This window comes from Salarias fasciatus, chromosome 23, assembly GCF_902148845.1.
Source record: "Salarias fasciatus chromosome 23, fSalaFa1.1, whole genome shotgun sequence".
Lineage (NCBI taxonomy): Eukaryota > Metazoa > Chordata > Actinopteri > Blenniiformes > Blenniidae > Salarias > Salarias fasciatus.
This window is the reverse complement of record NC_043766.1, coordinates 8,091,617-8,163,705: the sequence shown is the minus strand read 5'-3', so window position 1 is coordinate 8,163,705 and position 72,089 is coordinate 8,091,617. Positions and strand designations below refer to the sequence as shown.

The following is a 72,089-nucleotide window of genomic DNA, read 5'->3' as shown; positions in this document are numbered from 1 at the left end:
GGCCTGCTGGTCCCTGTCAGCTGCTTCTGGAGTCCAATGAGCCAACAAGACTCAATAGGACTTCTTCTTCAGCTTGGCACTGGAGACCTTATGACTACAGTTCCGGGCAGCTGCTTCGACAATGGAGGTGGAGAACATAGTCCACTCGGACTCCATGTCCCCAACCTCCCTTGGGACATGAGAGAAGCTCTCCCGGAGGTGGGAGTTGAAAACCCTTCTGACAGAGGGTTCCACCAGACGTTCCCAGTAGACCCTCACAATACGTTTGGGTCTGCCAAGTCTGTCCGGTTTCCTCCTCCGCCAGCGAATCCAACTCACCATCAGGTGGTGATCGATCGACAGCTGTGCTCCTCTCTTCACCCGAGTGTCCAAAACATGGCCCGGAGGTCAGATGACACGACAACAAAGTCAAGGACACCCTAGGTCAACCTCTGACCTAGGGTGTCCTGGTGCCACTTATGGACACCCCTGTGCTTGAACATTGTGTTCGTTATGGAGAAACTGTGGTTAGCACAGAAGTTCAGTAACAGAACACCACTCGGGTTCAGATCAGGGAGGCCGTGCTTCCCAATCACCCCCCTCCAGGTCTCACTGTTGCTGCCCACGTGGGCGTTGAAGTCCCCCAGACGAACAATGGAGTCCCCAGATGGAGCACTGTCCAGCACCCCTCCCAGGGACTCCAAGAAGGCGGGGTACTCTGCACTGCTGTTCGGCCCGTAAGCCAAAACAACCGTGAGGCACCTATCCCTGACCCGAAGGCGCAGAGATGCGACCCTGTCGTTCACTGGGGAGAACAAGTGGGTGAGCCGTGGGGCTATAAGCAAACCCACACCAGCCCACCACCTCTCACCACGGGCAATGCCAGAAAAGTGGAGAGTCCAGCCCTTCTCGAGAGATTGTGTTCCAGAGCCCAGGCTGTGTGTGAGTCCCACTATATCGAGCCAGTACCTCTAAACCTCCCCCACAAGCTCAGGCTCCTTCCATCCCAACGAAGTGACATTCCATGTCCCTAGAGCTAGTTTCTGTGTCCAAGGATCGGGTCGCCGGGCTGCCACCCAATCCACATTGCACAAGGTCCCTACAGTTCCCTCAACGGATGGTGGACCCGCTGGAGGGTGGGCCTGCTGGAGAGTGGGCCCACATCAGCCCTTCAGGCTGAGGCCAGCTGGGCCCCGTGGGCAAAGGCCCGCCCACCAGAGACTCGCTTGCAAGCCCCAACCCCAGGCCTGGCTCCAGGGTTTGGTCCCAGCTGCGCCATACCTGGCGACGTCATTGTCTTAGATTTAAACTTCTTCATAGGGGCTGTTGACCTGCGCTTAATCTGGCCCATTACCCAGCACCTGTTTGCCATGGAAGACCCATGGCATAAAGCCATGGGCACTCAGACTCCCCCCGACCACTTTAAGGTGGCAGGTCAGGGGGGAGAGGTCTGCAGTCTTTTTTTAAAAAGTTTTCCAGGGGCATGTTAAAATATTAGGTGGGTAAAATTTCAAAGCAGCTTATGGAATTAGACAGAAAGCAGGTTTGATCCAGATGACCTGAGCGGTCTGGATGGTTCTCAACTTGAAGGATCAGAAATGGCCAGTTTAAGTATTTCAGAGTCCATGGCAGCACAAACATTTTCAGCTTTTTATTTTTAACCTCATCGATTGGAGGTGATCACTGGAAATGTGCAGTAATCTGCTATATTTACTCCATTTTGGGTCAATTGCACATGTGACATTAGTTTTATTACAGTTTTTTTTTTTTTTTTGACTTTCACTTCATTTCAATTTTGAAGAAAAAATGTATTGTTACAGTACTGCTCCTGCACACACTTTCACACTGGGCTGAAGGCTGTTTGTTGGCTTACATTTTTATATATATTAAAATAGTTTGATTATCTGGTGGAGGGACATCTGCCTACAGCTCTGACTCCATGTGACTAATCAAACAAAGCCAATCGGATTGAACACAAACTCTCCAAAGTAGCAAGACGGGAAGTCATTTCAATATAAACAACAATTGAACACCTTGAACTATAAATCTCTGGAATGAAATAATTATACATTTAGATCTAGAAAGACTAAGTTCAACAACAACAAAAAATGTATTTTGAAGTTCTATTTGACAATAATTATTCAGTGTTAAACTACCAAAATACCACAAAGTTCACTTCTAATAATGTAAACAAAACATTTGCAAATACAAAGATATATAAACTTGAATTACTTTCTTCTAAAAAGAAGCACGTTGTGCATTCATTAGGTATTCACTAGTGGGCCCACAATGGAACCTTGTGGAATCCCGCACGGATTTTTTTTTCAACTCAGAATTGAAATTCACCTTCAAGATTTTGTTAAATACAGTTGTAAAATTAGGAAAACCTTGCATTTGAAAATGTCTCTGCTAGTTTTCAGCCACTTGTTATGGAAGACCTTGTTAACTATAAGCTTGTCCCTTTTGTGGTGTGGACAAAACAATTGACTGAACTAAATGCCAAAACATTGTATAAGTGCTGATAAAATGGTCCTTTCAGCAGCTTTACTCAGGAATGGACAATTGATCTGTAATTACTGAGTATAGATGAATCAGGAGTATTTTTTTTAAATGTCTGATTTTATAACAGTGATTTTCACAGCTGGTTTGTAGACATCTGGAACACTTTAGGAGCTCTGCTTCCATATAGTCTCTGTTAAAGTTTTTAACAACCCCTGCTGGCAGAATGTCAAGGCAGCGAAGGGAAGATTTTAGCTGAAGCAGATAAGTTTTGTCATCTTCTCCTGGTGAGCTTGGTGTTTTGAAAGAAAGTGTTTTATGCTGTTTGAACTGTGTGTAGATGGACTGGAGATACACATGTTGTATCTGGTAAAGGGAAAGTGACTGCTTGAATATTTTTATGGATATTTTTTAATGAAAAAGACAGCAAATCCATTCCTGGTCCCGGTGGATAACAGTTTGTTTGTTAGAATGATGTGAGTGGAAGGACATCCATTAATTATAAATGTCTTAAGACTTATGGATTTGTTTTTCCACCACCTACGCTCAACTTTTAGACCAGGTTCCACGACTCTGGTCCCACGTGTTTTAACTCTCATGCTGCATCAGCACACCTGAATCTAAAGCTTTGCAAGAGATCTTTCTGTGTCTTAGTTGTGTCTGTGTCACTTCCTGTTTTAGTTTGAGTCACCTGTCTTGTCTGTGTCTCTGTATACTTGCCCTTCCTGTCTGACCTCCCTGTTTGTGTCTGATTGTGTTAATGTGTGTCACCTGTGTCCTCTGCCGCGCGTGTGTTTATTCCAGTTTCCACTGTGCGTCTGGGCCAGATCGTCATGTACGTCCTTACTGTAACATCCAGCCTGTTCCTCATGTGTGTTTTGGATTACTGATGTTTTTGGAGGTCCACCTGTTTTTTGTTTTTGTTTTTTTTTTCCTTCGATTAAACACCTGGATCTTGTATTGGATACCTTCACCTCTGGCTCTTGAATAAACTCTTGAACTGAACTTTTGGTGTTTGAAAAATTATGTTTTTACCAAGCACGCACTGCCCAGTAATGAGGCTGCCTCTGCAGTCAGGTGTGCCACAGCAGGAAGAGAACTAAAACATGCAAGATGTTAACTTTCCGGGACTAGGGCTGGGGAACAATGTTTTAGACACCCTCTTTTTTCAAGTCTTACTGACAAAGGTAATTCCCCAATGAAATTTTTTGGAGACTATATAGGGAAACAGTCTTCACTTTGGTGTGTGTGATGGTAGCAAAAAAAATGCTTTCTGACCATCTCTGCAAACAGTAAGTTAACTCACAATGAAAACACAAATGTTCAGACACAATAAGATCCTTAACTCATAAATGTTCTTATAAATTGGTTGAAGTGCCTTAAATGGTTGAATTACATATTTTTGCAAATTATATTCAATATTTTTCCCCTTTTGCTATTTTCATTTTTTTTTCCTGCTTCAGCTTTGGATTTCTAAGTGAATAAGTGTCCATCGCATTATCAAGGCTGACCTGAAGTGAGAAATACAACAGCTGTCCTTGAAAGTCCTATCACATTTTGTTTTGTCTCCCTCCAGTGCTGATGTCCTCTGTCCTTCATGATGGGAACAAAAAAGTGATGTAAAAGTTTTGCCCTGCCTTTTTAAAGTCAAAAGGTTGAAGACAAATAAATTATTTAGATGTGCTATTAGTAACAGCCTATAACAATAAAGTAAATTCCATTTGCCAGAGAAACTCCACACTTGTACAAGTATATTTTGCAAAATAACATGAAAGTAGACCTGAGTTTGTTGGTTCATTAGTCTGGAATGTGGGAGAATAAGCAGGCTAAAAGTCAGACTTGAAGTTATGAGTGTATACATAGGAGAAAGATCTGTGATGTACCTTGGTGGGCATCTGGAGAAATCATTTAGTGTAATTTATAAAATCTAAACTTGACACCAAATAGAAGCGTGGACTGATATCCTCTTGTTTCTTGAGTTGATTGAATAGCCTGTCTACTTTATTTCAAAGAAGCGGTAATTTATCAACACTCAGGTGATACATTTTACTTCACATAATCATCCCAAATAAATTCAAATGAAAAAAAAAAAAAAAACTCAGATACTTTTGTAGAACAATTGATGAATGTGCAAGAAGGTACACTGAATTCATTCATTCTCATTGTCATACTCGGCCTTAAGGCTTTCAATACACCGAGCAGCTCATTATAGCCAGCGCTCTCACACACGATGCAGACAGCATTCGAAGGCCTCCGCTCTGTGACATTTATAAATATTTGACAACAGATGAGTGGGCTCCGTGGGATGCCACTGCAAGCACCACTGACAAGTCTACTAATAAAGCAGAGGCCATCAACAGTTCCTGTGTTGGAGATTGCGCTCAATATCCAGTGGCTGAGGGAGCTGTGAAAACATGCACACCCCTGCTGATGCATACACTTGTGGACACCCTTGTCTCAAACTTGTCTGAACCACACACAGCCATACACATACCAAACAAATATGCACACACATCAACAAGTAAGGCCGAGCGACTGAGAGACTGTTTGCTAGCCAGTCATCACAATCAATAACAGAGCAAATGAAAAGGCAATTAGATGCTTTGTGGCCAACTGTGATTTCAATAATATTATTCTGCTTGAGCATTGCTGCTCCTTCAAATGATCTCCTTGTATTTGCTGTGACACTTGAGACAAATTGTAGCAAATAAACTATGTCTGTGATGGCCACTCTGTGAATAGTCGCAGGATCCTCTCTCGCCAGATGAGTAATGCAGTGTCTGTGTGCGTGTGTGAGCATCAATCTTCTTCCCAGGCAGCTGTTTACCTTCTAGGTTTGAATGAGAAACAGGTGGTGAGGCCAAGCGCATGCTTGGCACAGAGAAAAACACCAAAACTGTGTAATAGCTGACATATTGCTAATAAGCACTAAGCATTGCCCGATGAGGTAATTTTCCTTGTTGTGTGCACTAAATGTTGTGTTTACTGCCACATTACATGTGTTTAAAAGTCCAGCTTACCTCCTCTGTGCACTGGTAGCATGCATTTTCTTGGTTTTCTTCTATATCTCCACTTTTGCCAGCAAGTACTTCGATGTTGAATAAATAGTGGTTGATGGCTCGGCAGCACCCGCCTCATATTTTGACACTTCAACAGGAATTGCAGTGACATCCACTGTCAGCTGTAGCTGCTCGTTTTATTGTCTTGCGGAAATATCGCCCAAATATCTCTGGCTGTAATACTTAACACACTGTATATGTATGATTTGGTCTGCATTATTCACATGCTTACTTTTTAGCCTCTTTCATCCTTTCTTCTTATCAGCTTCCCATAGTGCCCCTTTGTTCTTGCTCAATTTTTCTCGTTTTCCAAACCGACAGTTTTTCCATCCCCCTCTCTTTTCTGTCCGTCTGTATGTTTTGCTTTCCCTGTGTTGGCACGTGCGTTGCTGTTCCTTCTGGTTGGTTCTTAGCCAACTCCCCCTCTCCACTCCTCCATTCTCACTCTTGTTCACCCACCCCCATCTTCCTCACGCTCCTCTTCTTCTTCTCTTTTTGCATATGTGCCAGGGTCTGGGGGCTCGACACAGTGTTCAGCCCAGTGGCCTAAAAGTGAATACTTACGTAATTGCCAACTGTCTCCAATCATTAGGGGCAGCCCTTAAAAAAGATATGCTTCGCCGACAGCTGCGTCCCCTCGCCTTTGCCAGCCTTTCAGATCGCATTTGCTTTAAAGGGCTCATTGGTATTATATTTAACCCCAGAGCACTGTGTGCGCCGTGGAGAAGAGAGGCAAAAGCATACACTTTTTATACATATTTCTACAACAGGAAAAAAAAAAAAAAAAAAAAGGTTTTGGAACAGGATCTGGTGTCAGTATTATGTAAGTTAATGCCAAGCTGATGTGCAATATTACTCTGATGGATTTAACAGCTTTTGCCACACGGGTTTATACATGTTTGGTTAATTATTTCCACAGTAACAAGTGTACCAAAGGAATCAACAGATAATTGTAGTATCAATATATTTTCGCTGCTTGTTTTTTTGTTTTTGTTTTTCAATGAGTACAATTCTATTAGTTTGTGCCAAATGAGATGAGTTAACATACCTTAGCTCACGCAGCTTAAGTACTTAAATAAGAAACAATTATCTTCATCATTGTTGCTTTCTATGATGACCTTGCATCTTTCAATACGTTTTCAAATAGTAAACCTTTCTGCGGCACCTGAATAAATACGAATAAAGGTTTCTTGTAAACTTTAATGAATTATTTAATTTAATAACTATAGCTATGATGTCTGAAATTTTAGGTAGAGTTGTTTTGAGAGGAGATTTTGTTTATACTGACTACTGACAGTTCCCTGTCAGTTCCTGCTGAGAGATGAACGTACACTTTTATTTCAATGTTTTCAGATAACCCTTGCACAGTATGGTTAGTGACAGCTGGGTCAAGTCCCCACATATTGAGAACACAGCTGCCCCGCAGACATTTGCGCACGCACACGCACACACACACACACACACACACACACACACACACACACACACACACACACACACACACACACACACACACACACACACACACACACACACACACACACACACACAGCGCAACAGGAATACAGGAGCATTGAAGAAGAAAGGCCTCAAGCAGAAAGTTAATCACATTTCTTTGTCTTATGTAAACTTGAATGTTCATGAACTTCAAAAAAATATGGGTCTTGAAGGACAGTAAATAGCCAGAACACAAATCAAAAATCAAAGCAAGCATTTCGTATCAGTCAGAACAAGACCTCGTGAGATGCTCATCGTGAGTGATTTTTATGTGCTGCTTTTCTTCCGTTTGGATCTGGTCCGAGGATTAGGATGGATTGTAAGGTCAGGTTAGACAATCATGCAAGGAGATCCGAAAAAATAAACAACAGCAAAATATTCTTCACATCCACAATCTTGTTGTTGTATTTGGACCATATTATGTTCTGCAGTTCACAAATATGTTAAATTGTAGCACTAATTCTAACACTTTATGGTACAACTGAAAAATGCAGCTCCAAAATCATGCTATTCTCTCCATTGGGTTAAAATTCAGGAATCAAATTAATATGTTTCAAAGAAATTGATCGAAGATAGTTGTAATGTCCAAATGGAAGACATTAAAACCTTGTATCCCATCCTGGTTATGTGACATAATAACCCCCTGTTGTTAAGGCCTCAAACTCAAAACTGGTGGATTCTAATGCACAACTCAGAAACCCGAGTAGTCTTTATTCTGCTCAAAGAATGCGAAAAATGGGAGGTGCTCACAGGATCAAATACTGTCACCAGTTTGTAAAACATGGAAACCTGGTACTTGGACAGAACAAGGCAAACTGGCAAAAAGAGACAAGGATGCAGGGACTATTGATGCATGAGGGAGAGGAGAACAGGTGAAACCAATCAAGGGCAGAGGAGACAATCACAGTGGGGAGGAAGGGAGGAAGTCAGGTCTAAAATAAGAGGGAAAAGGTAAGCACGAGGAAGTGCATGAAACTGAAGGAGGCAAGACGTGAAACACGAAACATTAACACACTTGACGAGACGTAACAGCTGTCCAAGGCTGACGTTTCAGCTCAACACTTTTTATATTCTGTTTTTCTTTCAATTTAACAGCTTTGTTCACCAAAAACTACAGTTCAATTAAACTGAAAACAGTTATGCTGTAGTTTCATGATGCATGCTGAAATTACGTATTTTACATTTCCTTTTTGAATGACTGTTTTTGACATTGTTTTAACATTTGGATATTTCTTTATTACAAGTTTACAACTGAGGTGTGGTGTTGCTCAGCGTGACGCCTTAAAGTGTCTTCTGTTTTTTGTTGGACTAAATTGAATATACCTTGAAGTGCTGTAGATTAGTTGCACTACATATAACATTATAATAAATGATCACACATCACAAAGGAAAATCTGTCAGCCGAACTGCAATGCATGTGGATTTCCAGCATCTTTTTATTTCTGTCCTGCTTTAGATTAAACAATTTTCAGAAAATTATCTGATAAAATCAAACGTTTCACTGGATGAAAAAGTGGTGCACATTTAAGTGTGTCAGCCTCACGGCTTGTCTAAACTGTTCCCCAACAGAAGCTCAGAGGGCCATGAATCAACCATGAAGGATAATCAAATCAAATGCAAATGTGGCTTGTGTGATTTTTTTTTTTTTTTTTTTCTGTTCCTCATGCTTGATGCCCTAAGGGGCCTTGTCAGTTGTAAGGGGAGTGGCTGTAAATAATGAGGGGTCACGCTTGAGGGGCCTTTTGGAAACATGGTGAGTGGAAACCCTTTTCTTGTGGACAACATTGTGGAATTAGTCCAAGACAAAGGGAGTTGTGAGTAAGGAGCACCCTTAGTGTGTGTGTGTGTGTGTGTGTGTGTGTGTGTGTGTGTGTGTGTGTGTGTGTGTGTGTGTGTGTGTTTGTGTGTGTGTGCGTGCGTGCGTGCGTGCGTGCGTGCGTGCGTGCGTGCGTGCATCACAGGTCAATTGATAACGGGAGTGAATGCAATGAGACACACACACATGTTGGCTAGTTTAGTGCCATTAACCCTGGATGGAGTTTGGAGTAGTGTGCAGGTTCACTGAAAACATGTAAACTACACGCAGACATAGCCTCGTAAACCAGCCCCACCCACTCCACATTTGGGTTGTGGAGCTCGGGTGGGTCTGGGGGCAAGGCAATAATAAGAGAATGCAATGGGGCATTGCAACTGACAAGCCAATCAGTGCTGCCGCTTTTTGTTTTCAAATTTCTTTGGAGAATTTCGGTGGCAAAGCTGGAAGTGACGGCATCACTGTGCGTAGCTTCGCTATCAGCTGTGCGCTGATTGGCTGAAGTGCGATGTCAGTCAAAGGAGTAACCGACACCCCCTGCATGAGGTTTGTATTGCCTAGACCCCAGACCCACCCTAGCTCCACAATCCAAATGTGGAGTGGGCGGGCCGGCATACGAGGCTAACATAGAAAGGCCCAAGGCTTGGATTTACAATCATGAAAAATATCAATTATAGAATTTCTTTTCTCTTTTTTTTTTCCATTTCCTTAAAATCAGATTTCTGGTTTGTTTTTCTATTCACTAATCAGCTTAATGTGTTTGAGGGCGGGGTCAACTCTGGTCAGTTCGCCAGTCTGTCGCAGGGCCATCACGTGACAAACAACCAGTCACATTCACATTCACACCTAGGGCAAAATTTGAGTCACCGATTGACCTCACTTGCATGTTTTTGGACTGTGGGAGGAAGCTGGAGTACCCAGAGAGAACCCCCCACACACACGGGGAGAACATGCAAACTCCACACAGAAAGGCCCCGGGCTCTGGCTGATATTTGAACCCAGGACCTTCTCACTGTGAGACAAGAGCACTGATCACTTCACCTTTATTAATTAATTCATTCATTTATTGAAGATGAAAAAAGTGATGGTGGGGTCATATTGACATAGCATTTGAATTCTTGAGCTGTTCAAGAACGCATATCTAATGTTTGTTCATTTCAATCTGAAAACTGTTGGATAAACCAAGGATAGAGCTGTTTCATGTAACTGTGTGGCAAATTGTAAAAGCATTTGCTGCATGATATTTACTAGAATATCTATCAAACATCTTCTGAAGATTTTGTCCTGGCAGACAGTGCTACACACATTTGCTGCTCAACTGTACTTTACCGTCACACGTATCCTTTAAATATAACATTTTAGGGTTTTTCTTGTATCACAGTCCTTTAGCTGAAGAGAACCAGACAATGAGAAAATAGCAATAAGCCTCCCACCTGTCCCTTAAGCATCACAGAGGGACAGTAATTTAAGTAGACAAAGTCAAAGTCAACAGCAGGTTTCCTCAAACAGCTGCAGTGAGCTGAGCACAGCTGGTAAAGTTGAAACATGAGTTCGAATTACTGTACAGTCACGAAATCATGCATTTGGCATCACACCATGCCACCACCTCAGTAATACAGAACTTTTCATATACCTAGTCCTTCATAGTAGAAAGTCATGTGAGTTTAATTGTACTGTTTCTTGAGTGAGAATAATGCATGTCACCTGTGAATGAAACACGTTACAGAACACATAGCCGGATACCCCCATTTGAATTCAGTAGTAAGAGAACAAGGAGTGCTTTTAAAGGTCTGTCACTCAAGAAGTCATTCTGTCTTGGATAATGAAATAAAAGAGGCTCTAACGTCATAGAAATAATATCACAAGCAAAGTAAAATACTATACAAATGAATTTAAATCAATATCTGGCATGTATTTTATATCTATAACGCTCTTTGAGCATGTATTTTACTGATTCACATGCACAACAGACGGCCCTCTTTCATAGCCATCATGTGGAGGGAGTTTTATGTGCAATTACAGCAGAGGGGTCTCAATAGCGCCATAGCTGGCTGTAACGCCCGGGCCCAGAATGGGGTCATGGGGCTCTAAACATGTTGAGAGGTTTATTGCAATGAGGTCCTCAGTCTGCTACTTTCTAAAACCCACAATGGCGGAGAGAGGGAAGCAGTGGTGGGTTAACATGATTGTACTTATGTGTTTGACAAGGCCCAAATGTTCTCTGTTGTGTTTTCTACTGCACTCCCTTTAAAGAGGAAGTGAGGCGTACCAATGACAAAAGCAATGGGTGCTGGGGAACATAAAGAGGCTGGTTAATCATGGCTCTAAACTACAGGAAGTGTCTGTTCAATGAATTCTCAGACAGCAAAGTAACAGTACACTCTGGGCACTGAGAATGACCAGGATTTAGCAGCTGGAAGATGGTGGTGAAACATAAACCCAGTTATGACAGATTTAGTGCTCATACCATGTTGTAGCACACAACTGTCTGTCTTGACAGGATTCAGAATGAAATCCACTCAGAAGCCAAAGGCAAATATTTAGACCCATTCTACAAGAAATGAATAAAAATTACATTGATTTTATGGTTTTGTTATACAAAGTCTTCATGTTCAGAAAGCAAAATGTCCTTCAGTATCATCATACAGAAGGAAATGCTAAAAATGCTGATAACTAAGTAAGTGATTTAGCTGATAACTAAATGGCGTGTCACACCACAAGTGCATGCTGAACTTTTGTAATACAACCACCCACGCACACACACACACACACACACACACACACACACACACACACATGCACACAGAGAACAGTACAATGTAAAAACTAGTCTTTGAATTGTGTTTCGTCATCATATAGGCCCACTCAGGATCTTGTATGTGTAAAACGTTATATGTGATCCAGATGATAGTGTGTTAAAGTCAGAAGGCACGATCCACAGAAACGCACTGGAACTTCATTGCTTTTTCTGGTTGACTCGTATATGTGCAGAACTATTTACTACAGTCATGTGAGTATTTCAAAATAGTTTATTTTTCCGTGCTTGCAAGGAGATAGAAAGTGGAGTGTTTTGAAAATATTTCACTCTGGAAGGTGGTTTCAGTTTATTTAGATGCCATTGTTTTCTCAACGAATACTTGAAATACAATGAAAGTGTAAAAATATATGTGGAAATATTGTTTTAACTCTTAAAATCTTTTTGAAACGATCATCTATAGATAAAACTTGATTTAGCAAAAAAGTACTCAGATTATGCATTGTGTATTCTTGAAAATGTTTGAAGCACAGTGTAAATAAATCATTGACAGCTTGTTGACATCAGTTTATCTCGAGAGCTTGCGGACAACTGTAATTTTGTTTGGATGGAAATTTAGATTGCCTTACCAAATGACAAATCAAATTATATCATTCACCACCCTGACAAATTACTGGAAAGCATGTCAGAAGCCACCGGTAGCTCGCAAGCTGTTGGAGACCCGTGATCCAGACAACTGGGGCTCCCCTACCACTGCCGTCAGCCGCTCCACCTATTTGATTTTGAGCTTATCTTATTATGTCTTGTGTTGTTTTTTCCATTAAATAATTTACATCTACCGTCACCTCCACGCTTCAAAACACACCCTATTAAATTTATTTTATCTTTGCGCCCTCCAGAACACTTAGTGTTCATACTTAAAAGAAAGGAACACAGAGAGAGACAGCAGAAGAAATGTTTATTATCCAGTCTGGGTGTGCATCCATTCTTAATAGTGGCTAAACAGATTTTTCTGGGTTGAAGCCGTAATAACATATATTTTTGATCCCACTGTCTTGCACCAGAATTCAAAAGGCTGGAAATAATAATCTGTCTGTGTCTCATGTACACAAATACATCTCTAATGAGTAGTGTCCTACTTGCTCAATTCATTACAGAGATTCTCTGACGCTTTCATCTTGTGCACATACCTCTGTGTAAATGTGCAGACCTTGTGTGTCACGTACGTTTCCCGTGCTTCGTATGGGTGTCTATGTGAGAGGGAGCAAGAGAGGGGGAGTGTGTAGTTTGTACACATCCGTATTATCTCTTTCTGCTCATCCGGCTGAGAAGCTGGCCTTAATTACAACTGTCTGCCTGAGTCACTAGCATGCTCCTCTACCCACACAAATAGACAGCAACAACAGGCAGCATCTCTGAGAAAAAACAAGAATGGTTTTTTTTGCTACGTAGCCAAAGGGCAACTTCTTCCGCCAACTTGACACAAAGGTACCACAGACCCGATCCAAATAGACCCCTAGATCTAGTTCCCTTGGGCCTTGTTGATTTGCAATGACTGGGAATATTCTTTGGAGGAGCTAAATCTATTGTTTATTTTTTTAGATTCCCGGCTAACTGGTTTTGTTCTTTCATCTCTTTCCAGCCTTTTAGAATCAGCTGTATCAAATCAACACCGAGGAACTGGCGAGGAATTAGGCTGTAGGGATTAACAGAATGTACTTCAAATTCAGACAGCGATCATCCCAGAGACTTTGTGCTATATCTCGTCTGCCTTGTTTAATAAAGTCTTCACATGCAGACTTTTTTTTTTAATTTCTAGCGTATTCCTATGGAGTAAAATTGTCAACTCAGATGAAAAGCTTCACATATGAACTGTAGGGGCTTCAATTAAACATCTGGAAAAACCAAGGGCAGCCCGACTTGGGAGTAAAGCAGACTGAGACTATAAATAAATTCCATACATTTTCTGTGGCCACAGCCTACCCCAGCCTGCAAAGAATTTCATTTGATGTTTGTTTAAAGATATAACTAGCCCTGGACTGATGCCAAGAAATGTTGTTGTTTCTCACCACTGACAGGACTCAAGCATAATGTTCTAATTGCTGGCACTGGTCCATGTACATCCAACAAGACTACCAAGTGGTGGGTCAGTGTGTATCAAAGAAAACTACTGCAGCTAATTCTAAAAAAAAAAAAAAAAGTGAAACCTTGGGAATTTCCAAGTTTTTTAATTTGCCCATATCATGCGACATGATCATGGATACATCAAAGTCACAAATCAAGAAAAAAATACTAAACACTCAACATTATGCCACACGAACAACTATGATTCATCTTTTTATTTATATTAAAACATACTGTGAGTGGGAAATTGAGCAAACACATGGATTAATGAAAAAGAAAAGGAGTCAGGAATCAACAAACCTATTGAGTGAAAATGATAGAGGCAAGTTGCAGAAGTACTTTGATCAACTGAAAAACACTCAAACCTTTTCATTTTACAGTTCAGAAGAAGCATCGGCTGAGGACACAATAGGCAATTTTCAAAGTTAAATTTATTCCTGATGTATTTTTTTGCACAACAGGGAAATATGATATAGCAAAGTAAGTGTCGCGCCAGCTTTCACAGGCCGATGACTGTTAAATCATTCTTTAGAAATTCTGACTGAAATGGGAACAAGTGCACATTTTCAACCAGTCCGACCACAGAGTCGAAACCCAGAGCAAAAAAAAAAAAATAAAAAATACAACACTGTAGTACTTTGGATAAGAAGTACAATTCAGAACACAAAAAAGCATTAAAAATGCCACTGTTCAGCAAGCTCAGCACCTTGAGCCACGGATGCTGTGTTATTAGTTAGCAGGATGGAGTTCTTTCATTCAGTCACCCGGTGTGAGGTGGCGGCTGTCTTTGCTCGTCCGGCTGCTCTTCTGCTCCTCTCTCACTGCATTAGCAGCAGGGAGTCGACTCCCAAAGCCTGGAAAAGACACACTCCATTAAGTCTTGTAGAGGACCCCAGACACTGCTCAGCTACGAAAAAAAAAGCAGAAGGGGGAAAAAAATCACTTCAGATTCAGCAACTCAGGACTGTCTTTTGGATATAAACCTGTAATTTGGTGCTATATAAAATACAAGCATATGACACAATTTATTCACATGCATTTGCACAAAGATAAAAGGGCATGACACACACAATAAAACACAATAAGGTGTCAAATACACTAAAGTGTATTGCATACACATGCAAAACAAAACTCATGCAAGTGTCACAAGGAAATGCAATTTTGTAAATCTTCGCTTAATACCGAATAGCATCTCCATATGTTAAAAAAATTACCCAAAAATTATGACATTTAAATATGAATGCTGTCAGTAAAAGGTCATATACTTGCAAATAGTAACAACAACATTTATATTAACTACAATCTAATAAACTGCAGCAGATTTCACATCATTGCACATGAATTGTGTGCTTATTTTGAGCATCTCATCACAAAGAGCTGAGATTTACTCTCTAATTCTAACTGAAGGCTTGACATCAGCCATCCCTGTGGCTAAATGTATTTTTGTGGTCTGTACTGCTGGAGTTATCAGGAGTGGACTTAAAATGAATGTTACTTTGTTGTCACTGCACTGCACTGACAAAATATTATAATTGATGTTCTCTAAAAATAGTCCTTTTTTTATCCATTTAATGAAAAAATAATAATCTCAGCCGAGTAAAGTAAATATAATCCTCTCCCCTCTCCTACATTTCACAAATAGTTTCCTCTGTATGTATAAACATTGCACTGTGCTTCTGAAATATACACACAGCAGCTTGCCTGGATATTGATTTGCAGTATTTTGCAGTTGGGGCAAAGGCAGTATCAACCCTTGCTTCATGAGACACAATGGATCAAAATAATTGGCAGTACCCAATTATCCCGTGATTCATGTACAGGAGATCTGATGAGCCGGCTTAGGGTGAATCTGTAATCAGGGTGCCTCAAGTATGAATTAGAGATGTGTTGCTGGAAGGTCAAAAAATCTGAATAAAACAGAGTACTGCATGACTAAAACGCAAGGAAAAACATGGTCATATTGTTGTTTCCCTGAAATAGGTACAACAAACACACATCAGCCTCCTGTTCATGCTCAAGGTTAGCCAAAATGAGGTCAAGTAATATTTAAGCTCTGAAATGGTGAAAGGTGAAATATCAGTGGTAAAACAAATGTCATTCAGTAGTCACCATGGATGATGAGGTGGTGTTGGGTTTGTTTTCAGCACACCCAACTTTTTTGTTAAAAAGACAAATGTATAAAATGTTATTTTGTAATGGGCTGTTTCTTAATTTGCAAGGTTTATTGTCACTTATATGAATTATATCATAGTTGTTGTTCTAATGCAGGGGCTTCTCGTCATGGATATCTTTGCACAGCTAAGAATTGGAATTGGGCAACAATTTTTGTGAGTGGCCCAAATATTTGATTTAAGTGTCTGTGTTTGCAACTGAACAATCCTAATTATATTAAGCATATAATCTAATTGACTCATTTAAGCATACTGCTTTTAGAGGGAGAGAAAACTAACGAGTGAAACACCATGCTATACCTTTCAAAGCTATCAAGCTATCAAACTGGCGACCATAGAAAAACTGCCTGCTTTTGACATCGATGTGCCACAGTATCTGTACTAACCTTTTCAGGGATGGACATGCAGAAAATTGCCTCAAAGGAATAATGTCGAAAGTCAAAATCCACAGATGACACAAAAGATCAAGAAAGATGTTCAAACACTTTATGAGGGAAAGACACAGTAATAGGTCAAGCTTGAGACAAAGCACTCAGAATGAGTGCCTTCCAACCGTGAAATGTCGTTGCTGTCAATCAGAGGGCAGACAGGGTCTGGACTGGCATCAGCTATGGCACCGGGTGACTTCGGTCTATATTTACCATTCACAAATAATAATAATGACAGTTGAGTTATGCATTTAAGTTTATTGAGTCTCTTTGGAAAACTCTTTCTCTCCATTTAGCAGTTCCTATCAAGGACACATATTAGGAGTAATTGATGTCCTCTCTGATTACCTGGAGAGCTGGTCAGGGCAAAGTGAGTCAACAGGGGGATTCGAACGTATAGTCTTTGATCACACGTCCACTTCTCTTGCCTTCAGCCCACTACTCTTTTAATCATTGTCTATTGGCCTCTTTGCTGCTTCAGTGTTGATTGTCCGATCAAAGTATACCAAAAATTAATGAAGTTGAGGCTTGCACTGGTCGGACAAGACACAAGTTTTTAAACGCACACTCAGCATTGGTTTTCACCCCTTGAATGTACGCCATGTTTGATAAGATATGTGGTCCTTTTTGGACACATTGTCCCACAGGCTCTCAACTGTGAGGTTGAGTCAAAGTGTCCATAGAGGGTTTCCATTAGATAGGATGGACAGTGTAGCTGACATGAGTGGCCCACCCACAATTTCCCTGTGCATTTCAATTTGAAAGCATCCCATAGATTTACGCAACAGGGGGCAAACTGGGGTGGACTTGAGGAGCCTTGTTGTGGGATAGGCAATCCAGTCATACTTCTATGGTTAATGCACAAAATTACACCTAACCAACACCACAAATCAATCAAGGTGTAGTGTTAATGTTTCCTAGTATGGTACAGAGGAAACATTATAATGGAGAGTGATGGTCAGGCTCCACAGTGTTGAAAATGCTTGTGGGGTCAGGCACTCTGTCCATAAGGCAACTCCCTCTTCCTCTGGGCGTGTTCAGCGTACTTTGTGGTCTTGTGGTGAGTGACTTGGGTGGCTATTATGAGGGCTAGTGCATCAGTGCCTTTTTCCTACCTAAATGATTGATTTGTGTTGTTTGGTCCATTGGGTGCTACGACAGCAGCCATGGGTTTCTTGCTTGTTGCTATTATGGAGGACTCAGTATTTCTCTTTGAGTGTGTAGCAGGGGGTTTGCCCTATTAATTGCCACATCAGAAGCATGGCACTGAGCCTGACAGTACTTTCCTCAGTGGTATACTGGGTTAGTCCAAGTATGTCTTGTGCTTGGCTAGGGTTTATTCATCAAGACAGTCTCTTCGGTCCCTTGAGGCCTCCTGACAAACTATGGTTGGGGTTTTTGGGGTGTGGAATTTGGGTTGTTGCTGGGGGTGGATAGGAATGTTGGAGGGGGGATGGCCTTATCAGTTCTGTCACCGTGAGACTTGGTTTGGCCCTTGGACCTGCAGTGCTTTGTTGGCTGTATTGATATGTGAAGTGTGAGTAGAGAGACAACAAAGGGGGCCTATTCCTGTGCCGGCCTCAGCTCTGAGTGCTTCTTCAAGTTGTCTTTGCATATCTATTGAATAAATGCTCACATGCAGCCTTCAAAATTAAGCTGTTTATTTTTTGAATATATTATAAAGAACCGGTAGACCACATCAGTCTTTAAGTTAGTTTAAACTGATGATCACAGTTTTTGTAGCTGTGCTTTCTCTTCTCTGCTCAGTTCTGTGTATCACCAATATTTCTGGTGATTGGCGTGCTGCTTTTCAAAAGTACAGCATCTCTACAAAGTAACCTTCTCATTTTGATATGCTCTCTACAACAACAGTGTTTCACTTAATGTATTTACCTTTTTTAGTGCAACACAGTAACGCTTGCCCTTTAGTAACACATGAGACTCACTTTGATTGGGATGCCTAGATTTTATTAAATGGTATTCTTAATCAATCTGATGGTACACGGACAATAAACATGTCACCCACGGTTTGCAAAACCTCTCAGTACGAGTTTCTACATTACAGCTACATTATCATGTTTTTATACAGATAAAACTAATTTTAAAAAAAAACAGAATGTGGCATGAAGATTTATTGTTTATTATTAAGTTTATTATGTAGTAGCATAATTTAATGTGGGTATAAACAAGAGTCAACAAAGTAAATAAAAACTCATGAAATTTATTTTTAACTGAAAAGTCATCAGCAAACTTAATTAATAATTTATTTCCTATGCTGGCTAAATTCTCTTACCCACATGGGCTGTTTCAACTTGTACCTGTGACGCACCTGCCTTCTGCACTATTTAAAGCCAGTATTTATTTTGTTTATTTATTTTTTGTCTCATCATCTCCATGTCCGAAGACTTGGAACATGACTGGGTAACAATAACACAAGTAAAACATACAAATAGCTTTGAGACTGCCACTGTGTGACCCTTTGTCCAAAAAACATTGAATTTTCATCCACCAAATTATAAAAACCCATCTGAGATAAATGACAAACTCAGAGTTCAGAGTTGCCTCACCAGGGTGGCAGAGGCTACATCAGCTTATGCTTGAGCGAGCATGTAGGCCAAACGGCATGGATGCACCACACACCTTGAGGTGAGTGGAGCACAGCAGAGCATGCACGCAAACACACGCACACACACACTCTCACACTCACCTCCCACCTTGTTAAGCATTAAGCAGATACATTTTGAATAAGGAGATATTTTATAAATGTAAATTAAAAACATTATTAAACATATGAATTGTGAAGTCTTGCTATTTTTGAAATGTGATAGCTATCAAAAGGTGTTAGTAAACTGCACAGTTATTTAATTATTTCTTTCTGGTTTAATCATTCATGCAATAAAAGGGACACCCATCTTTTGCTGTTGTTGATTTTTTTTTTTTTTTTCCACCAAAGAGCTGCTGGTGACACTAGCATGGCCTAATGTTGCCCTGGGTGTTTTAGATGTACATCTTCTAACTAAAAAAAAAAAAAGGGGGGGGGGGGGTAACCTGTGGACATGGTTCAAATACTCACAGACAAATTAATTCAAAGGGGCAATTTAAAGTCGCCAGTTAACAAAAGAATACACCTTTAAATTGTAGGACGCTTTGACTGCAGTTGTTTTTGTGTGTATGTTGCGACTGAGGTCTTATCTGTATGTTGTTGTTTTTTTGTTTTTTTTGTGCTCTGTGCATTTGCCTCTTCTGTGCCTATCTAGAGTTCAAATGATGAAGCTGCATCAGCCCGAAAACCTGCCTCAGCGACCTGGGGTTCCATCTCTCCTCCATTGACTCCAGTCTTATTAGGCTGGCGGATGCAGTTGAATGCCTCCTCCAGCAGGGGACATCCACCGCTCCCTGACCGTCTCAGGTAGCAGTTGAGACTCCAGGGAGGACGGCGCTCCTCAGGCAAATCAGCAATCCAAGCGCGCAAAGAGGAAGCGGTAGGATATGTGCGCAATGCGCTGAGAATAGACCGGGTTGGAGGCGGTAAGATGTCAACGCACCTTCCGCACTCGAAATTGTCACTGCACCAAGCTGAATCTGTCAATATTTCCCTCTGGTATTGGGCCACACCCATCTTGGCACAGCGCGGTCATCCGGATTACCAATTTGGCTTTGCACCTTGGTGCACCAGTTGAAATTACTACTGCACGGGCTGTAAAAAACATTTTGTGTGGCTGCCCGAGACCTGTGGAGAATGGCTCTTGATGTTACAGTCTGATACTCCTGGGCTGAGGTGTAAAAAGGAGGAATGAAAAACAGAGAGAACATGCAATCTCCACAAACTCCTGACCAGCTAGGAGATTACAAGGGAGTATTCTACCACCGTGCAGCTTTGAAACAGGGGTCTTTAACCACCAATATTGCACGCCAGGGCTGGCCCTGGGCATAGGCAACCTAGGCGGCCGCTTTGGGTGCTAAATACTGGGAGGGACGCTAAATTGCAGTCGGTGGTAAATTTTTAAGGTGGGATGCTTCATCATTCTTTTAGTGCATGTAGAAACCAGTTCTCGATGAGCGACCTTAAATTTGCCCCAAGCCGCAGCCATTAAATGGGACTGGCTGGTTTAATTTCATGTCAGTCATGTCTATTGTTAATCAGTGATTGGTGGAATTGCTACTAAGACCCGCCTCCTCGGGGCAACTTTTCATTCACTCCAAACCATTTATCTGCTCTTTTATTGCAGATTATTTATAGAAAATGAAGTATGTACATTATACTTCCCCCGGCTCAGCAAAATAAGCCAGGACTGGGCCTGATCCACCCGCAGCCTTGCCTTTGGTCATCTTGCAATGACTTCAGCCACTAGAGAGCACTAGTGATCGTAACTGATTATTTGACAAAAGTACTCACAATATTATCCAGGTTTATTTATTTATTTGTTTACATTCCTGGCAGGACACATTTGCATTTAGGAATGAGAGGGATATGTGGTTTTCCCTGCTGCTTGAGAATATGGCCTATCGCGCACTGTAATAGAAATGGGAACGCCAATCCTAGGTCCTTGTTAGAAATCCTTGGTGAGATTAGATGCAAAATTTGAATATGAATAAGGATATCTGGGCTAATTATAACCCCTCATACAGCTGCCTCGTTAGCACCAAGCAATATTCAGTAGAATCAAAAAACTCCGGGATGAAGGGAGGAGGGGAGGAGGAGGAAGAGGAGAGGAAGGAAGAGAGAGGAAGAAAAGAGAAAGGAAGGAGGAGTCGAGAGATCAATCCTTAGTTTGGGATTATGTGTTCTCAGATAACATCCTCCACCTCATGCACCCCCACAAAGATTTGTTTCCTTTCACGGCGAATGTTTTAAGGCTGCTCTGAATTATTCGCCAACACACACTCACACACACACACACACACACACACACACACACACACACACACATACACACTCATACGCACATGTGCACACAAAAGCACTTTCTCTCTACATCCCCCCATCCGGATAATGCTGCTGGCCAAGTTTACACCTAGCTCTGTAGCTACGGTCTCCAAATGCGATTAGTGCTTATCTGAAGGAACACCAACTACCTTCATCATCGGGTTCATCATCATCATCGTCATTGTTCATCATCATCATCATCATCGTCATCATCATCATATCCATATTCATGCTGTTCAAATCCCCTCTGGAGTAAAGCTAAAGGGATTCAAGCACCTGAGATCATAGAGCGCTCAGCGAAGGAGGAAGGATTCCAGACTTTTCTATTGAGGTCACAGTTTCAGAAGAGCCTCCTGAATAGTTTTGTTTCATAAAGAGATTACCACAATGGCTACAGAATGACATATCGTTATTTGTTCAGATAGATAATAAACTGGGTTCCCCTTGAAATTGCCTGAAGTGTTTGAAGAAAATGATAACTGTGCAGTAGAGGTTACAAAGGAACTTCAAATGCAGCCGAAGAAACAAGAGAATAAAAACAGAGGCGTGAATGTCATATAAACTCCCACAGTTTGGAAATCCAGCAGGTGTTGTCATTAAAAGCATTGTTTTCAGGGGGAACTAATAAACAATATCTACGGACACTAACCAACCTATAATATTTTGTGGGATTGATGGCGTGATGAATGATAAAAAGATGAAACAAGAGCAGCACAAAACAGCAATAATCTCATTTTCTGTTGGCTCATTATTATACATCAAAAAATGTTGATATTAATTAATCTGTCCATATTGTCTAACTAGTGGAAAACTTTCTTGCATAACTTAATTTATGAGCTCTGTTAGGATACAAAAAGCCTTTCAATATATAAGTCTAGGTCAGAGTATGTATGCAAGGATACATTTGACTTGCACTGTTGGAAAATGACAGGAAAGCTTGTTTTAAATGTGTATACTGGAATAACAGTAATAAAAAAAATTCAGAGGCAATAGTCCAGTCTTAAATAGGCAGAAATATTTATTGCAGAGGTTTTTTTTTTTTTTTTTAAAGTGGATTTAAAGTTTGCAAATCTAAAATATCAGTGATGGCAACAGAGCAATAGTTAGTGCGGATCTTTTCAGAGTAGATTGTGCTGTTAAGTGATTAATCAGTAATAATAAAGCATTTAATTTTGTTTGTCATTTGAATGATTGTAAGTGTGCTCATAATTTGTGTCGTTCAACAAGAACAACTGAAGCCTCACTTTTTGCAATCAGTCTGTAAATCTTTGAGGAAAACATCAATTTCATTTGTCAGTTCTGTGCTCTAGATCTTTACCGTTCACTATCAAACATATTATTCTGACTTCCTACGCCGTGGCTACAGCTCTTCGAGCCTACTGTAACGAATGTTTCCCGTCAGCAGCCACATAAGCCTACCTTCAAAACCACGGCCTCAACGGTTTCTTACCGCTTCCACCTCCTTTTCACTGCGTGCAGGCATGTGTGTGTGTGTGTGTGTGTGTGTGTGTGTGTGTGTGTGTGTGTGTGTGTGTGTGTGTGTGTGTGTGTGTGTGTGGCATTGTGCGTCTATGTTTGAGGAGCTTAATGCAGCGCACAGCTGTCAAAAAGGCAGTCGAAACCTTGATAGCATTGTCACACAGGAAAGAAGCAAGCGAGCTAAACACTAGCTTATGCTGCTAAATTTGGAGGAAATGAGAGAAGTAGGGTTAAGTGCTAATCTGTCTCATTGTGGATAAAACAGATGTTCAGTAAGCATGGGAACTTATCAAGCTTCTTCAGTGTGGTTTGCTGGTGGATTTCAGTTCGTTACCACGACACTAATTAGGAAAAAAAAATGGGTTCACGTTATGTTTAGAGAAACATGCCAGATATTCAGATGTTTTGGTAGCAATCAAAATGATGATAAAGATACAACCAAGACGCAGGTACGTTTTTAGAGGTAATCTGACTTTTGGCTCAAACTCAATAAAACTCAAAGACCAACAAGAGATCAGTGTTAATTCTTTCAGCACTATTGTGGTCTTACATTGATCTAATGCTGGTTCAACAAGCATATATTTTTATGGTTATGCTAGTGATCTCCTGTGCTGGTCCTTTACTATTGTTATTATTAGTAGTAGTAGTAGTATTAGTAGTATTTGTATTTGTGTTTGTGTTTGTATTTGTATTAGTACTAGTACTAGTATTAGTATTAGTATTAGTATTAGTATTAGTACTATTATTATTATTATTATTATTATTATTATTATTATTATTATTATTATTATTATTATTATTGTTGTTGTTGTTGTATTAGGATCTTGGTCATTCATTTTAAGACTTGGAGACTGAGATACATTAATATTACAAAAAAAAATAGTTAATTTGTATCGAATTCAGTGTCTAATGTTGCAATAATTTACACAGTTCAGCATAGCAAAATGAAACTTCTAAGACTCTGACCTGCTAGCATGTCTTGGAATATTTTTATTCATGGTGTTTTTTTAGCCACAAAAAAAAACAAAAAAGCTTCGCTAAACCTTTTCTTTGGTAATTCATAACTACATCAACAGATATTGTGTTGAAAGACAGTGTGTTTGTTGATTGTTCATGTACTTCAGTAGTATCAATTATTTTGCTCTCAATAAACATTAAATTTTAAATGCTACTGAAAGTCGCCATGGCTGTATTTATCTATAAACAAATCACAGCCCTGCTGCTGTTCAGTAAAACAGCACTGCTTCATGTATGATATAACATAATTATCCAAATTAATTCTTTTTATGAGGTTGACAACTCATGCTGTTTTCTCTACAAGCCTTAATCACAATGAACACAGTGAGCAAGCCATAGATGACAAAAACCACTAAGCACCATTATGTAGAATTATTTTATGAATCTGAAAAGCACAGTGCCATCAATTTGTGTATGAGGGTGTACCATTAAATACTTAATTTCTTTATAAATTTCTTCTTTTGGAAGATGTGGAATGTACGTAATTGTTACGGGCTCATTATGCTCTTTGCAAACAGGATGTTAATTTGAAAATACTGCATTGGAATTTGTTTTTCAGTTGACTCAGAACATAAGTTTTCTGCATAAAATAAAGTCAACTTGACTTCTTTAAAGTTTTAATAGTTATACCCAAGGCAACCGATGTGTATCTGGTCACAATCTAGTTTACCAATCAGCTAATCTAATAAGCTGCAAGTGAACTTTGTTCACACCCCACATGTTCTATCCATGTCCCCACCACCACACCTCCTCTCCCCTCTCCTTTGCTCCAGTCCTTTCATCACCCCACATCCACAGGGGGGATGTAAAGCTTTTTGAGTAAATCAAGGCTTTCTTCTTCATAAACGCCTGTGCAATTAACTTAGCTCTTTCTCCTTCTGATTTATGGCAACCATGCTGGAGACTGGAGTCCGCCAAGCCCTCTGGGTTTCAAAAGAGAAAGCTAGTTGGCTAACTCTCTCTCTCTCTCTCTCTCTCTCTCTCTCTCTCTCTCTCTCTCTCTCTCTCTCTCTCTCTCTCTCTCTCTCTCTCTCTCTCTCTCTCTCTCCCACACACACACACACACACACACACACACACACACACACACTATTTAGAGCCTTAGAAAATGTATACTCACACACAGACTCATCCACATCTGCTTCTCTGAAAAGAAACTTCATTGTGAGTAGGAACAAAACTGAAGAGAGCAGTGAGGGAAACATTTGGGCTTAATGACAGAAAAAGAGATGATTGGAAGAGGCGTAGAAAATGTATTGAATTTGTTTGAAATATCCCTATAACAAAAAAAAATAATAACAAATAAATAAAAAACAATACTCCGAAATTAAATAAAGGTATGATGACTTGGATTTCCTCTCTAAAAATATGTTTACAGATTAATAATAAAGTTCATGCCATGCAAATTTAAAGCGTTAGGTTTTCTGACCTTTACCACATTAGAACACACATCAGGGGATTTCTGCTGTAAAGAAGCAATAATGTCAATGATTGGAAAGCATTCACAAGTTTAATGGTTGAAGTTCATTGACTGAACCAGAATTTTTTCTGCACAGTCATCATCTCTTTATTTATTAATGTCCAAACCTTGTTTTAACAAACTGATCTATATATGAATAAGAATACTACAGTTTCAGAGTGACTAGGTTAAATATTTACATATGTTGCTGGAAGGTTTCTATAACTCAGTGCCTCCACGGAGAACACCTGCGATCTTGGTGGTTTTATTTCTTGAACTGGAACCAACTATATAGGTTTCATGGGCTTTGGAGCATTGCACTGCATTTAAACCCTTTCACTGAATGAGCACTGTTATACTCTGTAAACGTACATGAGGGGAAAAGTGTGTGGTTGCATTTCTGTTTCAACCGTCAAACATGACTCCGGTTGGTGTTCTTGTTCACCAGCTGTGATAAACTGACTCTGCTGCTGTTCAAAGGTGTGAAGGAAAGGTGGGCATTGCGACGGGAATGTACGCATGTAAGGAATCTCTGTGCATGATGGCCATAATGAGCTGAATTATTCATCTGCAGTAAAAGTTAACAACCAACCGTGCTGCAATTTGATTTAACACACAGGTGACACTTGATCGTAAACACAAAAATAATAACTCATTGAATAGAGCAAGCACTAAAGAGTGGCTTTTAAAATTCTGCAGATAACAATGTATATTTGTCAATAATGCTCATCACATTATTTATTATTAATTCTTTTTTTTTTTTTTGCTGTCTCATTCTGCAAATAATATGCCAAAGTGATGACAGACATCTAATAATTATGCACTTTCTCTGTTTTTCCAATGGCTTTGGCAGACCGATGAGCATTAACATGCGGTGCTTGCTGATTCTCTGAAGTTCAGTAAAGTTTCAGCTGACAGGAAGGCAAACAGACAGTGACAAACTTTTCATTTTGTGTTGAGGATTTCTATAAAGGCTGTTTTCTGCACAAATCCTATGAGTGCTGATTTTAGACAGGCTTCTAAATATAGCTTGGAAACATCCACGATTTCAATAATTTATTCTCAAACCAGCCTGTAAGGATCATCTCTCACATCTTTCAAGCGCTTTGTACTGTAGATGTGACCGCAGATCACCCAGTTTGTCACGTTATGTCTTCCAGAATCTTTCAAATTCTCTTTGTGACTCAGTGTATTTACTTAAATATATTTCACATGTGTAGACTGGGGCCATTTTTTTAAACTTTTACCCACATTTGCAAGCTTACTGTACCCCAAAACATTCACACTCACATGTATTCGCTCAGAGAAACACATGCACACGCATGCACACATCCCTAAAAAAAAACCTCGGGCCCTGCCCTTGTCTGCAAGTTGCTTCACACACACTGGCTTCATTCTTCCACGCCGTGAACTGAGGAGGCAGGCGGGTCTGTGTGTGCATTTCTGTGAGCGTTAACAGTGTATCAGCGCATATGGTGCATAAACCGTGATGAGGAGCCAGTGTGTGTGTGTACGCTTAAGCGGAAGCTAAAGCTGTGGAATTAAAGCTGCAGTTGTGTGTTTCATGTTTTTGGAGTGATTATGTTGTTCGCATGTGTAGAGGGCAAAGACTGCAGATGGGTCGAGTGCAAGTGGGGGGCTAATACGAGCATGACTGTTTGCATCTGACAAACAGATACAATATGTCAGGGTGTGTGCAGGAGCACTCAGGCACATGGCCCTCCACCACCCTCTCTGACCCCCCACCACCAGGCAGTTCTTACACTCTGTGCCCTCTTGCAAACTCATCAAACCCTTTCACTCTGCCCACATCCCCATTCCACAGGCGAGTACACAATGTTCTCACAGGTTGCGCCGTTACTTCTTTCCATGAAAAGCCACATTGGATGTCATTAGAGACGGTCTGTTTGAATTGTATATTTTCACTTAGTGACAAAATATAATGCAAGTTTATTAGCATCAACTGAAAAGGGGGCAGTGACCTAGAAACTCCACGTCTCATAAAAGATTGTACATAAGCCTAACATTTGAAAAAATAATGACGGAATAACAATTCCATGCAGTCTCCTTACCACTACCACGTGCACCTCTTTAACTTCATATCAGAGTTCATCATTGTACATGAAATTTCTCTTGGAATCCAACTTCATGTTGCAAAGAGGATGTTGTCATATCTGTCATATCTATTGATTCTCAGTGCAACATTTATTCATTGCCAACTGCAGGAATCACATTTGAACGGTTGAAACCTGTTGATCAATAAAGAAAAAATGAGTAACCTTAACCTTAATACCTATATTCAATGTAGGATCAAAGTAAATAGGGTTTAATAAATCACAATGATGAGTGAAATCTGAAACATCGTTTGACATAGGTAAGGGTTGTTCAGGAACTCGAGCTGATCTTACCTGACCAAGAATGAAGATGTAGTACACCCAGACCAGGATCCCAGTACATCACAGGTCAAACCAACCAGCAATTTATAGCCATCGATCAACCTCAAAAAGCATGTTTTCAGACAGTGAGAGCGTATCTGGAGAACTCTCCATATCTCCACTGTATCTGGAGAAAACCCATGTGTGCAGCATGCAACTCCACACCATGAAGCCCCCGACTGCACTCAAACTGAGAATATTCATCCTCTGACTGCTAATCACTTGAATTGCTATATAGTTGTTATACTTTTTTTGGAGTAGCATCAATCTGTGTTTTGTGTAGCTGAGGATGTAGGTAGAGTACATCATCATGGAAAAGAAGAAATACAAAGTAAGCAATGATGTTGAGTTATCAGATGTACATTATTTTGAAGAAACCTATCACTTCAATTAAGCAAATTGTGTGTTTGATCAAAGAGTGCCGAAACTTGGAATTGGATAAAATGAAAAGTATATTGCGAACCATGAGGTTTCATTGGATGCTGCTTAAACTAATCGGAAAACTACCTTTACTTAACACTTCTTGCACTACTTGGGCACTAAATCACAGAGACAGGAACATACCAGCAGCTTACCTTGGTGTCAGCCCAAGGCACCAAGAGCTTTTCCCCTCCCTATATCTTCGCTTTGTAGCCCATGCCAAACACTGTCACCCCAAATCTCCCACTAACCTGCCTCCTTATGGCAGCAGAGCTCACATGGCGGCCACCGTGGCATGGCAGAGCCACACGACACCATCTGCTTCAGCAGCACACGTGGCGCAGGAGAAAGATGGGCTTTCTCCCCATCTCGCTCACTCAGTCTCCACCACCGGCTTTATCCAAATCCTTCCTCCTGTATGATGTAGATCAGTTCATCCCTCCCTCCGTCTACTCCACATTTACCCCAAAAATACTTCTGATAATTTTCAAGGAGTGAAAATGTCCCTCTGCGCACGGATTTATGAACTTGCGTTGTAGCCATGACAACCAGAGGCAACTTTGTATTTTAGGAGGGGAATAATGGGGACTGAAGGGGGGAGGTTTGGGTGGGATGGGTGTGTGTGTGTGTGTGTGTGTGTGTGTGTGTGTGTGTGTGTGTGTGTGTGTGTGTGTGTGTGTGTGTGTGCGCTGGGGGGTATCTTCCAGAGAAAGAAGAGGCATTGTTGTGATGGTATTCAGAGTGTCAGCAAACCAGAGTAATTGCAGGAGCTTTATAAAGACGAAGAGGTAAAAGCTTGTTTCTAAATGCTCCTAGCACATGGCTGCCTCGTAAACAATATTATTTGCATCGCTTGTTGGCTTTATGTGTGTGCGCATGTGTTTGTATTATATCTATATCCACCCATCAATATATGTATATGTGTTTATCATTATCCCTCTTCGATTTGTTCAATTTGTCTGCATACAAAATGAGACATGCGAGGCATTGTTTTTTGCTGCAAAATGTCTTCTTGCCTGGTACTCTTTCTCATACCATTTAGCTGAAAAGACCTCGACCAACCTTTTACATTCAGCTTGTGCTAACACCTCTATATCATATACCTCATGTAAATCCCAGAAACATAATGTTTGTGATCTGTTTACTGTCTCCCTGACTGTGTATCTGCAGCTCACTCCAGGATGTATATATCTGCTTTCAGCTTCTTATCAGGCCCTTGCAGTGTTCCCTGTAAAGCAGAGACTCAACCACTATAGAGACATACTCGCTGTGGAAAAACAGAGTGAAAGAGTAGAGTGAGCGAAAAATGAAGAGGGAGAGAGGAAGAGAGAAACAGCGAGGGGGATGGGGAAAAAACTCCTGACACCTCAGACTCCACTTCACAGCCAGTGAAGGAAGAAAGTGAGCAAGCCACTAAGCCTTCCCTCCCTGCAGCCGCCTGCAAGGTGAAGATATTGCTGTTCACATTTGGACAGATGCGAGGATCCGACTACACTTTGTGTGTGTGTGTGTGTGTGTGTGTGTGTGTGTGTGTGTGTGTGTGTGTGTGTGTGTGTGTGTGTGTGTGTGTGTGTGTGTACGTGCACGCACGTGCATATGCATGTGTGATTAAGGCCTCGAGCTTCTACTGAGATTTTCATATAAACGTGACGTCAGTTACTTTTTATTTTACTGATTTTACTGATTATTTACAGCAGATCTTGTATGTCGTTCATTCTTCAGTTGTGGTTGAAAACTGCTTGGATTCATCGCAGGAAGATGAGGATGCTTCCTTCCTCGGAACAATGAATAGTTACAGAATTTTATATATCCCGAATGATCAGTTTAAATAGCCTGTAAGTGGTTTTTGTAGTAATCAGATTGCTAAATTCACAGCATGATTGGGGTCCAAATTACGGGCCCATTGGGTATATTACTGTGTTTTGCAAGAGGGAAAGACAGAAATAGCATAATCATACATGGCATGATGTTATTGCCGTCTAAATGTCTGCTACACAGAGCAAACGTTTAAGACCAGAGAATCATCCGTTGCAGTTTGTAAGGCTGAAAAATCTTGGAATATAAATACTTAAAAAAAAAAAATGCTGTTAGCATACGAACCCAGACAAAAAGGATAGCTGCGAGGAAGTCTGAGTGACTTGTCCAGACCCTAGTCTCATGTCTTATGCACTTTCATGTTGCATTATATTTAATTATAGATCACACAGGGCAGCCCTTAACAGGGTCTGCTTGCCTCACAGGTACAAACAGTTGAATAATTCAGTAGCTGGCATGTTGGATAGGATGTGGTGCGCATGCAGCAAGAGAATAAGTTTACTGTTATTCACCTCTCAGCTTCATCTTGCTATGGGACAAAATGAAACTCCAATGAAGTTAAATGGCAGCTTTTTACTTGCTTGTCCCAAACAAAAACCAACTGGGAGGACCTGCAGATATGTCACAGACGACAAAATGTTGTGGTTTATGACACACTGGCAACAGCTGGCTGCTGCTTTATGCTTTGTGCTGCAGGAGTCTCTGACAATGCATTCATTTGTAAATAGATTGTAATGTGGAACAAGCTATAGCACATCAAATCATGTCCATATTTTTTATACTTAGGTGATGGTTCACTACGATCAGTTTCCTCCAAACCAATTATCATTATCTTTCTTTTATCCCAAGTCCCCAGAATTATTTTAGACAATCTCCATTTTGTGAGGGCAAATTGCAGATGAAGCTATAAATAGAGAAAAGACTTGTATTTTCACTAAAATGAAAGCAACAACGTCTTTTTTTCACACTTGCATTTATTGTTGAAATTAATTGGTTCTGGGATGACCTGAGGAGAATGACAAATCAGGTTTGATGCAATCCTGAATTTTTACAGAAATCTTGTATGTGCTTGTGGCTCCTACTTGTCCCCCCCCCCAAAAAATACATAAAACTGTAATTATTATAATAATCCTGCATGCATGAGGCAAAGCTCTAGCTGTTTGTGGAATAACAATGGGAGTGGTGGACACAATTTGAAAAAAAAAAGTCTCCCAGAGAAACAATTTGATCTGTGTAGCGATAACCAAAGTTAGCCTGGAAACTGGTTTAGTTATTGCTCTGTTTTAGCATTTTTGGCAAAGTCATACTCTCACCTGACCTCTTCACTAATAAGAATTTACAAAGTATATCAATATTTCATCCTGTCATCTTTTTCATCTTCTATATTGGACCGCCAAATTTAGTGCTGGAGGAGGCGAGAGCCATTCCCAGTTTACAGCTGTAGGGTACACCCCTGGCCGGTCAAAAGTCCATCACACGCAAACAAAGCGGAAGACAAGCCTTCGCACCAATGGACATTTTAGTTTCACCAGGCAGAAAGGCGTCCAGAACAGGAATTGAACTAATATTCTGTCTGTGAGCCCAACATTCAGAACCAATTCATCGGTGCTTTCTTGTTGTTCATCAACTGGCCTTGACAATCTATGGATGCTACATATATACTCTATGTAATCCTCATAACAAAGCATGGACACAGAAGACATGAAGGATATTTTGCCTGGTTTTTTTCTGCCATTGAGCCAACACTCCATAAAAAAAAAAAAAAAATTGGAGTAAACACTGAAACAATATTGTGCTGCGGCAATTTTACAATACAGGCGTGTACTTTGGGAAAAAGCTGGCTACAGAGCGAATAAAAAGGAAGCCTGTAGTAACATTTTAATGTTTCCAGCTGCTGTCTCTGCTGACTGTGTTGAAAGGAGGCTTTGGATGCACAGCAGGAGTCATGAGTGGTGGGAATGTGTTGTGCTACTTAGTGGTTCCCGCCGAAACTTTAGAATGAAAAGAAAAACTTTGGGTGCATTTGCCATCATCCACCACCACTCTCACTTATGCCAACAGGGTACAAGAAGCAAAAGGAGGACTTTACCTATGGTTTGTGGAATAATGTTTAGAGTTACAGCTTAAAATCTTCATCAAACATCAGTCATTAGACATTTTTAAAATAAATGTTTTATTTAAGTCCTTATATTTGTGAATATAGTAAATGTGTCTATTACTTCAGACTTGACTGTGATCTTTAATTAATGCCTAAAAACACTAATACCCACCTGAAAATGGGAGTTTTTAGAATGTTCATGAGAGAATAGTGCTTGTGAAGGTAGTAAAAACAAAGACACAGAGAGGAGTGACAGATAGAGAAAGACGAGAGGAGTGGATGCAATGAACAGGAAGCATCCGGAATGAATTCCCACAGAAGGCCACGCATGGCTGGGCTGAACTGGCCTGAATCTGGGAGGTTGAGGCTGGGTGGGGGGTTGAGAGGCTCTGCACGTCCAGCTGGACAGAAGGAGAGAGGCAGAATAACGACGGAGAGAAAGAAAGAGAGAGGCCCCCGGGCGCTGACAGGTGTAGCCCTCCACTCCAGCTGAGGCCTCACAGCTGACCTGGATCTCTGGATATTTCACTCTCTCTCTGTCTCTCTCTACCCCCTGTCAAAACACATGCTGCAACTCTGTGGTTTACACACACGACAAGGTATGGCATTTTACACCGTGTTTGCCATTCTTCATTTAATATGGCAAGTCTCCCTCCCAGCCTGCATCACAGCCACAATTCATTACATGAACCAGCAGAAAAGTCTCATCATTTCTACGAATCCTGGATCATATCGTTGATTTTTGATTGAAAGATGAGACTAACAACACTGTACAGTCACTGTTGGTAATTCTCTGAATACACTGACATTCTCATACACTGAAAAATACTGCAACTGTCAATGTCTCGCAGGCAATAAGACAAATCACACATGTTTGAGCTCACTAAATACAAATTAAAATCACTGAAAGTGGGCTGATGTCTTTAAAGGTGCAACTAAGTTACAACGGTAAATATTTGGAGGGAACAAACACTCCAGTATGCTCAACTGATGAAAAATGTGGTTTAACTTGAAATTTGTGTTTAAATTGACTCGATGCTCAGAACAGTTTCATTGCTTAAAACGTCAAAATGTAGAGATGAGAGTCAAACTCCAGTGCTTAGACTGAAAGTTTATTTAAACAACCGTGCAACATAATTTACATTGTGACTTTAACCATAACATTCTCCTAAACCTAACCAAGTAGTTTGAATACCTAATGTAATGTGTAGTCACAATGTCACATATTACATTCTCAAGACTCATGTCATTTTTCCTGCCGGTACTGCTGTCCTGTAAAGCAATGGTTCTCCACCTGGGGTCCAAGACCCCATTGGACAGGGCAAAAGGTCATACCCAAGGTGTCTGGGGCTTTTCCTGCTCCAAGGTTGTCACAAAGATGTGCACATAATAGAGACGACCTGAAAAAGTGCTCAGGCGTTGATTTTCAAGGCTCCTGACTTTATCTGTGAGTGAAAGTGGATGTGTGCAACAGGGATAGATGGGGGGCGGGGCCCTGACACATTGTTGACATTTTTTGGTCTGAAAAAATTAAGACCCACTGACATTACAGATGCTAACAACATCCAAGTCAGTTTTTGGGAACTATTAAAATCTTCAGTTTTAGTAGTGTGTATGTTTTGTTTTTTTTCCAATGTGACATTGCAGATTGTAGGTGGAAGCTAATGTCTTCCCACAAGCGCTGATGGAAAGTCAGCTTCCCACAGGTTTTTTTTTTTTTCCCCCCCTCAGTGGAATTTCTCCTAAGGAGCACAAAATAAGGCAGCAGACATGTACAGCAATAAAAATAGTGGGGTTTTCTTTTGGCGGTTGGATCTGCATGTCACTCTCGTGAAAGCAGCCGTCTGAGGGGGGAAAAAACTTTTCTTTTATCTTTGCTTTGGTTTGTAGTGGTGAACAACGGGAAGTATGGGACGACATGAACATTTTTTTGGTGAATTCACACCCAAGACATTGTCAATAAATGACTTTGAACCTCCAGGGCACAAAATCACTGACAGTAGTTGATGTGTATCTTTTGATTGATACACAAGCAGTAAAGACAAAAACATACATGCCATGCACTGGTGTTGTTTGCGTGTGTGCGTGTGCGTGTGTGCGTGCGTGCGTATGTGTGTGTGTGTGTGTCTGTGTGTCTATGTGAGGGGGAGAGACAGCGTGTGCTATAACTTAAAAACAATTTTCCCATAAATTTTGTTGCTTCCTACCGCAAAGACAAAACAGCTCACTCAGTTGAGCTTTTGCAGAGGAGATAAATTAAAGGGACTTTTCTCACTCACTTAGCCTCAAAACATCCAGTCCATTTGCAGATGAATAAAACCAGCCTCCGATGTTCCTATGTTAACAAAAAACTGTGAAAATCCTTTTTGGAATAAGAATCCACACAGAAAAATCATTACAGGTTTTGTTTCTCTTTGAGCTGCAGTAATAATCCTGCGAGGTGAATTATTAGAAGTAGTTCTCAAAATCAATGAGATTGTTACTATTCTGGGTGAAAATGATCCTCAAAACATTGCAAACAATTGCTAAACATATATTGCACAAATCCAACCTCTGGTCCTCATTTGATGCAATAATTTATTGGGTTTAATGTATTTTATCCCAATATGTTAGCAATTTTTTTTGTTTCCAATTAGTGGCTCTATCATCATCCAGACCTTTTTGTCATGCACTGTTATTTGAAACATCAACACGATTAAAAGTAGCCCAGAATTAATTTAATTTGCCTGACTGCCTTGTTACGTGAGGCGACTTTTAACGTGATGAGTAAATGAGTGTTCCAATATGACAAGTTAAAATGATAAGGTCAGTGCTGCTGAACAAAGAGGGACCATTTTCTGTCATTTGACGAAGGACTAAATTACATGCTAACAATGAATTAGAGCGAGTGAACAAGAACAGATTGATTTGCAGTTAACAGTGAACCAATTAATCTTACATTATAAACGAGGGTACAGAAAAAGTACCAAGAATGAAAAAAAATCACACACACACAATAAGGGCCATTGTGAAAACTGTGCAGCCTCATGTCGGATACCCTGACTGTGACATAAAGCAGTGTGGTTATCAATCACAAGCTTTTTCTCTTGCTGTCTATCAGAAGTTTTATATTCATTGTTCTTTTTTTGTTTAATTTCCTTGAAAGAAGTATGAAAACCTGCTAATTAATTCTCTTTCTCCTCTGGCAGGTTGTTTTTAGGAATAGGTCAGAAAGTAGGTCGATAAAGTGTGTGTCACTAAATTCAAAAAGAAGTAAAAATTAACAGGATTGTTCATTATGGGAAATTCACAGTCAGGATGACAAACATCATTTTTACATGATGTTATTTGCATAGAAATTTTTGCAAAGTTGCAAATAATTTGTCTGTGTGAGTTGTTTTTTTTCTTCTTCTTCTTCTAAATCCTGTGAGGAAACATATCTGCACGTGCTTCTGGAAACATTTGGCACCACACTGCATAACTTTTAATACTGCCGGGATGTGCATTTTTGTCTTAGCTGTGATATTTTACTATTTGGACAAACCATGTGCATCCGTGCGTGTCTCCAACCCACCTCAGCACACACAGACACGACACCCCCATGTTCGAGCCCCCTCTTGTCAGCACACACACACACACCAATTCATCCAGACACACACACACATACACATACACTCATGTGGATATTATCAGCTGTGCTCAGCTGAGGCTCCAGGCCTGTCCGGTCCCCACGGCGTAGTGGTGACCAGGGGAGGAAGAGCTTATCTCGGCCCCAGGCCCCTCCCTCGGTTCCATGCCTTGGCTCCAGGAGCTGGGAGGCAGATGCCATGCAGGCCCCCAGTGTCGTGTGTTTCTGTGGCCAAAGCGTATAGCGTTTAATGCTTGAGGGAAAGGCTTTTGAACCAGACAGTCCATCTCAACTGAGTGTCTGTGTGTAAACGTGTGCGTCTAAGCTGGCCACATGGCAGATGGAGGTAAAGGCTTTTAGTATGACCGACTCCCACTGGCCCACCTGGACCTAATGAGAGCATTTGGAATACACACAAACATGAACACACATAACAATAATAATAATAATGATAATAATAATTTCCTTTTGGGTAGAGATGACAATGGAGGAAGGTGGATGATGCTGTATGACAGACTGACAATATTTTTTTACAACTAATGTGCACGTCGTTTTTTGAATTTGTTGTCACTTTCACTCTGTACCCTTGTTGCCATTCACAATAAATCGATTCTTCATAAAACTCAGAAGTATTCCACAAAATAAACAGGTGTTTTGGAATACACTTCTAAAAAACTCCAAATGAGTTTTAAAGAGACGAGGTTAACAGCTTTGAAAAGCTCCTTTCGTCTCAGTGAATTATGCTAAGTGTTCACAAAACATTGGTCTAAATATAGGGCTAGAATGCGCCGCAGATTAGCTTGCACAGTGATGGGTCTATAAGACGGCAGCGGAGAGCTGTCTTCCCTTTTTGACTGGCACAGCTTTGAACCCCACAACTGAAATTCATTCCACAGTGGGTATATATCCGAAAGTGTGTTTGTGTGTGTGTGTGTGTGTGTGTGTGTGTGTGTGTGTGTGTGTGTGTGTGTGTGTGTGTGTGTGTGTGTGTGTGTGTGTGTGTGTGTGTCTTTATTAACCTGACAGTGTATCTTTGTAAAAGAACCAAGGGTGATTTTTTTTTTTTTTTTTTTTTTTTTTTTTTTCATCTCTAGAGCAATTCTCATGTGTTTGAATGTTTGGCTGGAAAACCTGTCGTGTACGACACACGGGGGACTGCGGTACAATGAAAATGATGCTACACGGGTATGTATCTTGAAGTGAGAACACCTCCCTCTTGGCCGTTTGAAGGCATTAATGAGAGAGCGACATTTTGGCTCTTTGGGCTAACTATATCGTACAAGCTTTCAAACCCTGAAAACATTCCGTTGCTTCACTTGCTCAAGTCCCTGTTTCAGCAAAGACATCCATACTCTAATGCTGGATTCGAGCCTTTGATGTGTAATCACACATGCACACGTCTACCACTCGCATACTCACATAGGCACAATACATTTGCTGAGATAAAGTGACTGCAGTGTGTGACCCATTTTGCAGAGGCAGGGTTTTGCTTTCATAACGATAGTGTGAGTGAGCGCATGAGTGTATGAATGCATAACCAGTATCTTACACCGGGATGATGGTGCGCGACAGCCTTTTAAATCTTGCAAAAGAAGTGCTGGGCTGGTTTCTGGTAAAAATGCTACTGTCACACGTCCAGTCATAATGCCGTTAGCCATACTCCCCTGAGGCGACAAGACATCAGTACTGAAAGTCACAAGTGGCAAGAAAAAAATGAAACATTCACTTCTGTCTGAAAATGCAAAAATGTGTACACATAGGTCGTGTTGTGCATTTTCCTTGGTTTTATTTAAGTATGCAACAAACCTCGAAACCCTCGAACATGCTCTTTAAGCACTTAATAATCATTGTTCCACGGTGTTGGAGGAGCAAGACAGAGATAATGTTTTGTGTAGAGATAACATGCTGCCTTATTCCTGTCGCCTCCTGTTAATGCAAGAGACAAATGGAACGGGAGCATCGCCTTGGAGCCATCCAAATGAGGGTGTCTGCTGTGGAGTGAAGTCAAGTGAAGTGAAGGAGGAGGTGGTGGAGAAAGAAGAGGGAGGGGGCAAGTGCCACAAAAATCAGGGAGCGGCTGCTCGACCCTCGCGGCGCATCACGGCAGCAGTCAAGTGAATGTGAAAACAAGAGAAAGCTTTGCGGAATATCGATTTAATGCTGCAGCCTGAGCAGGGGAAGATGCGTACTCCCGATTACATGCGCTCTATTTCCCACCCATACAGAACCTTAAGTTCATCTGTCTCCACACTCTAGAGAACCACATGGAGGCAGAGAGAGCATGCTCTTTTATGTGTCGTTGGCCTTTGTGAAGTCCAACTGAGTTGAAAGTATGTATAGGAATATAAAGGAAGGTAAAGCTACATAAATATGCAAAACATATCATTCCATGACTGTACCTATACATGTAAGAGAGAACATCATGGGATCTTCTAGGTGCCACCACAGTCGCTGCAGCTTGTACCTCTTCTTTTAAATGAGCTTCATGTCTCTTTAATAATAAATAATCTTCAAAATTTATATGGATCAAAAATTTATGTTAAAAATTGCTTCTGGTATTTTCAAACTAGTTAAAGCACAACAAACTCATTAAAAATATATTTCCTTGTTGTTTTTTTAAACACAAGTGGGGAGGGTGTCCTTTAACTGCATGTGTTGTTCAAATTTCAATGTTTACATGAAAAAAATGCATGATATTTGATCAATAACTTTAATTTATCTAGATTCTGTCTCTGCTTCATTCATGCTGCTGTTGGACTGTATCCTACCCAGCAATGAATGACAGGGAGCATCTTAGACAGGTCACCAGTCCATTAATTCAATGCATTAAATTCAATTCATTTTTTTTTTTTTTTAATATAGCGGTAAAGACAATATAGTCATCCCAAGGCGTCTTTACAGATTAAAATGAAACTATTCCACATGAGCATGCAGACACCATGGTGAAAAAGAAATCTCCTTTTACAATAAGAATATAATAAGATGGACAATCATAACCTCACTATAACACCAGGCATGATTTTTCTTAGTTGTGTCAGAAAGAAGGAACATTTACTTCAGCAATTTCACAGAAAAAGGGAAGACAGTTTTTACTGAATGACTGAGAATAGTTTGTATAAGCTGGAGATAATTAACATATTTCAGATATTCAGTACATTACCATAACCTTAGCTGTCTTATTGCATCGATACAACTGTTACACAAATGCTATATATGTCTCAACAGCATTACAAATACAAATAGTAAACATTTCTTTATGCTTTAGTTTTGTCTTTCATCACAGAAATAGTGGTGATTTTTGCTTCGGAACAAAAGTTTTCCTACAAAGATGTACAGTATTTCTGTATTTCTACATCACCACTCAAGTAAGCCTTTAGTTTAAACTGATCCTTCTGTCAGAACTACATTAAATCACACATCACACTCTACCAGCCATAAATAATACAATGATTAGCACTCTTGACTCAGAGTTGAGAAAGTTTGGGTTCAAAAATCTTCTGAGGACTTTCTTTGTGTCTCCACTGTGTGTGTGTGTGCGTGTGTGTGTGTGTGTGTGTGTGTGTGTGTGAGAGAGAGAGAGAGAGAGAGAGAGAGAGAGAGAGAGAGAGAGTTTCTCCAGGTCTAAACACATGCATGTGAGGTTAATTGCTGACCCTAAATTTCCCAGAGGTGTGAATGTGAGTGTGTATGTTTGTCCTGTGATGAACTGGTGACCCAGGGTGTGCCGTGCCCTTGCTCAGAGTAAGTTGGGACAGGATTAAGCAGTATAGAAGATCGAAACATACGGACAACATGTATGAATGTTTACTTTTCATAAGTAATATTATTAGAGTTATATGTGACACAGAAGTAATGCCATTTCAACTTGTACACTGACTCTATTTATGGAAAAGGGTTTCTTTTTTCTGTTTGACAAGAATTATCTGACCACTGTAATAAAGAGTGACTGATGAATAACCATTTCCTCTCTTTATTCAAAACCCCAATTAAGAGTTCAGTCATTTCATTAAAGAAAAAAAAATATATTTATACATATCAGCATTTTATTTGGTCTCACTAACATGAAAGGACTCCCAACCGTTGACAGCCTCTCAAAAGTTGACTTGTGAGCATATTTTCTTTCATTCCATTTTCACATAAGGAGGAAACAGCATGTGCATTTCTCATACTGTCAATGACAAAAGGGGGCTAAGAAAAAAAAAAGCCCTGAAAAATGTGAGGAACAATTTGTTACTTATGCCCCCCTCCCCAATCTACCCTCTCCACCCCTCCCGCTAAAAAAATTATGAACACTGACTGAGCTGCACTCACATTCTTGCGCAGAGCCAAGTGAGGAGGCGCCTTCGTTCCCGTCCTGGGCCAATGGCGCACAGAGTAGCCTTATCATACTGATCCCCGGCTGGCCAATGGCGCGGCGCGGCCCGGCTCACATGACGCCTTTCTGTGCGCTCCCTGTCCTCTCAGCGCTCAATCCCGGCGAGTGTAGACATCACTGAAGACCCGAGACCGGCGGAATCGGACGTCCACTGTCCTTCGCGCAAATGACCAGGTGCTATCTTCTGCAAAACTTTGTCATCGCGCAGCGAGGCTGGCCGTCCGCGAGCGCGAGCAGACTTTATCTTCCCACAAACGGAGAGACACGGGGACCGAGCCACTGACGCCCAGAAGTTATTGGAATGAATTGTAAGTAAGCGATTCTATATTTTCCCCCCTTCTTTTCTTCGATTTTTGTCACACCCTTTCCAAAAAAAAAAAAATAAAAAAAATAGAAATCATGATTTGGTAGTTAACTCCATTTTTAAAATGACAAGCGCAATTTATTTACTTTTGGGCCGCGTGCTCCACATTTTGTATCAATTTAAAGGACAGCCAAACATTACAGACCTCCTGATCATGCATTAAATAGTAACATAACCGACTTCACTTCATGGGGGAGTTGTCTCACGGTGTGTGTGTGTGTGTGTGTGTGCGTGTGTGTGAATATGTCTCGTTAGTGAGTGTGTGTCCCTGTGATTTTTTCTGTCATTGTGAGTGTGCGTCTGCCTGCGCGCAGCCCCCATAGCATGAAATATAGGTAAAAAGCACAGAGTAAACCCGCTGACCTTAGGCAGGCAGACAGACTGTGCAACCAGTCCACACGGCTCAATGAGGACAATTAAAGCAAGAGGGCAGGGGGAGAAATAAATGGAGTACTTCAACCGTATTTAAAACAGGGCTGGACTTCACTTCAGCCCACCATGTAGGATCAAGGTGGATACTTACTCACCTTATTTGCCATCTCTTATGCAGGACTTGGCTGAATTGAGATTAAACATTACCAGTCAGTATAGAAAATTTGTTATTCAGTGAATTGAATCTCACCCACATAAGGTCATGTCACTCACTGAACCCTTTTATTGATTGGAAATTAGAGGGTTGCCTGGGTCAGGGGACTGAGGTGCAGGGTGCAAAATTTATGTACATTTGGGAGTCAAGGCAAAAAATTGGTGCCCTCTGATTTTCCGTGCTCTCTGCACAATCAGAGGAAAAGAGTCGGGGACCAGGGCCATTTGATGTTTTGAAAGGCTTCAGATGGCTTTAATTAGGACCTATAAAGTCTGTCTGCCCTCTTCTCTGAGGCAGTGCTCTGGTGGAGCAAGAAGGGAGGGGAACTGGCAAAAAAAAAAAAAAAATTAAAAAGGGAGGCAGAAAAGCAAACTGACACAGAAAGTCACTTCAGCAAACGATCATCTTATCAAATTTTTATAGCCGTCTACTTTTCTACTCATTGCTCCCTCCTTTACCTTCCACCCTCCCTCCCTTGATGGTGGTGGTATGCAGGCAGCCCTCTTATTCCCTCTTTGTCTGCCTGCTGTGTTATCTACACTCAGCCCCCCTCATCTTTCCACCAACCTCAATCTAACTATTGCCTAGAGTCTGCCCGACCCCAGACACCTGAAGGCTAGACATGATGATCAAGAGAAGTTCCAGTCTGTCTGAAGCACAGCCAGTTTTTTTAGGTTTTCTCCGTCGTCTCCTCCTCCTCCTCCTCCTCCTCCTCTCCTTTTTCTTCCTGTCCTCCTGCTGGCCTGGCTTGCCCTGTGTGTGCATGTGCTTCTTTCCTTAGCTCCGCATTTACAATGAAGACACTCTATGTTGTTTGTGAGTTTTTGTCTTTGTGTGTGTGAGTCTGCACTGCTGTCACTGTGTAGTCTGTATGGATCTTAGATCAAGTGTGGTTGACTCACAAAGCTGCAGTACACGCTCGTCACTCGTGAGAAAACATCAAAGACTTTTTTTTGCCGTCTTTGGTGTGTACACGAGAGGGTGAATTTCCCGCTTAATTTCTCTAGTGACTGCAATGCTTATGGTTTTTCCTGTTATTTTTCAAAGAAACTGTGCTGTCTGTGAGTTTGTTTTTAGTTTATTTGACTTTTATTCTCTATAATTGGCGATACCTCAACCCTGGTTTTTCCTCCGTCAGTACCTCACAAAGTGCTGGTGCTTAATTGAAATTTCCTCAGATGTAGGAATATACATTGTTTATTGCGGCTTTGTTGAAACAAGTTACCGTCTATGAAATTATTGTGTTCAATTGTTAGTAAACCTGAGTTAAATCCTCAGAGATTTTAAACGGAACCACAACGTGCAATCATTGCTCGACAGTTCGATTTTTAATGTGCTGAAGGCATCGGATGAGACAGTCGCTGTGTTCATATTGTGCTTTGATAGTTGTCTTTGTATTAAGACATACATTACAATGTAATTTTCAGGGAAACTATTGAAACTATAAAACAGTAATTTAAAGCAAAAGGTAAATGCTTTCATGTGTGTATATCAGTAACAAATCCGTCTTCAGTCATGTTGTAGTTTGAAATATGTCTTTGTTTTTTGTAATCTGTGTTGGTTACATCAGGCATCTTCTGCTGGGTTAGCTGGATAATAGGATAACTTGCTTTATAGAAAATGGCTGGTTGGAGTCTTTGTTGGACATCTTTGCTGTCTCAAATGCAGCTTGTACTTTCTTTAGAATGTATTCTGGGTTGTTTTTCTCAGCTGTGTCTATTTTGATAAACTTGTTTTTTAGAAGATTATTCTCCAGCAGCTGTAATGGGCTCTCACTGCATCCACAACGATGCGATCTTCTCAGATATGATGTTTTGAAGAACAAGCACTGGTAAAATTTGCACAGAGCTTCAGCTCAAATCCTGCCACTTGTTTGTGTGTGTTTTTCAAAAGCTGACTTTGTGTATTATAGCATCAAGAAGATTGAGGTAGTCTTTTCTTCTGCCTCCATCCTTTGTAAGGGGAAGTAATAAAATGCTCAATGGGCGCAACAAGCTGTTCTGCCCTCCTACACTTTGAGGTTTTTTTACCTGAAGTAAAATAGGAGGCCCCTCCAAAACGAAAGGGCATAACGATCTTTTCATTGAAGGCTGAGGATGTGGGGGTTGTGTTATGACATTGAAATATTGAATTTCTGGTCCCTCATTTTAATTCTGTCTGAATGTTTATCATTTGAGCTTCTGTGGTCGCATCATCATAACTTGCACGTCAACATTCTAAGCACAAAGTTGTTGGTGTTTAAAAATATGAGTCCATTTAAAGAATGATTTGTAAATTATTCAGGTATGTCCCGTTTGGAGTGAAATACCATCCTCACAGCTTGATTTTAAAATATCTCCAATAATGATGCTGGACAATCGAATCGCACACAGATTAGGATTTTGGTAACCAGATTTATTCGTGGTGGACGGAAGTCATGGTCAGGAATGTAAATGCTGGTGTCATTCAATTAGCACCGTGTCCTTTCCTGGGAAAAGTCCCCAGCCGTGGAGAGGTTAATTGTTTTTGAATCTCCTTCCGAGGAGAGAAAATGGGGGAACGGGAAGGATAATTGAGCCGCTGATAGTTGAGCAGGTTATGGATTACTGTGCCTTTCCAGAGGAGAAAAGAATGGGAGGTGACCAGGAGAGGAAGGAGAGAAGGAAAGGGAAGGAAGGGGTGTGAAAGGCTATGTTCTGCGATGCAGCGGCAGGGGTTGTCTGACCTTCTTCGGAGGAGGGAGAACTCCAATCCTGTTTAGCCTGCGAGGTGACCCTTGGCCCCTCGCAGGCTCCTCCCTGGTCCAGGTGCAAGCCCTCACTGTTGGCAGCTCACACACAAACAAGCTAATTTTTCACACAGATTGGAAGCACTGAGAGAAAGGCTGCATGAAAATGGAGAACCCTTTCACATTTTCACCCCCCACCCCTGCTCTCTTTTATTCATGCCATTCTGTTTTCAGGGGTTAGACATCTCTACTTGTCAGGATGGGGAGGGGGTTATGTTGTATTGAAAAGCTTAGTTTCCCTTCATACGTCCACAAAAAAAGTATTCTTTAACAGAGAACGTGAATAACTCTTCTTAAATGTGAGGAAAAGATGAGTTGACATTGGTGTAATAATCACAAGAGTGTTAATCAGAGGGATGTCATGTATAATTAGTACAGTGTTTGATAACACCACACTGAATCACCTCAGGCCATTAGTGAAAGTTTCTCTTTGTTAATAATGGCCGTTAATAAAATTCAAGAAAACCCGGATGGAGTGAACTCCTTGCACAGCCCGCTGCTTAAAGCACTGTAAGGTTAATGAACCAATTTACATACTTTCTGCTGCCATCTGGGCGGAATGACGAGGCAGATGCTCCCAACTCTGTACTGTTGCACCGTGCTGTTCGAGATGGAGGAATGTGTCAAGTCCACCGAGGTCAATAAGCACATTCGGTTGACAACATTGGTGAATAAGCTGAAAATCAATGCTGTTAAAGGGCTTTTGTTGTTGCTGCTTAATTTCATTAACCCTGTTGCAAATGGGTAAATAAGGGCAAACATTCTTCAGAGAGTCACTCATAAATAACGTGGATTAAACCCGACCAATTCTCACCGGGAAAAATAAATAAAAATCAGAGAAATAGAAGTCTTCTAAGCCTGAGGCAGTGAAAAACTTGGCAGAGGCAAAAAAAAAAAAAACACCAGTTACGATGCTGGAGACTGGAGAAAAAAAAGCAGGATTAGTATCTGTCCACCTCCCCGCCATCTTCATCTGGGTGATCACATTACAAATAGAACATTCTTGAAGCAGAGGAACAAAATGAGGTCTGTCGGCGATCAATAAAGCAGTGTGAAAGCAAAGGGATATACTTTAAAAAATCAAAGGCTCTGGTTGGCATGGCCATCATCTCACCCCGTCTGCTGGAATCAGATAAGAGAATGGGGGGCTTGCAGGAAGGGATGCTCGGCCCCAAGGCAGCTTGACTTGACGAATATCCCTCTCTCTAGTGGCACCCATTGCAGACTAATTTCATCTGCAAATGGGCAAAATTGTAATGTTTCAGGATCTGCTGCTGCTGCGATATCATTAATGTGAAAGAACAGCTGAAGGTTTTGCTGTGGTAAAGAGAGCATAATATAGAATATAATGCCTCCTGTTTGTATGAATGAGTACACAACGATCTCTTGAACCCTCTGTTGTCCTCCTTGGATGGTGGCTTTTGCCTCCTGCATCACTGACATGATTTAAAGGAAATAATATCAACCTGGTTTTTGCGTTGAAAATGTGTCAGATCTGGTGTTTGTCTCAGATTAGCTCTTTGTGCCGTGAAGAGAGGAAAGGGGGAGTGTAAAAGGAAGGGGTTTTGGGAAGGGGGTGGTGGTGGTGGTGGTGGGGGAACGGCAGTACCACCACAATCCCAGTAGAACGAAATAATTTGAACAATTTTATGAAAGCAGTATTCGTCCGGTTGGATGGTTCTATCAAAGCCCAACAGCCACGGTGCAATGTGTTTTAAATGACATGGTGAGCTATAAAGCTTGTGAGATGTCGGGTTAAAGTCATTTTTCAGCCGAACGCTCTCCAGGTAAATGCCGATAATGCGCTCTCAAACTGCTTTTTCTATTTGCTAGTGAAGTCTCATTTCTACAGATGGCTCAGGGCTGACACAAGCTCTGCCAGAACTTCTGTTCTCGGCGCTAAGCTTGTACAACATTCATGTGGTGAAGATGAAAAGACATCATGGCCACATTGTATGCCTGTAAATGTATCCTACCGTGAAAAGGCAACAAGATTCTTGTTCTTAAAATATAATCGGTGTGGTTTTCTCTTTTCTAATTTCACCGTGCCTATTTTTCTATTTGGAGAAGGCCTCCAATTCTCACTTAAAAAACCTGGAATGTGAGAGCAGCAGTCTTGCTAAAGGTAAGTGAAAAGGAGATGTAATTAGAGGTTGTTTGAAATTTTTAATGGTGGAATCTGTTGTTCACTTGCAGTACTGATAGAAGAACATTTGCCTCTGCCCGTATTTGTTGTTGTCTTTGGTTTCAAAACCCCCTACAGTATTTCCTGGTGACTCACTTCTTTCCGAGCTATTCATGCTTGAAAACTTCCTAAGGATGAACCACACATATTTTGAGTTTTATCGTCAATGAGGGACCATTGGGCATAATGAAGTTCTGTTTCTCAGCATGAGATTGGGAGGCTCATGATTACAAATGCTTCTCTTATTGTCTCCCATCATCTCCTCCCTAATTGAAGACAATATAATGAGACGATAGGGTCTCGCTCATCATTCTGCATCAATGGCATGCTCTATGGAACGTGCCAGTCTGTTAAAAGCAGGGTAGGGTGGAGGGAGGGGTGTGTGTACATGTATGGATACTTGAATGCTCTCGAGCTTGTTTAATTTGGACCAAGAAGATGGACAATTAAACTAAGGCTCCCAGGGGGCTGCTCATTTTGGTCAGCTTCCCCACTTCATGGCTGCCTGCCCTTGTAAACGCTCCTCGATGCGTCTGGGTCATGCCTTGGGGGTGGAGTGGAGATTGTGGGCGGGAAGGTCTGCCTGTGGAGGGGTTGTCTCAGATGATTAGGACAGCCAAGTGAAGGGAGTCCCTCAGTGGTTGGCCCCTGATCCCTCAGTGGCTGGCCCCCTTCACCACTCTAATGTGCTCTGAATGAGTCCCCCTCTACTCAGCGTTTGTGGCGCGATTTGGCAGGAGGTGGGGTGGTGGGGATTATGTCTGGCCATGGTTTAGGAGTGTTTGTCATCTGCCCCCTCGAGGCCTACATTGGCTCCTTTGTTTGAGTGTCAGGCGTTCAACGTCAAAGCGCACAATGTGCCTTTGCAATCAGGGCATCTCGGGTGAGGAAGTGACACAGGATTCCATGTCTGGATTTTTTTTTTTTTTTTTTCAGTTTCTCAATTTTCGGGTTGGGAAATTAAAAACAGGCTGCTTAGTCCTTGTACTCATAAAACTGTTTTTTTTTTTTTTTTTTTGTAGAGATTACCAAACTCCAAAAGCTCTTTGAAAACAAATTATAAACTTTTTCAGAAGCTGCTACTGCAGCACATGTCCTGCTCCCTCGATGTTTAGAATTTCTGTTAATGACTTTCATTCTCTCTACATTAACAGCTAATCATGATTTTTTTTTTTCTCAACATGGAAATAATTGTGTAAGCTTGAGTCACTTTAAATCAAAATAGGGTCTGTATCATGTCTTAAAAATGTGTCAATAACAGTATCACAGAACGTAAAGAGGTTCAGTTCAGTTATCAATGAACCAGAATGCTTTGAAACTACAGATTTTTATCTTTCTTAATTAGTTTATGAGGTGCTAATGTGAACAAAAATCTAACAAACTCTCAACAGCACTTTTTCACGGATATGAACAATAAGGCACTATGTTTGCTCTCTATTTTCACGTTGTCTTGAATATCCTCTCAAAAGTCTTTGCATTTTTTTGACACTGAGTGAAAGGCATTCTGAGGAACATAGCATGGAATTAGCTGAGAAAGCAGTAAAGAGGCCTGGTTTGGTCTAATGTTTGCATACTGAGAAAAAGAACCATCAGAATGTTGGACTTAATTTAGTTAAATGAATGAGCTGCAACGGTATGACTGAAAAAAGCAACTTTGATTGTTTCATTGTTGATGGGTAACAGTTGTTCATACAGAGACTCCTCATGTCTATACATTAAACCCGTAGATCAGTTCATAGACTCAGAGCTGTGTCTGCGGTTTCACATATTGCGTTTCCCTGTGAAATTTACAAGAAAGATTAACTCATATCAGCACAATGACGAACATAGACGTTTCAGAGTCCCAGCCACACATCACTAGTTTTAATCGAAACAATGACTGTGCTGTACACTGAAGAGGGCTCTGGCGGACCACAGTCCTGCAGGGTTTAGGCGATCTAAGAGAAATACCCTCTGTGGCTGTGGCAATTATTTCACCTTCTTTGTAACAAAATAATCTCATATCTTGTCCTCTTCAAATACAGTGGAAACTGTGATTGGAATTTGAGATTTCTAAACCTACACTATTCTTTTGATCATAATGATGATGTGTGGAAAATTAAATATTATTAAGTATACTGAAGCACGGTCTTCCTGTTGAAGTTTTTTTTTGTTTGTTTTTTTTTTGTAATAATAAAAAGACAGAAGCATAAGAAAAGCATTTCCAGCTGAACTATATTTCACAAATTATTCATTAAGATTTAAACACAAGTGTTAAATGTCCTCCTTTCTGCAACGCACTGTAATTCGTGGGAATTCCTTTTGAGTCTCAGCTTTCTGAAATCAAACTTACAACTCATTCTGACTCACAAAGAGACACTACAATGAGTAAGCATACAACAGACTTTTTTCTTTCTTTTTGCCGGGTTTTGCAGATGAGTAATTGCCCTTTTGATGACACTTAAACAGTTTTAAGCACTCAAATGATTTTAGTTACTTGTTATGGAAGTTTTTAGAATGACTCTTTTTTTTTCCTGATTAACCATAATGGTTTTTAATGGTGATTGAGTTTATTGAATATGAATTGATCAAGCCATAAAATCATTACAGTTAAAGAGAAATGCTGTAATTTGTAAATGAATGTATGTAAAAGAGGAAAAAATCAGTTTATAACATTGAAGTTATTATTTGCTATGAATTTGAACTTTTTCAAAGGGTGAGAAATCGTGGAAAGTAAGCCAACAGAGCTTTTGTAACAGCAAATGTTCAACTGCACTTTTATTTTTTATTGCAGTTGAGATTTTAGGAGGTTTGGGATGATACACTGGTCTACTCAAATTATTAAAAGCAGTCTAACTTTTTTCTTTTTTTTTTTTTTAACAAGAATGCAATTCCTCTTCAGACGATCTCTGTGTGGGCAGGAAGCCTTGAAGGTTTGCATCATGTCTGCCACGTTCTACCCGAGGGCATTCTCGCCTCCTTACATGCAGGAAACACACACACACATTTGCTCACGCAAGCTCCCGTTTTTCCTCACGGCACAGCGGGAGTCTATCTTCATCTGTCCTATTGATTAATGAAGCAGGCACAGCGGGTGTCAGAGAGAGGCAGGAGTCTAGATCAAGGCTGTGTGCTGCATCGTTGACATGCTCACACCACATACACAGTCAGCCATTCACACTCATCCTCACACACGCTTCCACTGTCTCTGTCATGTTCACTGTGTCTGTCACAGCAGACACGATAGACGTTGGGCGCAGCCGTGGCATACACACACACACACTCACACACACACACGGAATCATAGTTCACAAACATGCTATTGCACACTTGCTCACACGTGCACGCTGAATGAATTAATATGGTTTGGTTTTGCAGGCGCATAAGCTGGAAAGGCATTTTCTATAAACATAATGTTTGAAGATTAGTTGGAGTTAATGATCCGATTGCCTTGGAGCTGCCTGTGTGTGTGTGTGTGTGTGTGTGTGTGTGTGTGTGTGTGTGTGTGTGTGTGTGTGTGTGTGTGTGTGTGTGTGTGTGTGTGTAGGGGTAAAAGGTACTGTTCTTCTGTACTGTCTTCCTCACTTCCAGAAGAGACATGCCCCAGGCCCCATTACAAGAGCAGTATTTATGCTATTAGGAAACCGGGTTTGCCGCACCAGCCGTGGTAAAAGAAAGAAATGGCTAAAATTATGTCTTGACTAACCTCAGCGGGCAGGTCCAGTATTTTCTTTGCATAAATGAGAAATTACACGTTGTATGCTTTAAGGCTATTTTTATGATTGGCCTGTTGGAATATCAAACACATTATTTCTGAGCCGTATCAACGTGAAAGCCAAGGAACAGAGATGTTTTCTTAAGTGTTTGTCCTTTCAGAGTTGAAATAAAAATATTTTTTCTTTCTTTACTTTAGTGTTTTAAATAGATTTTCTGCGTGGAGAAAAAAAAAATAGCCCTCTGAAACAGGCTTTTATTCTAGTTCCAGTCAGTTAGGGTTTGTGGGTTCACTGAGGGTGTGGTCCCCTTGAAACCCACCTCCCTCTCTCCTCTCTAACACTGCCTGAGAAACCACAGTCACATAATGCCAAGTGGACAGAAAACTGAACAAATAACAACAGGAAAAAGAAAAAAAAATAATGCTGCGACCCCTATTTTTTAGGTGACACTCCCCACCACCACCTACATTTTTTTTCCACCATCATTTTTTCCCTCCCTCTTCGAACGTTCCTGTTGAGGCACGCCTCTGTCCCCGCCAACCAGCATCATTCGGGACAGGGTGAGAGGGCAAGAAGAGACTAGGGGAGGAGGCTAAACAAAGGAACACTGTTGCTGCCTTGCTGAAGGGTCGACGCCAGGCTGGAGGGGTGCAGTTGTAGAGAGAGAATATGACTGAGGAGGTTTATCTTTGCGAACAGGGATTAAAACGAGTGGGATGGGAGCATGGCTATCGCTTCTGTTCAGTTACAGAGAGGACAAGCAAAGCCACTCTTTTTTTTTTTTTTTTTTCACATGCGGTCGGCATGCTTTTTAGCAAGACTGCAGCGTGTCTGTGTCTGTGTGATAGGGGAAGGATGGGACTTTTTTTTTTCTTCAGGAGATTGTAAAATATTTCCTCCTTTTCTGCAGCTGTATGCCTTGCATGAGGACAAAACCGGTGCATACGTTTGTGGCTGTCACAGCTGTTTCATCACTGTGCCATGAGACGACCCCCCCCAAACACACACACACACACACACACACACACACACACACACACACACACACACACACACACACACACACACACACACACACGCACACACACACACGCACACACACACACAGGGACACACGAAACACAAACCAGGGCAGAATTACAATATAATTTTCTTTTCTTTTCTTTTCTTTTTTTAAGAGTGTAGCTGTACATACACTCAGTCTGAAAAATATAGGGAAGATGAAATACAAAGCACAGCAAGGCGAATCAGGTTAATGGTGTCATTCAGTCATATCGTGCTTTAATAATCATCGTCTTGTGATTTTTTTATAACAGTGAATGTTAATAAGCTTTTTGTGATCCCATGTATGTTGTTAAAGATATCTTATATGTTCTTTTATCTTGCAATATCTATATTTATCTAATATCTGAATCTAACTTGTTGAATTATTTTAAGAGTTTTGAAAGTTAGCTGAATCAGGGGCAATGACTGTTCCCCCATGAGGTCCGACTCTATGATTGGAAAAGTTTATTTATCTTTAGGTATCCTTCGTGCTTTTTTAGCTGCTCAACTCAGTTTCTCAATGGTTCTTTTCCTTTTTCTGTCTTTGGCACTCTCAGGTCAAGAATCCGGCACCATGAGAAGAAACCTGCAAAGTGCTTGCAGCGTTCTCCTACACCACAGAGCAAAGGAAGGGAGGCTGAAACACACCCCTCCCCCAAACCAGAATGCATTGAGGAAAAGTCAAGAGTGATTAAAGAGAGGTAAGAGAGATCAGGTTATACGTTGCTTTCTGTCTGTCTCCCCGTCTGGCTGTTGCATCTGCACCTGGATGTCTAAGGCAGCTCTGCACCTGGTGTGGGCTTGGTTTTTGCATGCATGCATGGTTTTGTTAGGTGTGTGTTTGTTTCTGTGTTTGTCTGTGGTGATGGGCCACAGCACTGAGGGGAGCAAAAAAAATAACGCATCTCTGTTACCTAATGCAGCTCAAAGTTTTCTATTGTTTTGATTTTTATCAGTTAGATTAATTTTCTCTGTTATGGTCACCAAACAACCAGCAATTACAATCATATTTGTGTGTGTTGATAGTTTTTGTGTTGAGGCTCCTAAAAGTGCTGAAATCTCACAGACAAGGCCCAATCTCTCTACAGAATAATCTAACATTATGTTTCTTAAACCAGCTTTTAAACATACATTCAGACACTTTTGCAAAGCAGTCAGAATATTAGTCCTGGAATAATTGATTAATTTCATACTATTAAATATTGTTTCAAATATATTTGATGTACTTAAACATGCACATTTTTAATTGACTTTACATTTCCGAAACACTTTCATTATTCTTCAATTTCAGTTCCTCTTAGAAATCTCATTAAGTATTTTTTTGTTTCTTTGTTTCTTTGCTGCTTGGGCTATAACAATATCAGATACATGTCAAACATGCCGAGGTCTATTTTTTTAAGTTTTGGATCTAAGATGTCTAGACTGTAGCAAATGAAAATCTGACTATCGCTGTGACAACATAAATTTAAAAAACTCCAGATGACTGTTTACGCACACAGTTAAATATAGGCTTCAGTATTTTGTCCATGCACTTGAAAATAATTACCGTAATTGTACTATATCTGCTTTGTAGTCAGAAAAGAAATTAAAACCTGTTTCTTTACGCATGAGAGCTTCAAAATGTGATTCTCTTCTGTAATAAAGTCTCACCATGTCCAAGGCCTTACAAACTCCACCTGTGCATTCACAGATGCTTCACAGTTCCTTGTCTTCTTGAAGAAAATAAAATCCATGTTGTGAAGATGCAGTCTTTTTTTTCTCCAGCATACATCAGAACAGAAAATCCCTAATATTTTGAGGATGTGACAGGGGAAAAGGACGGTCATAAAGGAGAGTAAATACAAAATGCAAAGCACAGTAGAGAAACTGGGACAAAAGCCACCTTCTTAACTATCTCAGCGTCTCTCAAACTGGGCGATCTCTTGGAGAGTAATCTTTTTCTCACTCTCAGTGTGAGGCTGAAGCAGCAGTAAATCATTTTCTATCATGCAGGCAATGGAGAGAAAGGCTGCGTCGTACACAGACAGGAGGATGGTTAAAGAGGAGAACCGGTGACAGGAAAAGAAAATGTTGTTCTTCTCAGTAGTTGTCATGCTTCCTTCTGATGAGGCTCACCTTAGCCAGCCTCACAGAGGTTATCATAGCGGTTGTGTTATTTTTCTTCAAATCCCTTTCTTGGGGTGAAATCCAGGGTTTCTTACCTTTTCTATTATTTGTACCTTTTCGTCTGATTTCCCCTTAAATTTATTTGCATTATACTGTCACGATATTGGGGCATTTGTAAAGTGGCCTCTATAAATAAACTTATTCATTATTATTCGCTCAGTGTTAGGTTGTTTGGCTTTTTGAGAAATAAACCTTCTGTCCCACATGCCATAGCATTTTCTGCCTTGGTGGTGTTCTCTTCCACCAAAATGCAATATTTTCCCAGTCTGCATTTCAATTTCTAACTCTGTGTGCAGTACTTTCCCATCACAGCAATGCCCAATAGAAGACAGAACAAATTCAATTCAGTACAAATCAGTTCATTTCACTTCAGGTTAACTCCTCTCATACCGAGTCACTCCTGTTTTACTCGATTGTCTCACCTCCAACTGTTCGTGTGTCTTTCATTCACTTATTTTCTGTCAACCTTGTGTCTCACACTTTTTTATTTTCATTCCCTTCAGTATTTTTTTTTTCTGCATAGTGTTCTCCTCAGGTTCCTGAACAACACAGGGCTGGCCTTGATCTTTATTTCCTAACTGTCTTTCCTCTGTGATTATGTGTTGGTTTCCCAGGAAAAACACATTCCACTGTTGCATTTCCAAATCTGTGTATTGGCTACCCCTGTTAAAAAGGTCATTCCACCATTTCAAGACAAAACATACTGGAAGAGATTAGAAAGGTCAGAGGATGTAATGCTTAAATGAAGAAAACAATCCACCAAAGTTTTGTTAAAACCAATTGAGCTCTTAAAGTTTAAATTTTGAGAGGTTTCACATTTTAGTTTTTAACGTGCCTGAAGAAGAAATTTCCCCTCTATTATCATTCTTTTGATAGCTGGGCTTTGTATCAGTCATGTGCGAGGAGCCGCATCTTCTGCCGCCACATGAAAATCCATTGTGTTTGAGACTGTTCAAATGATGCCAGGGAAGAAAGAAAGGAAAAAGGTGGAAGGATGTTGTAAGCAAATATCCAGACATGCCACTGTTCCTTTTCTCTGCCTCTTCTTTTCCTCTCAAGTGTGTCTGCCTCCTGCTTCCGTGGAAGAAGGTCTTTCAGGAGCAGCCGGGTCTGTCTAAGCTGCTGGTAAAAGCTGCAGGACTTTAGAAGCAGCGTGGTTCTCTTTGGAGGCGGGGTTCCAAAGCTCAAGCCACACTGTGTCACAAGGTTTCATATTTCAAAATTACGCGTACGGGAAAATGACAGGCAAATGAGTCTCTCACGTCATGTCGTATTGATTCAGTGCAGGACTGGAGGACAGAGCGAGTAATTGTCAGTTTCATGCTCGCACCAAGTAATTGACAAATGATGGACAATGGTTTACAATGGTGGTAGGGAAAACACACTCAGTTGGGCGACGACCATGAAAACCTAATGGACAAGTGTCGAAAATTGTAACATTTGTGTCTGCACAAAGAACTCCGTGAAACAACAGAGTGCGGCGCTATCAAAGACACCCCACCCCCTGTCGCAGCCTGAGGATTGAAGATTAGAATGAAAGCTTTTATTGAGTTTGAAGCCACAGCAGTCTCAAAATGGACAGATGAATGAAAGATTGATGGGGACGAGGAGGCAGCAGTGAAAAATTTTCCTTTTTTTTTTCTTTTTTTTTTTTGAAAAGGAAGGGAGTAGTGTGCAGACAAGAATTTACAGAGTCAGAATCAACAATAGGAGCGGTGAGGTTTTTAATATAATCTCTGAGCGTACATTAGATCATTTATTTATTGGAAAAATAATTTAAAAAGTGGAAAGTTACTGCAGAAATTGTAAATGGTGAAGCGGTTGAGGGCCGATGGAACAGTACTTCTAATGCCTTTATAAGGCCATAAAATACTGCACTTCCTGGCTTCTCACTAATTGCTGCGTGGAATGGGATGGGGGGAGTCTCTGCTCTACCTGCTCACGAAATGAGACCTCTAAATCCTCCCCGTTTGGTCTTCAGGGCTTGAATTTCCATGTCTGATCATAAAGAGCAATTCAAAAATCATCTTAAAGTAGTCTGGATTTTATAATTATGCAAAACAAAGGAATGAAAATAAACTGGATTAAAGATGAAATGGAGACAACAAACCTCCAAACTAAAAGGTGCACTTTGGTGAATAGTGGAAGAGAAGAGAAAGAGAGACTGTGAGAAAATGTGAACACAAAAAGCTAAGCGCAAGAATATAATATACTTATGTGCTATTGCTAACAATCATCATTTTATCATAAGACTGAGAAGGACTGTGGTGAGTAAGGAAGATTTTATTGACTTAGCAAGAAAAGACTACAAATGGCCGTTCTTCCCCAAAGAGCTTTATGTGGAACTATTTAATAAAAACAAACAAACAAACAAAAAAGCAAAGTAATGTTTGGCATCAGTGGAAAAGAAACCATTTTCATTACATAAACTGCTTGGTTAAGGGACCCAGCCCCAACCTCTAACCCGCCACTGAGCACGGTAATGAGCAGAGCCTCCAGAGGAGGGCCGTATTGTTTTACAGTCTGGTAAAATGTACAAACCGAGTCTGGCTAAGATAGGCTATCTTGGTTATTACATAAATAAAAAGTCAAAAAGCAGGAATTAGAAAAGGATAGCTATTTAAAAATAAATCTTTAACCATGTCCAGATGGCTTGAATTTAGAGTAACCACACATTCCCAGATGTGTTAAACATCATCAGTGTGGAGAAAATTAAAACAGGCTTTTTCCTGACTGAAGACATTTTATCAAATAATTCGAATAAGAACAAAACACCCGGAAGTCACATGAGGCCATTATTTTTAAAGCATGTGACAAGACGAAGACAAAGGTTCTGTTTATCTGCTCCCTTTTACACAGGTCATAACAATAAGTCATTGCAACTTGTGCTGTAGACTGAGTTAGTTTTTATGCTCCTAATGCCACCGCTGGGATTCAAACCCAGGTCCGCCTCACTTAAAGTCATGAACAATAAATGCTCCTCATAAGATATGTGACTCCCAATATAAATTCTCGGCTTTTGTTAGTGTCTTGTGAATTTATGAGCTGCGTGTCCAACTTTTTCCTATTTTGATTATGGACGTACGCACATGTGCGCCGTGTTGTGACTAATCTTGACAAACTACAGAAGCTGTAGAACAGTTGCCTTTTCTGCCCCGGGTTTTATCAGTGGCTGAGAGAATGAAAACGAGTCAAAGGCAGCCCCCTAAGCTTTTCATAATGCATCCCGAGAGGAGACAAAGGCCTGCATTCACTGCTGGGTGTCGATAAGACCTATCATTAGTCTGCCATTGGAGGTATTACTGACACGCACAAACACTGTGACGTGCACATACACAGGGTGCACCCAGGCACTTATTCTGGCACTCTTTTCTCTTTTTCCACATACACTGGCATAAATATTCCTGTGCACACGAGGAGTAAAATAGGCAGCCAGGCTCGGCTTGAATCGAATAAAGGCAGAGGAGAGGACCCCCTGCTGTTTTCCCATCATAGTAGGATTCACTCAGCCTGAAACCAGAGACGTCCACACTTAGCTTTACCTTCTCTGTTTGCGCATTTGTGCTACTGCTTGTATGTCTAACGCTTTCGAAAAATTCAAAGTTGGCTAAAATAAATGAATATAGATATAAAATCTTTGAAAAAAACTGATTTGAAAATGTAAAAGTGTAAGACAGTGTTTTACGATCAATAGGAAATATAGTTATTTATAAAGTTATCAATAAATTATATGATTGCAATAATAGTATTTTCTAAAAGCTGTTATGTAAAATGTTTAAGCATTTCTGTAAGCCACAGATCTGGAGGCGAGAGAAAGATATGAGGCTGAGCTATATTTTGGAGGATCGCAGCCCCTCCTTGATATTTTCGTGAAGTTCCAGCAAGCATTGTTCACATAGATGGTAGCCTCAATAATGTTATCAATTTTTGTGTTATCTGTCTGAAGACAGGCTGTTTTATCTACAAAACTAATCTCGTTGCGCACTTCTGTTTGTGCATTAACAGTCTGTTGTGTTAAACAGTTTGGTGCAGGCACACATATTCCAAAGCAGGGGGTAAAAATCTGTTGAAGAAACGGTGTGAACTGCGAGCTGTCCTGATGATAGAACCCCTTGTTTACAGTAATCATACCAATGTCCCAGAATAATGTGCTATCGACTTATTGATGACAAAATGCTACGTGCAGTGCATTTACTTAACTGGACAGGAGGAAAATTAGACGCTGAAGTGGGGCTGGGTTTTCTATTTGCTTTTCCATGTATACGTGTGCATTTGTCGAATCGGGGCAGAAGGCAGCGCTGCTGTCTAGCTCCTAAGTAGATGATGGACCGTAGCTCGTATTCCCATTCCCTCTCATTAGCGCAGCCCCCTGAGAATATATGAGGTTACTTACCTTCTCTTGCTCCCAGTTCCCGGCCAAACGCCAAACGTCAGATCAGGGTCATTAGCCTTGCTACTTGGAACAAATGGCCTTCGATAGCATCTCTGCTAAAAAACAACAGGGGCATATTCACCCCGTGAACCTCAGTGTGTAGCATATAAAAGAGATTAGGACAAAACCAGTGGTGGTGGCCATTGTCTTTATTTCAAGCTTTTTACTCAAATTAGCTCAATGTTTTCTTCTTCATAGTGTTTTCCTATTTACTTTGTTTTGGGGTTTTTTTTTCCCTTAATATTTTCTGCAGATTTTGACAGTTGTGTCTTTATTTTTTGGAACCTCAGAAGTTCATTGCGCTTCAGCTGAACATCACAGCTGTTTGCCCGAAAACAGAAAGCACGCAGAAAGAAGTGGGCACAGGATCAAAGCCCAGGGAGGATTTGTCTGGCAGATTGTCTCTGAGGTTCTGCCTTTGCAAACTCACTCGCTCTCACTCTCTCTCTCTCTCTCTCGCTCTCCCTCTCTCTCTCCCTCCTTCTCTCTCATTGTGTCTTAATGTGTTTTTATGTCTTTTTACATGCGCACCACAAGGTTGCTCCCCTCAAGCTGCCAGCTTGAAAACTAGACATTATGAAAAAGAACAGTGCGGTCACAACATCCTCCTCCCTGGAGGAGTTGCCTCTTTAATACAGTGTACCTGTGGGTGCCCATACATGCGCTGTCCTCTAACATTGCATACGTTTGAATATCAGAGGGTTAAATTATCATTATTTTTTAGATAAATCACTTTATTCTGAAGTTGTTTGTGTTTGCTTCCTCATCAAAAAGATCTCTACAGAAGCATTTGAAGTCTGAGATCATCTACAAGTCATCTGGTTTTAGACAAGATAATACACCCATAAACAGTATGAAATAAGTTTGTTGTTTTATTTTGTTTTGTTTTTTTCAACTGTTGTAACCTCAGTAAAATAAATAAATAAATAAACAAATAAATAAAATGTTTATTTTCTATCTTAGGCCCTCATGATCTGGAAACATTTCTCCCGGTAAGGTTTTCTCATGAGGGCGGGCTGGAGAGGCTCATATGTCTGGTCTGCTCTGAACTGAAAGACATACCCATAGAACGGATATAATTAAGACGAGTGCCTTTTTTCGGAGGGGGGTGGGTTAGGAGGGTGTTTTGACGACTGCTCTGGGTGGTCTGGCTCTACATGTCAGTACTAGTTTATTACAGGGACAGTATGGTAAGAACGCATACATATACTGACAAAACCCAAAAACTGTTAATGTCAAATGTAGAAGTGTACACAGCAGTGTCATCGTGTCATTTGTTTCCTGCACCGTTGCAAGCAGTCAGCACACATATCTGACGTGTGTGTTGAGATGTTTATCTAAAAATGCATCATTTCTTTCACAGCTAACTGTGAATCACTGTCTTTTACATTTCATCTCATCACTAAATTTAGCATTTATCCAAGCCTTTATTCAGGCACTGAGAAGTCAGATGAACCAGAAGAGCTTACATTTTTGTCCAGAAGATTACCATAAACCTATATTTTTGTCATCTTTCTAAAAAAAATATGTATTTCTGAGTACTGATTTAGTTCATAAAACTGGAGCCAAAACCAAATTGCAGTATTTTACAGGAAAACTTAAACATCAATCAATCAAGTATCTTACATCTCAATCCTGGGTGGCCGAGTGGAAACTGAACCAACTTTTGCAACGTGTTGTTCTTTTCCAGTTGCACCACACATAATCACAATCCCAGAATTTACCTTAAAATGCAAGAGAGCTGTTGATATTGTTTATTTTGCTTTTCCCTTCAGCATCTCTTTAATATTTGAGGGTATAAATGTCACTTGGATGATTTTAAGGTTTTCACAGGACTGCGAGTCGACTGCTTCGCCGTTAGTCCATTTACTCTGCGAGAACAGTAGAAGTCGGGTTTTTTCAACTGTGCAGTTTTTATAATTTATTTGTTGGCATTCATTATCACAGTTAAGAAACATCTAATTGTCTCTGGTTTGACAAGTCTGAGAAATCTTCCACCCACAAATTTAGACAAAACCTTCTTACTTGGTGGGAATGACTGCAATGTAAGTCAGTCCCACAACAAGGGCTTTCAAGCATTCAGTCCTGATTAATAGTGTCTTCTTGTTAACACATAAACAGCCAGTGTTCAGTCAAACCCTCAAACGTCCGTTAATTTGCAACTTTTTTCCTCTCTTGTGAATTGGCTCATTTAGTTGGCAGGAAGAACAGAAGTCTTTATTGTTGCATTTTGATCTGAGAACACATGGGTGGTCTGGTTTTTTTTTATGTACAGAGATTATTAATTGGTGACTGTACCGATGTTTTAATGATGGAGGTGCCCTCCCTGGTCTCACAGAGTCTGCTTATTGGAGCATTGAGAAATATATGGGGGTGGGAGCCTGAAAAACAATGAGAGAAAACCAGAGTGAAGAAATGATTTAGTAAAATGCTAAAAAAGAAGTGGTGGTATGAAGCAACAGAACATATAAAAAGCAGTAACTAAGAAATACATCTGCTTGTGCAGACAGAAATAGTGAATTGGCAGAAGCTGGCAATCGAAGAGAGGTGAACTTTTAGAAAGAAAAACAAGGGAAGGAGAGGGGGCAGTTCTTACGCAGCATAAAAGGTTTAATTTTTCCTTCAGCTGTGGTGAGCAGCTTTCCTGTGCTGTGCCCCGTTTCACTGTATTTAACATCAAAGTGAAGTATGAACAATTGAAGCAATTTTTCATCTGGCCAAGGTCAATCATTGTTCTTTCTCCGTGAGCAGAGCTTTGGCTGAGAGGAATTCAGAGGAACCATATTTCACTGGCAAGTCTATTTTAGCAAACTTAACAGCCTTTTGGACAGACTTTAGTTTTTAATTGTACAGATGATTACCAAGAATTTCCTCCTCAACTGTTTGTTACATCTGTGGTGCTTTCTTTCTCTCAACATAGAGTAGGTACAGTCATATCTCTTTTAAATACATTGTGTTTGCATTTCGCTCAAAACTGAAAAGTAAAGTTATTCAAAATAAATTTTGTCAATACAGATTTCAAAATGCGAAAGTGAACATTCACCTTGAATTATTCTTAACTGGTAATTTAGGATATTTATATTTAACACAGCAGATGTTAAACAATAGCCTTGCTGTTACCATATGTGCCATATGTACCATATGTACCACTCTGTGGCGTTTTTTAAACCAAAGAAGAGGGAAGTGAAAAGACCCCCACAGGCTACTTGAAACTATAAACAGCAGTGTTCCTTGAAAATCATTATTACCCCTGAAGTGGCTTAAAAACATTTATGAATATGACTTCCACGGGTACTTTGATCTGCTCATTGACCATAAATGAACCATCAGCCTTCAGAGTACAAGGTGTGACTCATTATTTGTCTCAATGGGAGACCGCGTGGCACTGGAATCAGAGAAAACATCGGGAGACGCAGAGCGAATATGGCTGGCTACTGGGAGAAATGTGACGTAGTTTGATACCTGGTGCCTCAACAGAAATTGGAAGGATAACAGCAATCTATAAACATGTGTGGATTTTAAAATTTTCATTACCAGATTATGTTTTTACAGAATGCTCACATCCTTGTAATTGGTTAATCACACTCCTATGATGCTTCAGTCTCAATTGGATTTAATTTACATTTGTTGTTTGCCAGAGGTGAAAAAAGTAATTTCATTTAAATGTAGCTTGAACACCATGAAGATGTTATTCTGTCGCACACCACACTAAGAAAATTACCAGCAGCTCAATACAGCAAAATCATATATTTGCAAATTAGCATACCTGTACACACACACACACACACACACACACACACACACACACACACACACACACACACACACACACACACACACACACACACACACACACACAGATATTTTATTGATGTCAGACTTCCCAAGAAAATGTACCATTTGTTGTGGTCATGGGTGTTTACTGAGGTTATTGATAAAATTTGTCAGGCATGTATTTGGTATACCTGATACGCTAATGGCGCTTAGCTGTCATTCTTTAAATAAAGGGACTCTGGGTAAGATAAATTTTAGCATTAAATCTCAAAATATACTGTTTTTTTAAAATCATATTTAGTACTAACTGTAGAAATTAAGGCTCGAGAAAACAGAAATTGATGAAGCTACTTATTTAAGATAATGGCTAGAATGTTCTCTGTATTAATGTAATATCTTGCTGTCGTCACACTGCACTTGTCTGTCACTCTTCTGATATGATTTCCTCTCAAGTGGAAAAAAGTTAAAAGAAGACGTTTTAGGAAATGCCGTTTTTGAGATTTTTATTGTGCATGTTTCTTTTTTTCAAATGTTTGCTCACTCTATGTTGTATTACAAGGATGGTATATTATGGAACGCTTGAGTTGAGCATGTGGAAGGCTGCATTAATCTACCGCAGCTCCACATCCAGGTTGAAACAATTTTTCTTCTCCCTTTCCATCTGGTCAAGTTACAGTTTTTTACACAGAAAATTCTCTGTGATAATTAATTCTGTCTTAGTGCACATCTTTCTCAGCCTCATAACGTGATGGCCATGTCAGACACCCAGCTCCGTATACCATCACACCACAGCTAGCTTTTTCATCATAACCAAAAACTTTATTGTTTTTTTTTTTTTTGTTTTGTTTTTTTAATGACACCACATCAAAGTATATCACAAACACATGAGCTTATATTACGAGAGACACATCAGTTGCAGCATCGTTTAATAATCACCAGCATCTTCTACCAAGGTCTAATTTCACAGACAGAACAAAGTGACTTCAAAGGCTGATCCACCATGTTTGTGATTATGGTGCCGGTGGACTGGAGGTATTTTTGTTTCCACAAACTGCCAAGCTTACATTTAGCCTCCCCCTGCCCTTATTTAAAGATGAATCACGTGTTAATGTACACACATGCTGAGGTTTTGTCACTGTTTCCTTAGACCACCCACAGTGTTTATAGGAACGGGCTTGTGCGTTGGCTCACTGTACATATAAAAACATAAAATCATATGGCTTCTGAGGGGAAGGTGAAATTCTGAGTTAATAGATCTAATACTAATCACAAATCAGGCACCACTACAAACACATTCGGGCTTAAAGACAAATGTGGAGCACTTAGTGTGAAAGCAGCATTTTGAATATGAAAAATTACCCCAATTTGTGTGTTACAAGGATTTTTTTTTATATACACACATAGCGTGTGTGTGCATGTGCGTGTGTGTTTGACATTTTAATACCATGGTTGGCCAAACAACACCCAGATTTATCCATCTTTTCCGTCTGACGCCTTCACCTCCAGCGCTCTGTAGTGTAACACCAGCCTGACACTCACACGTCACACATGCTCCTTACGGTAAGAATCAGAGACCACCAAGTCAGAAGGATAATAATAGTGTGAATGTGAAAAAACAAACCCATTATCCAATGCTTCTCTCTCTCTCCCTCTCATTGGCTGAATGTGCAGAAACATTTTATCACTTCTCATCCCAAATTCTAAGGATGGAAATAATTAGCTGACTCCAAGAAAGGTTGCTCCTTGATCCTATTCTAGATACTATTCAGTTATTTTTTTTAGCTGAATTTGGAAAAACAACTAAATTGATTTATGATGTGTGATTATATTTGAGTTGTAACTGTGTGTTTTTTGTCATGTCGTTTGTGTGTGGATATTTGTGGCGAGCATGTTTCTTTTTACCCAGCAGTCCAGTTCCTCCCTGCTCCAGAAGCCCACCCAAAACCATTAAACATGCTATTTGTGGAGCAGCGTTATGGGTAACTCAACCCTCACTGTCACTGTGTATTTATGACAGACTGCCCCTTCTTTGGTTTTTGTCATTGCATTGATGTTTTGAATGGGTTTAAGTCTCTTTTTCTTTTTTTTTTTTTTGCCTGTTGACTGCAACTGTCAACTGCATTCATTATTTAGCATTTTGATTAACAGCCAGTGAAGTGCAGAATGATGTTAACAAGGTATGTCCAAAAACGTTAGACTCAAAAATGAGTTGTGTCTTGACACATAAAATGTAAGTGTGTGTATGAGCCATTATGAGCACAGCTCCTGATTATACAAACGCTAATTAATTAGCCCTGATCTCCTGTTCAGGACATAAGACTTTTTTCCAGCCAAGAAACGCCACGCGCACACTCCGTTGCAAATCCTGAAACTCCAAATTCAGACGCAAATTAAAGTGAGAAAAAAAGAGAACTCACAGATTTCACTGCCAGTAGAAAGTACAGTTCTGCTTGGGTTTTCAAAGAGTGGGAGGACGAGCCCCCTCCTTCCTTACAGACCTTTAACCATGTTGTGCCACTCCCAGCTTCCCAATTTCATCCTTTGTCTTATACCATTATTGTAATTTGACTTTTTTTTTCACATTATCAAATTAACTGCTTTTGGCATTCACTGGAAATATTAAACGTAGTATTCATTTAAAGTTACATTTAAAGTTTTTTGCTCAAGTTTGTTTTCATCAATTAAAACATTTATATTAATTTTCCCTTAAATTCAATCACGAATCCTCCTTTTAATTCTCAAAAATTAAAAGGAAAAAAAAAATGTTGCCAGGAAATAGACACTGACCCGAACCCCTACATTTTCCAGATGCTGTGCCCCTTTGAAGTTGTCTGGCAGCCCCCAGGGAAAACCCTGCCCACACTTTGAAAGAAACTGTACTAGAACTCCTTCAGTCAGAAAACAGCACCGTGTTACTAACCAACTGTAATGATGCACTTCATCAATTCAGCTTTGTCCGTTCGAAGCTAACTTGGTTGCACTCGGGCAAAGTGCTCCATGTGCGTGCGTGCGTGCATGTGTGTGTGTGTGTGTGTGTGTGTGTGTGTGTGTGTGTGTGTGTGAGAGAGAGAGAGAGAGAGAGAGAGAGAGAGAGAGAGAAAGAGCTATTAAAGCACTTGAGAATCAGAGGAAAGGACTCGCACTGCTAATGGATGTGTCTATTGATGTTCCCATTTAGCAGCACACTGTAAACGATAGGGTGATGATTGTGTTGAAGACGGAAGGAGGTGGAGGAAGAGTGGCGAGCCGTTCGGCCGGGCGATGATAATGACAAGGAGGGTTATTATTTGGCACCCCGCGGAGTCTCTTCCCGCTTTGTGTGTGAATGTGTGTTTGTGTGACGGGTAAAAGAGAGAGCAAGTCGAGAGCAGCACTCCTCCATGTTTCTCATTCACGGAGCTCTCCCAGCCTATTGGCTATTATTCACTCCTGCCTTTTTCCCCCAGTCCACTCCTCTCGTGACATTACTTAGCAAAGCATGTCTGCATCCAATTGTGGCTGCCTCTTCTCTTCATCTACCTCTGTTCCTCTTTTCTCAATGGATTTTACAAATACCGAGTGTGACGGCGTATAACAGCAGAAAAAAAAAGGCAACGACGGAATAATGCATCGGCGGCAGCAAAGTAGTTTTTTGTTATAAATTTTTTAGGATGGCAGGTTGCACTTGAAATATTGATTCACCCACCAGTCGACTCTTTTTTTTTTTTTTTTTTTTTTTTGTCCAGCTGTGTGTGCGGATGCTGTCAGTTTCAATCAGTGTATGCACTTGATGAATATGAATACAGTCAGGCTGCCTGCAGGTTTGGCAGGAGACCACCTCCAGCTGGACTCAGACCCCTACTCCAATGTGTGTCTGTGTGTGTTTTTTTGAGCATGCTGGTGCAAGTCAGTTTCTATCTGTCAGTGACAAGACAAAATCACAAAGCATGGCACACAACGTGACATAGATGCATGAAATTGTATCTCCACTAAGACTACACCTAGCTTTTTTTTTTTTTTTTTAATTTCAAGAAATTACAACAAAATGCATGCGAGAATCAGGTGTTACATAATTTAATGATTCTTTGCAATTGTTAGAAAAATTTATAATGATATTTTCATCTACTTGCCCCACCCTCACTTCCTTTCATCAGCCTGATTCTGTCTAGTCAGTCCTTGTAGGTTTTATAGTTGATGGCATATTGTCTGGTAGAAGATTAATGGTGTCAAAAATAATTTGTAAATCTTCTTGTCAGTGCTGGAGACATCCATCTATCATTCTTAACGCGTGTGTTCGTGCGTATCTCTCTGTCTGTCTGTAATCGCAGGGCAGCGGATAAAGCGGGAGCGACACCATTCCAGCTGTGAGGAGACGGAAGAAGTCAACATGTACACACTCACACAAATACACACACTCACACACACAAACATTGCTGGAGGCTCGTGAGCAGGTGAGCATTAAGTCAGGTAGCTAAATAGATCACGTCGCGGTATGATATCTGCAGACAGGCAGACAGAGGAGGCCGGTCTGTACCTGCAGGCAGGAAGAAACGACTCACAGCAGCCTCGCCAGGAATTTACTCCTCCTCCTGAGACAGAGGCAGAAAGAAAGACTGACGGTGAGAAGCGCATATAAACTAGAGTCTTGCTTTTTTTAAACTCATACTTAGTTTTTGGAAGCTATTTCAACACCTCAAGCTGACACAGAAAGTAGTTGACAGTCTCTTTTTTTCAACCTCTTTGTTAAAACGTTAAAAAAATGTACTGGCAGCTTACTTGGATGGAATGAATTGAAATATTCTAGAGTGACACTGGTTTAAATATAATACGTGGTGATTCGTCATCGCAAAGAAATATTGCAATTTACACACAAGAATCAGGTAAAATACTCTAAATAAAAGACATCTTAGTAACGTCAACCAAGATAAATTCATTGAAGTTTGATACAAAAGCAGTTATCAAAAAGACAAAAAAACTATTTGGATGAGAAATATATCTGTATTAAAAAAAGATTAATTTAAACAGTTGCTAGTTTTTGTCAATCGAATACTGGTCATAACTGAACATGAATTTATGATTTCTGCTGCACAAAATTGTTCTATTTAGAGCAGTTTAGATGATGCAATGACCAAACTTTAAATGCATCAAAATGTAAGCACATCGACTATCTCATGAATGTCTTTATATCAATGTTTGGTTTGAAAATATTCTCGTTTTACTTTTTACAGTTTTTTAAAGAGATTTTTAAAATCCTTTTTCAGTTAATTGTATGGCAAAACCATGTCTTTTTTATCTCTACTTAAAAAAAAGCTTTATTTTATGAGCCAAAATTTAGATTTATTTAGATGTAATGTAATAGCTTTACAAAAGAGAGATGGAGGAAAAAAATATGGTGAGTCAAGAAAAGGTACGAAAAATCAAATAATAATAACAACTAACAAAATTTATGCCAGAATACCCTTGTCACATCTTTCGCCCAGCATTTCTCTACAATCGCGTGTGAGCAGTGTATTCACGCTCCTGTGATATCGAATACAGATGGTTCTTTTGTTGTTTTGCTGTAATTTAATCCTGTCCTGTACAATTTATCTTACCGGAACTGCCAGCCTGTTATGACAGGGTCCACCACACTAATTGTGATACACTGATAATATCAATTACAAAGAACCAGTTCTGCTGGTTTCCCTTTTGTCGGTTCTCCCCAAAGCATTTCACCGCATTCACAATATGTTCAGCATATGTGGTCCTAATCTGTGGCATCCTGTATCACATTCATCATAAATCCCAAGGGGGGGGATGTCCTCTACAGGTGCCGTCTCTCACTGCCGGCCACACAGCTGCTTCGCTCAACCCGCTGTGGATTATAGTGTAGCGCAAAAGAACTTTAACAGTAATCACTGAATAAGGGAAAACCGTGCGTTCAATTTTGCCTGCGCTGATTTCTCCCAATTAGTCCAACAGTTCACTGCTCCTTAAATTCCTTGTTTCTCATTTTCTCGTTAATCCACCCTTGTCTTCAGACAGACATTTTCAGTCACTAAGCAGATCGTCACTTTTCCGTGTGATCAGCACTGTTTGCTTTGTCTTTTGTTATATTTTGCGTCCACTCTTCCCACCACATCCACTTACCTAAAAAATGATTTAGTGGTTAAATGTCAGAGCTGTCCACGCCATTAAGGCCAGCCTGTTTGAGGGAAGGACACTCCTGTCTGCACGCTCCCTCCTCCCTCCTCTGTCTCTTCTTATTCCTCTCACTCTTCCCCTTCCTCTCTCAACTCAGCATCCTCATCATTGTCCATACACAACACCACCCTCTCTCAGTCCAGGCTAGTTTGAGGGCTGATGTGCAGACCTTGTCATTCAGATTAGGGCCACACTGTCAGCTCAGGGTCTCTCTCTATCTCTCTCCCTCTTTCTCTCTCTGTCTTTCTGTCTCTCTGTCTCTCTCTCTCTCTCTCCCTACTGTCGCCCTCATCCTGCGGCCACATAAGACCTTATAAAGCTACATTCCTTCTCATCCACTTCTGTCATTTCCAACACTGTCACTCGAATCACTGCCAGAGAGACAGAGTTAGCCGGGTCACTCGCAGCACGGACTGTGCTTTTTTTTGGTCCAGACTTAGGAGATGTGTCATCAGCTTGCAAGCAAACTGTTTCTGAAAGAGGTATTTTGATTTAACACACATTTATTTGTTTTAGTGTAGAATCTTTCCGAAGAAGGTGTTAATGCAATACAAATGGCACGAGAGAGTGGCTGCAGATCTCAAAAGGAACAGAAAAAAAGATGTAAATCCCACAATCAACAGAAATGGTCAGTCCTATTGATGATGCTGCTTAATAGTAAAGGCAGATTGGTGTGTTTTTGTTTTTAACTCTGCGCTTTCGTGTGAAGAGTGTTGGCAGGAGGTGAGAGAGCCACCACATAATCTTAGTCACTCCTTATCCTCTCTTGTAAAAGTGTTCCAGGACTGTTTTTATCATCCGACCACAACTGAGTCACTGCCACAGTTGCCATCACGTCATATCAAATTGCTGCAGCAGCTCAGTGGTATTTGATTTTGGTGCTTCGTAAAAATGCTGTGCTTTTTTTTTTTTTTTTTTTTTTCCTTCTGAAGATGAGCAATGATTCAGCAGTGTGTAATAAAAAGCCTAACAAGCAAGATGGTGGACAGTTTCTTTACGGGTATTAGTGCAGGAAGGGGAAAGAAAAATCACCCTGTGTTTAGCCACCGTGCCACATCATAGCGAGACAACAGATTTTATTGATCAGCGTGAGTCAACAGTTTCATACCCAGTGTCTTCCTCATCCGCCACCTTGCATGAAGCCATTGAGGCATGCTGGTGCCTCTCCAGAGGCCACGGCACTGTGATTCAGTACAGCGTATGACAGCTGGCGTATGGTAACTCCAGCCCAGGTGTCGTGTTTACTAAAGCCCACGATGACTCAGGGGTTTCAGGATGACTCTATGCATCTAACTGCTACCTGCCATGAAGCAGAATGTGTTTCCACACGCCAGCACTTACTTTGATGTATAATGAGCTTGAATCATGGGAAGTGTATTTAATACTTACACGAGAATCAAGAGGAGGTGGACCAAGTTAGTTTTTCTTTAGTATTTTGTAGGAAGCAGTCTGTTCTGTTTTTTTTTTTTTTTTAACTTTTTTTTTTTTTATATACCTCTGTATTTTCTACATTTTGTTACAGATTAAAGAACAATTCTCTTCTTTTGCAAATGTACAGTATTCAAAGGGTGACAGAGACCATCAGCACCAACATTGCACATTGAGAAGTAACAGTTTCTCTTTGCAACACCTTCAGTTGTCGTTCTGGGCCTCTCTTCTATCCATGCAAAGACCTGCCATTCTGTTGTCAGCCGCCTCCTTCCTGAAGTGGCTCCCTTTTAAACCCAGCCAGCTACCGGTCACAGGTGTTCCCCCTTACCTCTCTCCAGCAGCTCCCTGAGGTCCGCCTTACGACCTCTTCTCCACAGCTGAGCTTAAGTTCGCCCCACCACCACAACCTTTTTCAGTGTCCTTCTAGTGTCAGAAGATCCTCTGCCTGCACAGAAGACATGCTCTCCTTGCATCTCTCAGCAGACTGTCATCCCTGGTCACCATCAGGTCCTTGCCTGCCCCAGTGAACATTCAACGCTGTCGGTGAGTTTGAGCTAAATTGAAAAACCATCGACCGTTGACTGTACCCTGTGGCCAGGTTTTGTCACTTTTACATGTTTTTACTTTTACGCCGCACATGGGCATGGAAGAAAAGGAAGATGGTTTGCGTGTCCTCTCCATTAAAACCCCCCCCACAAAGAAAGCTTCAAGCGTCCACATCACAGCAAAGGTCACAATCAACATTCATTGCTGTCGGTGGGTTTAACTGTGTGGAAGAGCTCACTGAACGATGAATGCAACTGTGTCCCAGATTTCGTCCAGCCGTCACAAGGAATAGCGTCACGATATGCTGATGATGGTGTTATTTATTTCTATGCATGTTTCCCTCCCCCTCTCCTGCCCTCAACAACAGCCACATGTGGGTGGTGTGAATTGACGGGCTGTTTCAGATCGCATCCTGATCACAGCAGCTGCGGCGGAGGGGTCCGAATTAGGCTATCGGAGCCGAAGAGGCATAAGAGAAATTTGTGGGGGGGTTGACCTTTGAAGAATAATACACAGATGAGTTGCTGTGCATTGTTGGTTTTATAAATGATTCAGTTGTTTTAAATATTACACGAAAGCAATGCATGACTGTCCTGAATAAATAAGACTTTTATAAAAAATTATCTCTAAAGTGTGGACATGCCTTTTGAAGAAGTTGTGCACAATATGTGAAATTTTATTTTTTTGAATCATGTTTTTTTTCTGTATGCTGTCAACAAATAAATGAAGAATAAATACTTGGATAATAATACTTGGAATAAATTGTGTTCTTTTCTGACTTCTTAAATACTCAATCCTCATATTTTGAGCTCTGCTCAGCCCTCACTAATGTGGTGGGCCATTCACATTATTCCGACTAAATGACATAAATGAGCGTGAAAGCACTTCAGTGGGGGAAAATATAAATGGAAATATGTTCATGATTTGCTATACACCTACTTTTAATTTCACGAAATTAATATTTTGTTTTTGTGTTTGCAAAATAAATAAAGATGGTTGACATTATTATAAAAAGTTTCTCATGTGTTCTTTATACATTTATATTTGTTTCCTTCAGCATTGGCTGAGTAGCAGACTATATTCATAAAATACAGCAGGAATAACACAAATGCAACCCCCACTAGCTGTCTTGAGCAGTCGGCCCAAATAAGCATCACACAACTGTTTTTTACTAGCTTGCTTGCTTGAATTCACAAACATCAACTTACATAAACATATTGGGTCACTACTTCAGCTACTTCAAATCTTTGTTTAAATCTTGCTGGCCTCCAAAATTTATTTGCCTGAAAAGTCTACTCCATATGGTATATATTCTCTTCTTGTTTTAGACTTAAATAAAAGCTAGTTTGACATACGATTAAGATTATTCATGCTTTTTGTTTCTGCTGTTCGCATTTTAAAGACCATTATTTAGTCTTAAACTGTAAAATGTGCGTATTGAGAAGTAGTAAAATATTAACTGTTGAGAATTATACTCTTAAACTCCTGCATTAATGCTGAAATTCCATTATTTAGAGGACTAGTTTCCATCTGTGTTCACCAGCATTGTGCTTTTGCAGTGTTTGAAATAAATGCCATACATTCATCAACAAAAGTAACAAAAATGTCGAGTGACAGATGTGTTGATGGCCAAAATTGGGACGCACACGTTGACATTTTCTCTCTATATCTCTCCATGTGGTAAATATACACAATTCAACTGAATCCAAATAAGCAATTAAGCACAAAATGGCTGTTTGACAGGTAAACTTCAAATAGTAATTTCAGAGAAATCAAGCCTTTTGAACTGTCTTTCTTTGTCCACCAGGGGGAGACCAAAGAGCAGGATAGAAAACGAGACGGAGCATTCATCTAGTTAAGGTGTTTATCTTGTGCATTTTTCCCCTGCAGGTAAATAAAAATAAAGACAAAAAAATAGACAAAAGAACACTCAGGTAGACGTTGGTATAACCAGGATATGAAAGAGCATTTTAATCAATGTACATTAAAGTGATACACTTTTAAAATCATTGAAGACAACTAAACAGAATAAGCTAAGGGCTGAAGAAGGTTCATGATGTAAAACAAAACCCTGAAGGTTGATAGTGGGTTACCTCAGTCATTAATGCAAGTAATTATTTTCTCACAACTAATAGCAGTAAAAATAGGTGTCTGTGATACACAGCTGTTGTGGCTTTTTTTTTTTTTTTTTTTTTTTTTTGACATAGGGATTCAAAAATCTCTGTAAAGAATACATCTTGAAGAAAAAAAAAAAAGATTCAAAATGACAAATGCTCATATTGCTTATTTTATGGCAGCTTAAAAATACCCTGTCAGGGTGCTGAATTGAATGGACAAATTCCCTTCCTTCTGTGAATAATTTCAACAGTGTGTCTTCATTTTTCATCCGTGACAATCTGAGCATGACACCAAATAATAGTTGTGACTGTAAAGCTTCAAACTAGAGACAAAGATCCTACATATCCTCATAACCTTGTGAAAAAATGAATTTTCCAATTTTTTTTAACATTAATACTGTGTTCAGACCCTCCCTATAACCTTTAAACATTTTTTTTTTTACTTTGAATAAAAAAAAGGTACCCAAGTTTTTACATGAATTTGCTGAATCATTTTTACAAAATATGACATTGTCATGCTAAGTAGTAGGTAACAATGGCAGTGCTGTTATGGCACTGTTATATTCACCACCACTTTTTTTTTTTTTTTTTAACACAGTGGTCATCCGATTGAGTACAAGGCTTTGAGAAATGTTGTGGTGAAACAAATTTCTGATCATTTGTACCGAATTCCTGAAATTGACAGAAATAAAATTTGAACTCTGATAAATTTCACTTACAGTTAAGTGCATTTGTACCTATCATTTTGTATCATTATCTTCTTGCCTGATGACACAGGAAAATAAACAGTATGAAAGAAATGCCTGTCCAATCAACGGAGCACACACTCGTAGAGCATTGAAATGGTTTACACCCTCCCATCA

General features: G+C 40.4%; 1 protein-coding gene and 1 long non-coding RNA gene across 2 annotated transcripts in view; one reads left to right on the top strand and one right to left on the bottom strand.

The window, feature by feature from the left end:
* The first annotated feature begins 42,591 nt into the window (after positions 1 to 42,591).
* Positions 42,592 to 70,004, top strand: LOC115381697 (uncharacterized). Its single transcript, XR_003930441.1, has 3 exons — positions 42,592 to 42,603; positions 52,978 to 52,991; positions 69,742 to 70,004. It is a non-coding gene; the product is annotated as an uncharacterized LOC115381697 (long non-coding RNA).
* A 1,078-nt stretch (positions 70,005 to 71,082) lies between these two features.
* LOC115381737 (uncharacterized) overlaps positions 71,083 to 72,089 on the bottom strand; it is a 7,937-nt gene continuing 6,930 nt past the window's right edge. The window contains exon 9 of the mRNA XM_030083323.1: positions 71,083 to 72,089. This exon is cut by the window's right edge and continues 557 nt beyond it. The gene's annotated coding sequence lies outside the window, so the exon portion shown is untranslated.